General features: G+C 39.4%; 2 protein-coding genes and 1 long non-coding RNA gene across 10 annotated transcripts; 1 reads left to right on the top strand and 2 right to left on the bottom strand.

Moving 5' to 3' along the window:
* Positions 1–11,937: 11,937 nt before the first annotated feature.
* Positions 11,938–26,762, top strand: LOC127435884 (paired box protein Pax-8-like). 3 transcript variants are annotated; one of them, XM_051689651.1, is made up of 11 exons: positions 11,938–12,318; positions 15,390–15,555; positions 15,904–16,101; positions 16,229–16,305; positions 16,389–16,514; positions 18,598–18,764; positions 18,910–19,015; positions 19,286–19,525; positions 19,639–19,740; positions 25,142–25,228; positions 25,740–26,762. In XM_051689651.1, the coding sequence occupies exons 2-11, from the start codon at positions 15,419–15,421 to the stop codon at positions 25,808–25,810; spliced, it is 1,311 nt and encodes a 436-aa protein (XP_051545611.1). In that variant the 5' UTR covers positions 11,938–12,318; positions 15,390–15,418; the 3' UTR covers positions 25,811–26,762. The 3 variants fall into 3 exon arrangements, with proteins under 3 accessions (XP_051545611.1, XP_051545600.1, XP_051545621.1); XM_051689640.1 differs by having other exon boundaries at positions 19,283–19,525; XM_051689661.1 differs by lacking the exon at positions 19,286–19,525.
* LOC127436386 (uncharacterized) lies at positions 19,620–30,389 on the bottom strand. 2 transcript variants are annotated; one of them, XR_007896386.1, is made up of 4 exons: positions 30,139–30,389; positions 25,627–25,820; positions 25,511–25,547; positions 19,620–19,823 (listed from the first exon to the last, which is right to left on the bottom strand). It is a non-coding gene; the product is annotated as an uncharacterized LOC127436386 (long non-coding RNA). The 2 variants fall into 2 exon arrangements; XR_007896387.1 differs by lacking the exon at positions 19,620–19,823 and adding an exon at positions 25,253–25,405.
* Positions 30,390–38,317: 7,928 nt separating this feature from the next.
* LOC127435527 (PH and SEC7 domain-containing protein 1-like) lies at positions 38,318–54,199 on the bottom strand. 5 transcript variants are annotated; one of them, XM_051689065.1, is made up of 15 exons: positions 54,041–54,081; positions 53,554–53,643; positions 52,900–53,438; positions 52,439–52,523; positions 50,772–51,864; positions 50,606–50,686; positions 50,339–50,510; positions 49,800–49,889; positions 48,494–48,537; positions 48,232–48,401; positions 47,741–47,811; positions 47,398–47,543; positions 47,182–47,326; positions 44,875–45,021; positions 38,318–39,078 (listed from the first exon to the last, which is right to left on the bottom strand). In XM_051689065.1, the coding sequence occupies exons 3-15, from the start codon at positions 53,296–53,298 to the stop codon at positions 38,794–38,796; spliced, it is 2,928 nt and encodes a 975-aa protein (XP_051545025.1). In that variant the 5' UTR covers positions 53,299–53,438; positions 53,554–53,643; positions 54,041–54,081; the 3' UTR covers positions 38,318–38,793. The 5 variants fall into 5 exon arrangements, with proteins under 5 accessions (XP_051545025.1, XP_051545024.1, XP_051545030.1 ...); XM_051689064.1 differs by lacking the exon at positions 53,554–53,643 and having other exon boundaries at positions 54,041–54,198; XM_051689070.1 differs by lacking the exon at positions 54,041–54,081 and having other exon boundaries at positions 53,577–53,600.
* Positions 54,200–72,089: the final 17,890 nt, after the last annotated feature.

The following is a 72,089-nucleotide window of genomic DNA, read 5'->3' as shown; positions in this document are numbered from 1 at the left end:
CACAACAAACTTCATTGAACGATCAACTTTTCTTCATTATACTTCGACTGCAGTGTGTTACATGTCTTTTCATTTACAAAGAACTTTAAAAAAAATAACAAGAATCATTTACTTATGTCATATAATTTCTCACATAGGCCAGTTTATTCCTATGATTTTTCATGGCACAGAAGCCTGAAGACCATCTCTACAGAAGACTGTTTTAACACAATATTCTACAGCCAGAAGCTTCTATCTGCAGGTGCGTTAGAGACGGGAATGACGCTGACTACTTTTGTTTCAGTCATGTGACTTTATTTCTCGCAGCTGCCATATTTGTGCTCATCAGCAGGAGGAAGCGATGGCGTTGAATGGAAAAACACCCCTGAAACGATATAAAGAAAACCATGCCAAGTCCCGGGAAAAGTTAACTAGTATGCTAATCTGCTAACAGTATGCTAAGTTAGTAGGCTAAAGCTTAGCTTGAAAGCTAACTGGAAAAACATCATTATTTGTCAGATTTTCTCACAAAATCAAGTAGTATGTGATGGGTACAGGCTCGAAGACTACAATTCCATCAAGTCGGAGGATGTTTGATATTTTTGAGCACACTATCCACCACGACTACTGAGGAAATCTCGTACAGTATGACGTCATACGGTGAGCAGTTAGGGGTGGTTCTGGGGTCAGTGGATATTTGGGGTTTAGTCCAGACCTCTGTGGATAAATATGAGGCCATCATTTGATGCAATACACTTTATAATAAAAGATTAAATGTTACATATGTGAGGTGCCCTTTATATAGTAAATATTTAAATATAACCGGAACGTAGGTCTTGAATAGGTCACACTCACTTCTGTCTAAGCATCACATAAGTTGATTACTTTTAACACTGTGAACTTTAAAGGGGTCGTGACATGAGGAATCAAATTTTCCTTGATGTTATGACATATAAGAGGTCATTGTGCAATACAAACATACTGTAATTTTCAGAACTCAAAACTTCCTCTCCAGTCCAAAAACAACTTGTTTTGAAATCAGCTACATTATATGGTTATTATAAATTATTTTTTATTTTAATACAAATATTATAAAACATTTGCTATAAATTTCAGTTTAGTTTTGCTAGTTACAGTTTAGTTTAGTTATTTTGTGGACACATTTCTTTTTCATTTTTATAGATTATAGTTTCAATTGTAGTTTTCGTAACTATAGTTTAGGAATTTACGGAACATTTCCAGAATTATTTACATCTAATTAATTTGCGCAGCACTTGGAGTGATGGACTTGGGGTGAAGAGCAGCATTAAATGTTTTGAACGTTGCCGAATCACACAGTCTAGTGGACATACCAGTCTCAACAAACAAATGTACAAGTGAGTTTTCACGTTTCCTGTATGAACTTTTCGCCCAAATCTGAGCTACAAGCAAATTATTATTATTCACCATTATCGATGGTATTCTTCGTTTCTACATCTTTAGTCATGAATAATTTGTACTCCAAATGCACTTTCAGGTTTATGGGGTTTTTTTCCTTTAATTTCAACACCACAAATCGTATAATTGGACCTGACAGTATATGTGCTTTTTCCATAATCATAATCAAACTTAAATAGTCCCATTCTGTCGTTTCTTACCAGCCATCATTCATGTCCCTGTCTTCTTTATCAGTATCTACAGTGAATTGAAAGTGAGCATCTCTATACACTACTAACTTAGAAGAACAGAGCTTCTGATGTGGGCACTCTGAAAGGAGCATTGTGGAAAAAATAATCATTCTTGTTTGGAACGACCTTTCAAGCGGCGCCCCCCTTCCACAGTGTCCTTCTGTAAGTTTTGTCCTCGGTAAATACGTTTACCAAAATAACCCTGCTACGTTGTGATGTCACAGTGCCTCCACAACATACATAATCGTCACGGCTGAGGAAGTCCAACACTGAAAGTGGCGCTTTTGTTACTATAGTTTGCTTTTCACCACTGAAAAGATCCCCAGACATCGTTGTGCCCTGGTTGTGAAAAAACTGCATCTCTTCACAGCCTTCTGAAGGATCCCAGCTTAAAATGATTTAAATGAAGTTCCTGAACACATCAATGTGGGACTATAGGTTACATAAACAAACAGTGTTCAGAACAATGTCCTTACTTTTACTCTGATTCACTTCGGTAAGTCTATAAAATGATTTGTATTTGGAGCTGTCGTGTCGGATTTGGCGTGAAATCGCTGGCTTATGATGTTCATCCTTGTATCATGAAGTCGTATCTGTAAACACAGAATAGAAGCACCGGCTGTCTCGTCTTCTGGCTGGAGAAACTACACAGTTCACTTCAGTTCAGTCACACTCACACAGTTCAGAAGAGCTGCTGCGCTGGATGGATATTTATCTGTTATCCGTTTGGTGAAGTTGGTTACCTGCTATAACGCTTGGATATGTTTTCTGGTAGTGTTGTTGAAGCTAATTGGTTTTTATGCTCATATGACTCGAACATTACTTGTGTGTTAACCAATTGTGATGTATCTACGTTGTCCGCTGAAGTTACTGTGACGTGTTTACTAATTTTCTGAGTGTTTTATAACACTGCTGTAGTTTCCAGGTTCCCTAAGAGTGTGTGTCACTGTTTTCTCATTTCATTTGTCTTTTTAGAATAATAATTTATAATCATCTCAAGTTGTTTAAAATGTACCGATTTCATAGCACAGTAACATACATGTGAATTTGTTTAGCGTGTAACCATCTCTCTATAAAAACTTTACTGCTAAAGAAATTATTAATTAAACATATTTTTGTAATTTTTATATTACATACTGTATTTCTGCATATTATTTTCATGTTTAATAAAGTATATTTCATCCCCATCATTATTAAATCCTCGTTTTATGTTTTTAGTTTACTCTGTTATTGTGTGCATTGCACATACATACTATTTTAGTATTACGGTTCACTTGCATCATTAACTGAGGCTGTACAATATAATATAACAATAATAAAGTCTTCCATTGAACTCGTATCAGCCACATCACAAGTTTCACCTCTTAAATTGATAAATGTAATACAATACAAACATTAACAGTAGATAAAACACCTGAATAATCATATTAAAATATGCTGGGAACTGGTGGGGGCTGAGGAGAGTCCCCTGTTCTCCATGTTAAAGTGCTTCGAGTTTACTGTCAGAAAAGCGCTATAAATGTCAAATTAATTAATTCTTAATATGTAAATAGGAGTGTTGTTTACCTTTATCAAAGCAAGTAATAATTCAGTTTTTAATGTTTAACAGAATAACATAATATCAACATAAAAAGAACACGTTATGACTCCAGCTCTGAATATCTCCAGTCATGACCACACACAGGTGATGTCCAGGTAAGCTCAAATCATGACATTCATCTGCCAGAAGAGCAGTACCAAAACACGACTCACATAAAGTGTTCTTCCGCAAATTGTTTGCAATTTAAGGTTTCAACCACAGATGTCGCTAGAGAGCACAAAGTTAGTGCAGCTTTAAAGGTGCACTCAGTAAGATATTAGCTGGCTCCTACCTATCCCATCGGTCCCAGTAATTCTTGTGGTTTTGGACTCTATACTGACACCCATCATCCTGGATTGCCTACTTTTTGCTGAAGTTTCAGACCAAAGATATTTGTTTTTGTTACTTGTAGTCTGTTTTTCTCCGTCTCATAACACACACATCCCTATAATGGACATTCTTGTGTCCAATCCAAATGAGTTTTCATGAGTTGTTGCGTGCTGGACTGTGACCGGTCAGCCGCGACTCGCGAGCTCTCTGCCCCGGCTGAACACCGCCTGTGCTCACGTTCAATGTTTGATATCGCACAGTTTATCTGTGATCTGTGCCATGAGAGATGCAGGTCGTAGCGATTTGTTTCATGACTCCTTGTTTGGACATTTAATTTTTTCACTTGCACTCATTCTGTTTGGACTGTCTGTTGGATCACAGTCCTGCTGATACCATCACTCTGGACTGTTGACTTGGGCTCCGGTGTTATTTGTTGTAAGTATATTGGGTTTGTTGTTATATTATTTGGTTTGCTTGTTTTGTTTACATGTACTTCTTTGTTTAAGCATTGGATAATAATGTGATATATAAAGTGAACATGTTATTATTATTGTCATTATTAGTGGTAGTAACTTGGTCAACTGAATGACACAGTGTCATGTTCATGGTGCCCATAAGGGGGTGACCCGCTCAATGTAAAATTAAACAGCTTTTATTGGGTTACTGATATGACTGGAGTCTTCATCTATTGTGAGTGTACATCATTTTCAACATATTTCTAAAAAGTTAGATTCATGTCTTTATGTGTAAAACTTTTTTAATGAGCAAAAACTTACTTAAAAACTGAATTAAGAACCAATATGACTTTGCAAAGAAACTTATATTGGAAGATGGAGCAGTGCCAACTATACTGGACAGTAATGCCGGTGAGTAACAAATGTAATTATTATGTTTCATCTGTGTTTGTTTGATCTGTGAGGAATTGTATACTCTTTTATCGCAAAATAATCCATGATCAGGACTCCAACATGGAGTGGATCGTGCTTAATACATGATTACTTACCAAAGAAATACACAATAGCTCACGAAATATTAATGTGATATTTTTCCAGCTGTCTCGTATTAGTCAGGACGTCCCGTATTTTGGCTGAATTAAACATGTTGGGAAGCCCATTATCCTATATTTAAACAGCGAAACAGTCAAGGGGATCCCCTCCCCAGGTCTACTAGTTAAAGCACTCAGTCCAGACAATCATTGATAGATATATATCCTAATTTATGTGAAGCACACAATAAAACAACAACAGTTGTTCGACTGAAATAACAATAAAATCTGTATCCAGCAGTACAGTAGCTCAGGTTATTAGGGACAGTCGGCTGGGGCTTCTCCTCTGTTGTGTGTCCGCTTCAAATGTAGGTAAATATGGGATGTTCTCCGGGTGGGGAGTCCCCCTGTCGTTGAACTGCTGGATACAGATTTATCAACCCTTCACATTCGCAGCATGTGTTAGTCTGGACAAGTTTCACTGTTGTCAGCTTTATATTGAATTATGATATTACCAAATGTAAGTATTGGGGAGCAAAAGTGTGCCGTATTTGTTCAGTTTTCTATTGTTATTTCAGTCGAACAACTGTTGTTGTTTTATTGTGTGCTTCACATAAATTAGGACATATATCTATCAATGATTGTCTGGACTGAGTGCTTTGATTATTCTTTCATTCTTGGAAAAAACAGTTACACATGTGTTATGGCAGGGGTGTGTGTACTGCAAAGATGTTAGCCAATCATGTATGTTGAAGTCTTAAAGGTGAAGTACACATTTCAGACAGAGGGCCAGAGACGGGGGAAAGGGTTGTTTAAACTGCTTTATGACTAAATATTATATTAACATTTGAAGTGATCCTCAAGAAAAATAATAAAGTAAAAAAAGCACTAAATGACCCCTTTAAAAATGTATTTAAAAAAGACTATTTTCATTCCTTTCGTCTTTCCGTAGTTCAAGGCACATTGTGTACAATTGACATTTTGATAGCCTATTATTGATTTGTCAGGTGATTTAAATTCGTTTAGAAGATAGCAGGCTGTAAAAATGTTAAAATAGGTGCTTATGAGAAATAATAGTTGCTTGATTTTCCAAAGTTTTTGAAGCATCATGTTGTAGAAAAGAAAAAAAATGTCCTGGCTCATGACATTTGCAAATTCCTCGAACACATCTGTATAAAAGATCTACCAGAGACTATTTAGCAGAGATGGGTCACTTCTGTTAAAATGAATGGGAGAAATTGGAACACCCAATGGACGACGGATGTAGAAAGGAAGTCCTGCCTTACAGGTAAAAGAGCATATCACCTGTCAATCATGCTGGGAAAATGTCATTTTTAGTGTAATCTGTGGTAAAGCACAATTTATGGTGCATGTGTTGTCAGATTTTACTGCTGATTTGAAATATGTTCTTTGATGGGAATCTTGACCAACCGTTTTGGGGTTTTTGGTCTTTCCCAATTCAAGTAGTTGTGTGCTGCTTATTTACATGAAAAAAATAGCTGCTGAGTGATCTGACTTGCTAAAAGACTTTGATATTGTTCTTGTTTTCGGGGTTATATCTCAAAATATTTTGTACTTCTGGACAGTTTCCAATATCTCACCAAGACCAAGAGCATTTGGACCGTTCACACACAGGCGAGTCTTGAGTGCTCTTTAGTGCTGAGTGCTGGAAAGAAGATGTCAAAAAGACAGCACATGTGTACTGAATTAAGTCTGTTTGGTATTAGTGATAGTGTAGAAAGACTGCTATCATTCATTTATATATATATATACATACACCTGTACACATACTGATCAGCCACCACATTAAAACCACCTGCCTAATATTGTGTAGGTCCCCTACGTGATATTCTTCTCACCACAGTTGTACAGAGCGGTTATCTGAGTTACTGTAGACTTTGTCAGTTTGAACCAGTCTGGCCATTCTCTGTTGACCTCTTTCATCAACAAGACATTTCCATCCACAGAACCGCTGCTCACTGGATGTTTTTTGTTTTTGGCACCATTTGGAGTAAATTCTAGAGACTGTTGTGTGTGAAAATCCCAGAAATACTCAAACCAGCCCGTCTGGCACCAACAATCATGCCACGGTCCAAATCTATGAGATCACATTTTTTCTCATTCTGATGGTTAATGTGAACATTAACTCCTGACCCGTATCTGCATGATCTTATTTTATTTGATTGAAAATGTAAAAATGCAGAAAGTTTTTTGTGAGTGTTAGGTTTAGGGGTAAGGTTAGGGGACAGAATCTATAGTTCATACAGTATAAAAATCATTATGTCTATGGAGAGTCTAATAATGATAGCTGCACCAACATGTGTGTGTGTGTGTGTGTGTGTGTGTGTGTTTGTTTGTGTGTGTGTGTGTCTGTGTGTGTGTGTGTTTTCAAAACTGTGTGTTCAAAATGTGATGAGTGTGGGACATTTTGGTAAAACAATAATAATTGTGCTTGTATAAAATGTAAGTTTGTTTTTTAAAATGGTCCTTCAATTGTTGGGTCAGTGTTCTCTCTCAGTAATAATACAGTTTACAGAGGAGCAGACAGTGATTTTCTTCATTATTGATAAACTGAATGAAACATCATCTGTCCATCATCACTCATTGCACTTATTAAACAGCCAAACTCAAACAACTGTTGATTATTTCTGCTGTTTTTATGGAACACCACAAACTCTCTCTCTCTCTATCATCCGCTCCATCCATCATTCTGCCACATTCCTTGTATGGAATTATTGTTTCTTGGATGTGTTACTAGTTGAAAACAAATCCATTTTGCCCATCTATTTGTCATTTGATGGAAAGTCACATTCCAACTGAACAACAATATCATGTTCATATCGCTGGTTGATCTATGTGGGGTTTTCAATGACCAATTCTTAAACATTGAGTCCCTTCAATCATCAATATTTGATTATACCATTGTAAGAAAGTGACAGAGACAGACAGGTTAGTGGGTGATATCGACTCAGTACTGCACTTAAATATGAAGGAGAGAAAGAGACTTACAAATGAAGAGAGAGAGAGAGAGATGCACTCCAATACTCTCTCTCTCCCTCTCCTCTCTCTCTCTCTCTCTCTCTCTCTCTCTTCTCCAAACGTCTGTGATAATTTATCACTTCTTTCAGCTCAACTGACAAACTATTTGCAGGAAAATGAGTTTTTCCGCTATGGATTTGTCCTCTGGGAATGAAAAGGGGAGCAGTTGTGTTTTTATCCTCACACACACACACACACACACACACACACAGTGTAGAATGAGTGTTTATGTGGGGGTTTAAAGATAAATGAGGTAAATTAATAGAGTCACTGAAGGAAAAGATTCAAGCCTTCGCTGCAATTGACTGGAGACACTCTGACATCATGCTCAATGTCTCTCTCTCTCTCTCTCTCTCTCTCAGATCTGTACATGTGCAACTGTTGTTTCACTGATGTCATTATGCATCTTAAAGTATCTCTTTGAGGCTTAAAGTTTATTAAACAAATTAAAGATGTTTGTCTTGCTGTGTGTTTAGAATAAAGCCTGTTCTGATGTGTCTCGTGTTTGAGGATGTGTCTTGCATCGAGCAGTAAAGACTGCTGACATGTCAGTGTTTTAAACATTTTCTGATTAATTGAGCAAAAACCCAAAGTGCCACACTGCTCTCTTCACATCAGTCCTCATAAAACCTTTGTAAAACACTGATGTGAGATTGTTGAGCCGCTCTAAATGAGGGTTTATATAATCACAGGGCTCCAGCAAGGTCAGCGAATCCAATTTTCTCTCTTGCCCTCAACAAACAACACACTGACACGCGTTTGATGGAGAGTTACGGGACTGTAAAGGCCTAATTGAGTTGAATTTACACACGAGTGTTTGTGAAGCTCCGTGGATTTCTCCACAGGTTTTCCTGCAGTAAATCTCCTCAGATGGGGGAAGAACTCCCTTCTTGTATCTTAATGACTCTGAATACATCGATGGCTAATTGGAATATAAAGCACAGCTCTGTTTCATTGCACAGAAGTGATAAATATATCTGACTGAAGTCGAAAGGATGAGACGATTTGAGAGTTTGATGGCTGTTTTACACTCCAGAACGATCTATAGACCGTCTATCTCACACATGCATCGAAAGTGGACATTATCAGCAGACAGAATAAATGAATATAACAAGGAACTATTTGTTTCGAGCTCTTTAAGATAAAGTTTTGGGTATTTTTAATCATGTTGTTTGAGAATGAAGCCCATCTTATTTCAGGCATCTTCATCTGTTAGTCATTTTCTTTAATCAGTTAGCGTGATGTCCATCAGTTTCTATATTGTAGGGATTTCTATTTTATAGACTACTTATTATTTACAGTATTTGTACTTTTATGTTTAGTTGAAAAGTTTGGCTTTACAGTTATTGAACATCTAACTGACTGTAGTTACAGACAAAGTGACCCACAGCGCTTCAATGATCCTCCCATGTCCTTGGCACAGGGAACAACAACATATTTAAATGTAAATTGAAAGAGCTTCCATCACAGCCCCTCTAAAGTCACCAGACACCTCGAACCCTGCATCACGATGGGTCAAACATGCTTTGCCGTGCGCCGGGTTTCGCTCAGTTCTCTCTGCTGCTAATGGCTGGTTAATGCTTGTGTCATTGTGGCACGTACAATGGCCGCCATGCTGGGGTTTTGTCCTGGGCTTCTCTAAAACCGTTATTAGACCCCCAAACTTTAGGGGCGAGCGACTAATAAAGTAAGGACCAGGTCTGGGAAACAGGGGGTGATCAGAACAGGGTCTGGGGTCTGAGGTCATGGGCCGAGGAGGAAATGGGTGTGAGAAAACAGTGACAAAGTTAGAACTTGTTCCCACTTTGAAGAAAAAAAACTAAACTAAAAACAAATTAGAGAGGTTTGGGTCACCTCCATAAATGAAACATATAGAATGGATATTTATCGGAAGAGTTTACAGGAGGATGTTTCTGGAAAGCTGATGGAATCATCGATATTGAGGCATTTCCTCCGCTATTAGGATTTAATTATTACAATCTAAATTTATAAAAATACAACCCATTCATCATGCCAAATATGAAATCCCATAGTAATTTTGAGAAGCTGCAGGTCATTGTAATCAGTCTTTAGTTTCCATACGGTGAAATATGAGAAAAAAAAAAAGACACTTTCACTGATCCAAAATGCTTTTTGACAGTTTTACATCTTGCACATGTTGCTGTTTTTACACGTTTATTTCTGAGCGCATGATATTCTCTCTCAAAAATAGTAGTTAATGAAACTTGAGCTGTTCATTATTTTCTGACGTCCAGTGTGAGTTTGAGCATAAATTTAGGCCTACTAACATTAGGCACATTTGATTTGATTTTCTCCCAAAACACTAAATAGCATAAAAAACGTCCTGTTTGTTATGCACTGCAAAACATTTCTGATCCATGAGATCATTGTGTGGAATGTGTAAAGTTTGATTGTGAGACAACTGGATCTAATATTTAATCATTTTTTAAATGTTGCAAAATAATGTTGAGACTGAAAATTGCTGAATCACATTTATTATCACATTGTTATCATCACATTTATTTTAAGACAAAATACTTATTTGTTATTTTCAGTTTTGTTCAAGGTGATTAAATGAGAACTGCCCAATAAGTGTAAGGGAAAGTATTTGGGGTAAAAAGCCCCGTAAAGACCCCTATTTAACACATAGTTTTTCTGAAGTGGGGCAAATAGATTTATCATGAAGAATGTTCAAAGTGGCTCACATTTACTCATCCAATCACAATGGAGATATATTGTAGAATACTGTGTTATGAAATGTCAAATGTGATTGAAATGAACAAGAAATTATGCACCCTTTTCTGAAGTGGATATTTTGAATAAGCATTATCTTAATTTGATATAAGAAAAATCTTGCTGTCTCAAAATTGTTTGCATTAGTTGACAAATTTTGCCCTTTAACTATTGCCCCGGTATAAACCCCCAAGCGTGGGCTATAAATAAGGCCCCCTCTTTACCTGTTTTTTATTCATTTTAATCAAAACAACCTTCTGCTATTGTTTATTTTCACACAAATGATATTGCTACATCAAAATTCAATAAAAATATCTATATTTTATTAATCTTGAAACTCTTCGTGACCAGAAAAAAAGCTACTTTTCCATAACGTGCTCCTTTAGCCCTGTTGTACTCCACACACGAGCAGAAATATTCTTTTTCGGATTAAAAATGCGCTCATCATCAATGAGGTAAATGCGACATTTATCATATCCATTTATGTTCCAGGTTGATCTTTTGTTGATCAAGGTCCATTTAACAGAAACATTCTTCCGGTAAACCATAAACTGACCTTAAGGTTTTATGTTTTAACAGGTAACACAGAAGATCACTTATCTGTCCATTAAATGACTTCTCCACGATAATTGACGTTTGTGTTTGAACAGTATTGTCAGATGTGAAATAGTTTGAATGTGTAACTTCCAAATGAAAGACATGAGAGACATTTCCTCCACTTTGAATCATTTAGTGGCCTACAAGTAACTCATTCATTTTACAGTATTATCGCACTGGTTTAATCCCCTGTTAAACTGTCGGTAACCTCTGTTTCTCTGCCCTCTCCTCAGGCGTTTGTTCTTCTTTTTGCTCTAAAGAAAGGAATTTTCTGCTTGCAGATTGTGATTCGGTTGTATTGATGTGAAAACACGAGTACTTTGTGCTGTATTTACACTATCAACGCATGCATGTGAATGAGAGGTAAGAATATGGACTGCGTTTGACCTGTCTGCTGTCTTTAACACTGTAATGTGGTTTAAACATCTGCAGTAAAACAGGCCGATCAAAACGTGCTGATAATATTTGCTCCATTCTGCACCGCCACGCGCATATGGCAAAAGCCAAAACACCGGGGGGTCATAAATGAGTCATTCCGCTTGTTCTGTTTGTTTTAAAGCTTTAAGGACAACATTACCCATGTGAAGATGAATCCAGTCACCCCGCTGAGAGTTAGTTTATTCATGGGGTGCAGGCCCCAAAAGTGTCAAAACAGCCCAATAAAAGGACTGTGTGTGCCCCAGTTCATGATTAGAGACTATTATTTACAGAGTACAGGGGAGTAATATACAGCCATCCTTTACGAGTTATTTCGGACCCTCAAAAATGACTTTGGTGTAACTTATATGTATTCAGGTTGATTTCGTGCAATTAAGTCCAATGTGTGACTTGAACAAAACCAATGGAAATATTATTATTAGGCTATTATAAAATAGTAATAAACTCGGACTATAAATCCCAGTGTAACTGATCAAACACAATGTGAAAGTAAAACACTACAGTGCGCTTTGTCGTGATATAATAACAGATTAAAGCCAATCAAAAGTCCATTTGTGTGTGAAAGATGAGCGCGTTCACATCGCCGCAGGAGGCGCGTCACATCTCACATCTATAATCACTGAAAACAAGCCCGATCCTTCACTCATATTTCCGTAAACGCTGACGGATCGCTCGGAGTTGTGTTGTGTTCTGGAAGCGGCTGAAACCTCAGAATCATTCATCCATAAGGTTTGGTCTGGTGCCCCCCGCTGACAACGTCACCCCACACGAACCTCCCCAAAACCCGTCCTCCAATGACCGAAGCGCGTCCTGAGCCGGTGCAATAAAACCTCCGTCGGGCCCGTGAGCTGCTCTTACCGAGAAACGGATCCATCTGACCGGCAAACCGCACAGAATATGCCCCATCACGACTGACACTGTGGCGCTGGATAAAAGCCGTCGGATATTTCCGAGCGTTTCTGCTCCAGCAGGTAAAACAAACACTTCACATGCACCGCATCGATTTCATGGACTTCACTGTTAACTTCTTCAGTCAGTAACTTCTGTGCCTCATAATCTGCGATATCACACGTAAAAGAAGGGAATATCATTCCTTCAAAACGAGCGTCTGGACGTCAATAACTCTATCGGAGATGAAAATAAATATTCAATCATACATATAATAATAACAGCCGTCACTGTCAGGTTCACCACAGAATGTCCTTTTGCAGGCAATAAAAGTGTCCACGCAGGAATATTTTCACGCAAGACCTCATATGGACTAAAACACGGCAAATTAAGTGCGAGTGGACACTTGGACATTTAACCAGGACATCAAGTGACCGAGACTGAGAAATGTCCAACACAACTGGGCGAGGTAAAAAATAACAAACTAGTCGTTTAGAAATGTGAGATGAAAAATGTGCCGCGGGTTACAGGTTAGGCCTATTATATATTTATAAGCTGTATACCTAATGTTATAACATATACTATTCAAACTGAAATAAACTGAGCCGATCACTGAACTGCAGACAAACCTTCATTTGTAATAGCTGCAGTTCATTTAATGTTGTACATAAATTAACATTCAAATATAAGAGCAATGTGCAACATTTTTACTGGAAATACAATCTGAAGGTCTAGAAACTACCGTGTGTATTTGTTTACGGGACGTTATGTGTCGGACACTTTCCTGTGGCGCGTGTCTAAATACATTCAATTAAATGTTATTTCAACAAAAGACAAAATGCAAGCTAGGAATGGGGTGGAAATAATAATAATTATTATTTTTTTTTTATGACGTTTATTTAAAAAAAAAAAAAAGAAAAGAAAAATGTTTGCAATAAGCCAATTCAGTCTTTTAAGTGAATGGACATAATAAATGTCTGAACTGGAACAGATCTTGATCATTTCGTGTAGAGCTTCATTTGCTTGGATTTCTAACTCAATGACTAGTTTTACTGGAGATTTATTTCTAATTTTCAGTGAGACATTTTGGTGATGGAGAAACGAAACATCGATCCAGAGCTTATTTTCCCCTTTTGTGTGTTTAGAATGAACGATCTTACACTAACACGGCACAGAATTGATCATGTTTTATCATAGAAGTTTTAAGGCCATTTGAAGGAGTTGCATCACGTGCACGTGTAGCCTTTATTAAATATGTTATAAATGACGTGATTATATTTTACAAATAGCACGTGTGGAGGTCTTCTACTACAGTTTTGTTCTCATGGTTTCACCTTCAAGTTTTACAAAAAAAAAAAAAAAAATGATGTAATGATAAATTAATAAAACTTCAATCATTTATTTTTTAATGTATTTATTTTTTGGCCTTAATTAGTTGGCATTTTGTCTCACGGATTTGATCCCCCAAACTTTAGAGGCGAGCGACTAATAAAGGAAGGAGCAGGTTTGCGGTCCATACTGTCAGAACAAAAGAGATTATATGTCCATATAACAAGTGAAAATGACTTTAGTGAAACCGTTTATAATCATGTTATAAAAGATGCGCTTTTCAGGACTTGATGCGGTATGAAACCCTGTTCAATAAACAATTAAAAACAAATATTAATGACATGACAGAAACAAACTAAAACTGTAAGACAATATTTAGAAGAGACAACGTGTGTTTGTGTGTGTGTGTGTGTGTGTGTGTGTGTGTGTGGGCAGGTTTAAGTGGTTTACGAGGACTGTTTTTTTAGGTTATAAACTGGTAATTACAAGGGTATTATGCTATAAATGTGGTTTATGAGGACATTTCTAGTGTCCCCATAATTTAAATCACTTAAAAAACATACTAAACGATGTTTTATTGAAAATGTAAAAATGCAGAAAGTTTTTTGTGAGTGTTAGGTTTAGGGGTAAGGTTAGGGGACAGAATCTATAGTTCATACAGTATAAAAATCATTATGTCTATGGAGAGTCCTCACAAGTATAGCAAAACCAACATATGTGTGTGTGTGTGTGAGAGAGAGAGAGAGAGAGAGAGAGAGAGAGAGAGAGAGTGTGTGTGTGTGTGTGTGATAGTGTATGTGTGTGTGAGTGTCTGTGTGAGTGTGTGTGTGTGTGAGTATGTGTGAGTGTGTGTGTGTGTGAGTATGTGTGAGTGTGGGTGAGTGTGTGTGTATGTGTGCATCTGTGTGAGTGTGTGTGTGTGTTCCCCTGGGGTTTTGCTGCTTTAATATCCTGCCGGTTGCTGATGCTTGGCGAGGAGAGTTTGACACACTCCGTTAACACCGTTAATAGCGCCATTTGATGTGGAAATGAAAGCTGCAAAAGAGCAAAAGGGAAGAAGAGACTGAATGGGTTAAAAGAAAAGTGAGGCGCTTCAGAGTCACTGCAGCATGACACAAAAACCTGAGACAAAACAATATTAAAAATGTGCTGTTAACTACGAAATACATCTACAAAACTGAAACCCAGACAAATAATAATCCATAATAATTTAGTAATAGAAACAAGGTTACATTGTTTCAGTGCAAATCTAAGGATGAATTTTGTTTAAACATGATAATTTTCCTCTGGGAAACTTGCATCTTTTTATATTTCTGTGAATATTATAGTTTACATTTTTTTTTTTTCTCATATTAAGAGATGCTTTCAAAGGCTGGAAATGGTAATAATGATGTACAATGAACAAACCCTCAAAACCTGCTGCCGACTGTGCCTGCCATCACAGAATACACACCTCAAACCTGTTCCGTATTATAGATCTGACTCGACCAGAAACTGTCGAAAAATACTAACCAGATGCAACATGACAGCTCACCGTACTGTTGATTTTCTTTTTGATGAAGGAAAATTCTAAGAAGCTGAAAGAACACCAGAAATGCCAAACACCTTCATAGTATTGAGAGAATAATCTAGTTTTCCTAGGGATAACATTTTGCATCTGATATGAAATTGTATTTGTGAACGAGAGTCTGTAAAATGTTTAATTAGAAACTGTTAGAGAGGTGTATTAAACCGAATGCTGTACATGTCTCTCTTTATAAGGAGTCAGATTTCTGATGTTTGTACAGCATGATGTTTATGTGTGTTCATGTCCTCTCTCCCCCAGCTCATGGGGGTCTTAATCAACTAGGTGGCATGTTTGTGAACGGCCGGCCGCTCCCGGAGGTCATCCGCCAGAGGATTGTGGACATGGCACACCAGGGCGTGAGACCCTGCGACATCTCCCGCCAGCTGAGGGTCAGTCACGGCTGCGTCAGCAAGATCCTGGGCAGGTAAACACATAAACACACACACACACAGCAGGACGCTCCAAACTGAATGTGTGATTTTATGTTCTAAACACATTTCTAAACAGGTATCTACGGTCGTGAAACAGCTGTTCAGCAGCTCCTGTGCATATCACTGAACAGCGCTCATAGAGAACAACTATTCGCTGTACTGTACATGTCTGAGATTTTCAGGAATTCCATTAATAAAAATGTTGCATAAAAACAAGCCGTGATAATATTTCCAAGAAGCTCTTGTGCCGTACTGCTTTATCAGAGATCTTTCGTTACACTTTTACCCTCTTATATAATAACGTCTCATGACATCCTCTCTTGTACTGATGTCTCTTTCAGGTACTATGAGACAGGCAGCATTAAACCAGGAGTCATCGGCGGCTCGAAGCCAAAGGTCGCGACTCCTAAAGTTGTGGAGAAGATCGCTGAGTATAAGCGTCAGAACCCGACGATGTTCGCGTGGGAGATCAGAGACAGACTATTGGCAGAGGGCGTTTGTGACGGAGACACGGTGCCCAGCGTCAGTTCCATCAACAGGTACATGAACTTTGACCTCACCGATGAAAGGTCAACGTACAGTCTCACTGAACAGAAAATACAGCAAAAGATTGACTTTACTTGTGCCATGTCCTTTAACTCGTACACTGTCTGTGTTCTGTTAAAGGATTATTCGCACTAAAGTTCAGCAGCCATTCAATCTTCCTCTGGACAGTAAAGGTGTCAGTCCTGGACACACACTGAGTAAGATGTCAATCTCATATTTACTAATTAATGGTTAATGTGTACTTCCATGGCAATAACACAGTGTGTTTGATCGCTCATAGTTCCCAGCTCAGCCGTCACCCCTCCGGAATCTCCTCAGTCGGATTCTCTAGGCTCCACATACTCCATCAGCGGACTGCTGGGAATCGCACAGACCAGCAGCGACGGCAAGAGAAGCCACGACGACAGTGAGTGGGAAATAACATGCTTTATGTACAGTCACACACTGAATGATCACGTGGCTCTGATTTGCTTCATATTGCATATTGAACATATCTAGTTCAGATTAGAGATCAGAAAAGGATCTGGTTGAATCTTTAAAATTAAAATGTATGTAAGAGTAGGTTGGGCTTAGGAACAAATACTGTGCTGCAGTGTGAGTCAGTGTTGATTTAACTTCACTTGAGATTGTGTTGGTTGATGGATTTGTCTCCATGGGAGTCATACTGCTTTTAAAGCTGATGTGTGTTACTTTCACTTTCTCTTATTCAAGTTTAATATGCAGAGACAACTATAAGCAAAACATTCTTAGGTTCATTTCCTTGAAAACGGTAAACACTGTGTCTCTGTGGCACTATAAATGTTCCTCTGTTTGTTTTGAGTGAACCGTCCAGCCAACACAACAACACTGACTCGACCAATGGTGTGAGCTGGGGGCGGGACTATTTGTTTGTTCAATCATCAGCAAAAGGGGGGCATGTTCAGAAAGCTGTCTGAAAACAATGTTTATTTCTAACTCTGTTTGGTGGCACAAAAGACGCACTATAATGCTATTAGTCACAATTTCACCTGGAAACTGCAGCAATTTGTTCATGCGGCAGCATATTTTCATTTTTGCAGAAATGCAATGTACAATGAAAAAAATGAAGTGTTGGGTTAACTTAAGATTAGGGCTGTCGATTTAATGCGTTAATTCAGTGCAATTTATTATATAAAAAATAATGTGTTAAACAAATTTACGCAATTATTCATGTCCCTGGACCGTAATAAGGAATATTTCTACCATCAGAACTATTCAAGCTTGAAGTAGCACCTGTTTTCAGCAGGGGGCAGTAAGCAAAACTCCAGCTGTACAGGCAACATGCATCTTCTACAGAGAACAAACCACACTTACTGACAGCAGACACACGGGATCCGAACAGATGCGTTCTTGCGTTCAAACACAGCGGGATGGAGCGCAACTCTGAACGTGTGGGTCTACAGACATGTTTTTCTAATTTTCAGACTACATTTAAAAACGTGTTTATGATGCAACGCAACCAAAGTGAGACCCTCCAAAAGCATTCATCTGACTCATGTGTACATTGATGCATGCTTAAAAAAGCCCTTATAATAAATATATCTCTGACTGATGGCAAAATGGATTGTTGTGAACTGTAGGTCAATTATAGGCTTATGTTCAATAACATGGAAATAAACAGTACATTGGATTCTAAAGCCAGTTTTTAATCAGTGCTAATCAACACTTTACTCGTCTGCCACAATCATGTAATGCATTTTATTTATCTGAATTATAAAAATTTTTATAATATACTGTATACATTTTATTTATAATTATTTCAATATAACTATTTATGGGGGCCTGGGCAGCTCAGCGAGTATTGACGCTGACTACCACCCCTGGAGTCGCGAGTGTGCTGAGTGACTCCAGCCAGGCCTCCTAAGCAAACAAATTGGCCCGGCTGCTAGGGAGGGTAGAGTCACATAGGGTAACCTCCTCATGGTCACAATTAGTGGTTCTCAATGGGGTGTGTGGTAAGTTGTGCGTGGATTGTGGAGAGTTGCATGAGCTTCCACACGCTGCGAGTCTCCGCGGTGTCATGCACAACGAGCCACGTGATAAGATGCGCGGATTGACGGTCTCAGAAGTGGAGGCAACTGAGGCTTGTCCTCCTCCACCTGGATGAGGACCTACTAAATAGTGGGAACTGGGCATTCCAAATTGGGAGAAAAAAGGGGGATAAAAAATAAATATATATATATAACTATTTATTATTTAATAAATATATATTGAATTATTGTTATTTGAGGGGTTTTCTCAGCAAACATATATATTTGCGATTAATTCAATTAATTAATTGACATTCCATGTAATTAATTAGATTTTTAAAAATTAATGATTAACAGCCCTACTTAAAGTATATTCGTAACATTGATATTGCATACACCCGCATAAATGGTTTAATGTGCACCTGTGTAGACTCATGTCGGGTGCATATCAAAAGCAAGAGATTGCACAAGAGCTCGTGTTAAACGGTGTTGTTCTGTCAGGCGATCAGGAGAGCTGTCGGCACAGCGTGGACTCTCAGAGCAGTGGTGGTGGAGCCCGGAAACAGTTGAGAACGGATCACTTCCCCTTGCAGCACCTCGACTGCGGATTCCAGCGTCACTACAGTGCAGACGCATTCAGCTCAACTGGGGCCGGGAAATCAGAGCAGGTACTGCAGCAACACACTGATGTTATATGACATCAAGAACACTTCTGAACAAACACACAAATGCCAAAAGCGTTTAGTTATTATACTAATTAAAGTCACATACTGTAAATGGACAACTCTGTTGATAACTCTAACTCTCCTGCAGTCACTGTATCCTCTCTCGCTCATCAACGGCAGTTTGGAAGAGGGTAAAAGTGGCTCCACTCTCAGTCGAAACATGGCAGCACATCAGGGATATACGGTGGTTGCAGGTAACAATGATGACTGTCTGTTTGTCAGTGTTTCTGTCTCTCGTTTATTCTATTTTTGTTTCTAAGAGCTAATTTTATATGCAGTTCATTTGCTGAACACCCTACATATTTCATACTGTATTTCTCACATGTAATTTGTTTAATCTGGGTCATTTAGCATATGTGCTCATAAAGTCTGTGATTATTACAAGCCATTCATTTTCACATCCATTAACATTCACTGATTGATTCTTCCACCTGTCTGTCAACACATTGGCTCCACCTCAGAAGCCCTACAGCCCCTCCCACTCTGTCTGAAACAGGAAATGTCCCCCGAGGTGAACAGCTCAAGCCCCTCCCCCAACATCATCCCTAATTCAGCATTCCTGGAGCTCGCGTCCATCTCGGCTCCATCATCCATGTCCATCAGTAACAGTTGCGCCGGCTCCGCTCATTTATCTCATGGCTTCAGCTCATTTTCCCATCATGCACCTGTGCAGGGGCAGTTCAGCAGCCCGTCTCTCATTGCAGGTACTAATACATCCCAACCATCAGTCTGTCATCACAGTTACCCCTGGGTGTCTGATGTTATATGAAAGGTTTCTTCAAAACAAAGCAATGAGTGTTTCGATGAACTGTTTCAGGACGAGATGTGGCGAGCTCCATGTTGCCCGGTTACCCTCCACACATCCCTTCAGCCACTCAGACGGGTTTCTCATCGTCCACCATCACAGGAATAGTTGCAGGTGAGCATTACACTCATGTTTACATCAGTGGTTCTCAAACTGGGCTCCGGTGAAACGTCTCATTCTTTGTTCTCAACACTGGTCTGAAATCATGAGATGAATCATCATTATTTCATTCTATAAATAATACACTACATTTAATTCAAAGTAAATATTTTCCAGATGCAGTAATATTTCAGTTGAATAATGCAATTAGTTTTAGGACTATGATGACAATATAAAAGTCATTTATTTAATTTGGGGTCAATGACATAATGCTCATTGTGTTTTTGTTCAGATCTGTTAGATTATTCAAAAATACATTAAAAAAAGAAATTCACACAAAACAGTTACTTGAATACACCTCTACTATGATGAACAGTTAATTTGTTTTCTGGGGCTTTAAAGGAAAAAATGTCATGGGCTGTAATCGTCCAGAGACAGCCAATATATATATATATATATCTCATCAAACGCTGAAAGTCTTGAAAAAAGAAGTGTTGGCATGAGTAGTGCTGAATATTGTTTTATTAATCTTTCTTAAAAAAAAAAAACAATTGTGAAACAGTTGTCTTAATATATTATTAATATTTGAAATAAATTTGTATACCAAATCAAAGTCATGTGGTGTAATCAACATGTACATTGCTATTTTGTTATTATTTTGACATTATGAAAATAATGTTGTTGTTTTTTTTTTTACTGTAAATGTACACTTTTACTTTCTTCTTTTGTTTTTGGCAATACACATTTATGTGCTTTGGGGGGGGGGTTGAACTAATAATAAAAGTCATATTATTATTATATTACAAAATTAAGTTCAATATTTTTGCCCCACTGAAATGCTCATTCGACAGTAAGGCATTGATTTTGAGTTAGGATGCAGATGTAGATTTACTGGTATCAACAACAACAAGGTTATCTATAACAAATCTCATTTATATAGCGCTGATTTATTCTGACTGTGCGACTAAATTGGGACTTCTTTCATCAGGTTTTTGTTGATTCTTGGAAATTTCAAGGCAAATAAAACCAAACAGATTTTTACACAGAAGGAAAACTAACTTTGTCCAGAATTCACAAAGGTCCAGGCTTTAAAACCCTTGATTATATTTCGCATTAGCCATTATGAAAATTCACCATAGTTTTTTTTTAAAAATATTTTTATATTAAAAGTGATAACCATGGTAACCTCAGGTAAAACAAAGCACATCTTCACTACCATGGTTAGATGTAACTTGATTTTTATAAAAACAAACTATGGCATTGTTGTAATAAAAACAGTTCTCTAAACACTTTTAAAAACTATTAATTCAAATATCAACATTTATGAACTGCCATAGTTGTAACAAAAATGAATGATTCCTCACCCCCTAATGTAGTCCATTATAAATGATCATATTTATTAAGAATCTATTTCAGTCTAAAATATTAGCTAATACAGTTAGTGTTACTACAGTAAATAATTCTCTAAGGGCGCTGATGTGTGAAAAGTCTTGTTTATATCTGTGTTCCTGTTCATCTTGTCAGTAGCCTACTGCTTTGAATGTTGGGCCGTTTATTGTGGTTTTAAACTACTTTACTCACCGAGGGTTTCATAAAGGTTTGCACCTGAGAATTCTGTGCTGAATTCAAAAGTTTTCCGTGACTCGTGCCAAGCTTCATTGGTTCTCGCAGGCAGCGCTGTAATGATCCTATGCACTCATGGTGAAATCGTCAGGATTCATCTGACTTTTCTAAATTTGGGTGATTCATATATCGTATGACTTTCACTACAGCCAGTGACATCGCTGGAGATTGTTTCCATCTAATATGGGACAATTACTTGCTTCTGTCACACACAACAGCTTCCTATCATGTTTTCACTACTAGGTTCAGATAAGGGGTTTGGGTAAGGGCATAATATTAATAAGCATATCCTTAACGCCTCGTGTGCAGAACTTACTTCCGCATTACACTTACACATCCAGGCATTAGCCCGTGATGAAATTGAACAAATTTATATGAGCGAACTCAAGGGAAATCATATGAAATAGCCAACTCGTAAAATATGTACGAATTTTCATGAGACTGGGTTGAATGATCAGTGGTATGCGTTGAGAGCTCAAGAATGGTTCGGCAAGTAAACAGAACTTTTTCGTGCTTGCGCTGTGCTTCTCAGTGGTTCTTGCAGTGCTGTAATGACTGATGCTCCGCTAGTGAACGCACCTGTTTTGTGATTGCGCTGCTCTGTTCATTGAGCCGTGCTGATAATCAATCCGGGTAGCGGATAGCGCGGATACGCAATATCAAACGGCAGCGCATAAACAGAGAGAGAGAAAGAGGGAGAGTTCTCAAACATTGTAGTTGCACCAGTGGGGAAAACGGTCACAAAATTCAACCATTTAGTCGCAGTCTGCAGCCCTGTTATTTGTCAACGACCCTTCTGCTAACATGATGTCTTTGAAATTTCACACCATTTTTCTCTTTGTAAAAATGGGTCTTTATTCATGAAAATATATAGCTGCCTTTATGTTTCAGGAAGGGGGTCCCCAAATAGGCATCATGGTATTTGTGGCTCCTTGGCATCAAACATTTGGAAAGTCCTGGTTTACATAATGTGCCCATGGATTTGTTTTTATCAACATTAAGACTTGAGGTAAACGAATATGAATGTATAAGGGAATGTATATTCCTAGGCACCCCTTAGTTCTCAACTCTCTTTCATATTCACTCATTTAAATAGGTTGCGGTGACAATAAATGCAAGAACCAAAGAAGTTTGAAGTTTGTTTTCTTCTGTGAGCTGCCAGATTCCAATGGGTGAAGGGGAACATTTCAGTGAATTAACACTTCAATTTCAGTCTGTTCCTCACACAACACTATCGAATGGCGAGGGACTAAAACTGGTTAAAAAGGAATGAAAACAGAAAAATGAACAAATATTTTTAAACCGAAAACAGAAACGAAATCCCAAAATCACAGAGTGAAAACATTATTTTTAAATTCTGGTAACTGGTTAATAACCGGTTAATTTTGTTCTGATAATTTCTTTTCATGAAAACAAAGACCAAAGGGTTTATCACAGTACATTTCGGAATTACACCACTTCCTGTTGCCCGAAAAAATGAGGCTTCACTCTTTTTAGTAGAACATGATAAGCATGTGCTTTGATTCAGAAGAAAACCGCTACTTTAAAAACCAATGTTAAAAAAATTTAAATCATTCGGCCCGCAAAAGGTGACGTTTAGTCCAAACACGCCCACGCAGTGTGTGTATGTGTGTGCATGCAGGAGAGAGAGATTTAGGCTATTAATTGATTTTAGGTGGCCAAATTTTGAAATATTTAAAATATTTTTGGGGATATATTAGTATTAAATATACATTTATTTAAAAGATGTTACTTTATATAGGCTGCTGTATACTATGCTTGCTTGATTTCTATCCTGAAAATTCACCCACATCAGAAACATTTTATCTCTTATTTTTCCTTTTTTTTGGGTGAGGTGAGTCCCTTATTTTGAGCTTTTTTTCCCCAAACAGGTGCCTTGTTTGTCTTGTAAGATCTGGAAACACCATATCACCAGATGCAGTGGTTTTTTATTTCACTGATTTTTCTCTCGTTCTAACTGGTTACCATTCGGAAAGAGGCAGCGGAACGCTGGAACCGGAATGAAAAACATTTCATTATTAGTCCTCGTGTATGGTTTCAGAAGACTTGAAATATAGCGCACGAGTGATATGGACAATTTCTATGGTGCTTTTATGTGCTTTTAGGGAACTTAGGATTGGATCACAATCCTCGCATCTCTCATTCTTGTGTTTCAAAGATGAAACATACAGGCCTAATGATTTTGTTTTTCAATGAAGAGTAACTTTCCTTCTTCAGCAAAACATGCGAACAAAACGAACACATGCAGTTGTGCTTGTATTCATTTGAACTGATAAATTTGTTTTATATTTAATTGTCTTTTTGATGCACACTTCATAAAACACTCTTTTTGTTCCTCATTATAAATAGGGACGTGAAACCGAAAGAAAATGCAGTTAGTAGTGTTTTAAAGCAGTGTATTTTTTATACTTTTTACGCTATGAGCAAAATTTGTTCAGATTAAAGGGGTGGGGGGTACTGTAGTTTCAGAGGGGGGCATGACCAAAACAAATATAGAACCAGCAATCACATATCAACTTGTTAAAAGCTCCCTGGCATCATGGCAGTGTGTTTAGCACGGGTAAGCACTGCTCACATTTTCTTCGAAAACCTACAAATTATGTATTGAAATCAACATTAGCATTCTCATGAAAACATCAATTTAGTTTCTCTGCAAACAATCTGTGACAACATTGTGCAATTTGAATTTCTGAAGCCACTGTGAGGGCGGTTTACAGATTAACTGGGGGACGGGTGGGTTAATCAGCTACCCGTTAGCTTTGGCGAGGTCTGAGAGAACAGAGCAGGAGTTCCGCCCTGCTGCCCGCGCCCGCTGCGGCCCCTTGACGCCCGACCACACAGAGCCACAGGGGCCCACAGAGGGGACGAGCATTATGAATGTAGAGAGACACAAATACCCCCGCAAAAATGTACTATCTATATGGACAGAGAGAGTATAGATGCAACTGAAGCCACGAGGAATAAGAGGGAAATGCAGCGGAGCTTGATGGACGCACTTTTATTTTTTCACATGAAGTCTGCCCTGTGAAGTGCGAAGCGAGAGGGTCTGATTTATAATTTTTCTGGTGGGCTCCCCGAGAGGAAGCGTTCATACACAATTACTCACCGAATGTGGGGGGTGGTGGTGGTGGTGGGGGGGTCCGGGGATTCAATCCTGCTCCCATAATTAGATTTTGGAATGTTAAAAACAGAATGGCTGAGGGAGGTGGCGCGAGCATGAAAAGCTAAAGGAGGAAGTGAGGGATGTAGAGACGCTGGAGGAGTATGACTGTACGCACCGGTGAGCAGCCGCTGGATTAATGGTTTACAAGCCACTCTAACCATTGAGTGAATGATGTGCTTGAACTCCAGCTGCCAAAAACACGAACCGACTTGCATAGAAAATCCATGAGCGGCACAGCTCAGTCAAACATACATTTAAGAATTTCATTAAACTCTTTGAAACCTTTCTAATGGACATAGCTGAGAGTAACCGAGAGAGTTTGAAATTCAACATAAAAAAAAAATAAATAAAAAAAAAATCTGAATTTGTTGACTTTCCAGGAGTCTCAAACTGAGGGGCTTCTTTTCAAGTATTTCAGCCTTTTCTATTGATTTTCAATCATGTTATTCTTTAAAACTGAAAAATGTGGAGACATTACAGACAGTACAGCATCATTTTCTGTAAAGCTGTATGTTGTGAAAAGCACTATACAAATAAAACTGACTTGACATGTTGACATGTTCTTGTTTTCTGTGTTTGTAACTGGTCTGAATGTGTGTTTTCTTGTAGGTCCAGAATACCCGGGCCAGACATACAGCCACTCGCCGTACACCTCCTACAGTGACGCCTGGAGATTCACCAACTCCACTATCTTAGGTAAATCCAGCAGACATCCAACAGTCTACAGTCAGGAGGAGGTTAATGTGCATTTACAGTTTTCTCTATTTAGTAAATATGGAATATCCTGCATTGCTACATTTTATAGTTCTGGTTAAAGTTGTTGGAGTTGGCTAGAAGACGGTCACTGTTTATTTAATGAAATGCACTAACGACCTGCATACACAACCAGAAAGAAACCACCTTTATTGCATAAAGTCTCAGTCACATGTACTTTGTCAGGGCAGAACACACACACACACACACACACACACAGTTTACCTTGTGCAAGTAACTGTCTTCAGGCTATTGAGTCTTTCTGTGGAAACAAATGAGGCCAGAGTCACAAGACAGCCATTAACCTTTAACCCAGTGATTTCATTAGAATTTAGACAAACCTCCACTTTAAAGAAGGGACAGCTGACGTTTCAATAATACATAATAATTTCAGAAACATCTCCATAACTCCCCATGCATACGCACGGTAATCTCGCTGTCTCTCTCTCTGCAGGTTCTCCGTATTACTACAGTTCAGCGTCTCGAGCGGCTCCTCCGTCCACTGCCGCATACGATCATCTCTAGAGAACCAGACCTAGAAACAGAAGAACGGACAGAGTATTTAGTGGATGAAGAAAACATTCAAACATATTCATGGACGACACCTTTTGTTGCCTGTATTTATTCCCTGTTCACAGCCCGAGTGAAGACAATTTACAGAACAGACGTTTACATGTTGATCAAGAACACTGTCCACCAGTCCAGAGAGTTTGTTTTCTTGTATTTATATTTCTCTGTAGCCAAAGACATGAACTGTTCTCAGAGATCCATCATGACCAGAATCAAATTCCACAAGAGACATAATAATATTTGTTTTCAGCACAGATTTGATATACAAAATCTAAGTGTACAACCTGAACACTAGCAAAACTATATCCACACAATTAAGCCAATAAGCAGTACAAATATTCTGAACTAATAATAGCCTACTAAGGAACACAAAGTAAAATGCTTGAGGGATTTATGAGTAAACATGGTGTTGGGCAGGTGTAATTTGATTGAAGGATAAAAGGATTGATATCTAAGGGACTTTGAGCATTTTCTAAAGCTGTCCATCACACATCCGATATTCATATGAAAAGGACGCAGTGTTGTACAGTTTTCTTTGGTATTTGCCGTATTTCACCATCTTTCAACCAATCCAATGGATTATCATGTAACAGCACAGTCAGAAGTAGTGTTCATATTCATTTCAAAACCATTACAGGTGTTTCATGTCTTGGGGCAATATGTACAAAATGTATAAAAGGCAAAACCCTATTAAAAATGACATTCTTTTATATTCTACACGTGATTATTAGGGCTGATCTCTGTGGGCATTCAGTAGTTTAGAAAAGTTCATATCTTCTATTTCTGTGTTTAAGTGTGTTTTGAGTTTCAGAGATTAAGTTTTATTGTTCTGTCAATTATATTATTCAAATGTAAATTAATAATTTCTACAGAATTATTTTGAATTAAATAAAGCATGACAAAGTGAGTCCACTCCTGTGTTTCCCCTCATTTGATTGAATAAATCTTTTACATTTGGCAGAATTTTCTAGAGTAACTTTAATGAAATCGAGCTTGGAGGATCACCATTCTTCCGTCAGTTAACTTGAATGATTTATTAATACTTCTACTGTTGTTGAAATCTACAGTTTATTATGTTGCATATTTTTCGCAAGTCAGCAGAACAGACGAAAGGGACAAAAGCAATGATCCTGAAAACATGCGCATCTGTTTAATTTCCTTTTTTATTTTCTGCATCATGTACTTTTATTTGCAATGATTTCGCGCCTCTTATAATGGCGCTTTAACGAGGACACGGTTGGACGGTGCAGCGGTCCACCTGGATCCGCCGCCGGGTGATGAATGAGCCCCGTTACACCGGACACGAGCGCCGGGGGCGTCCGGACACGGAAACAACCGTGAAATGATCAGGACACCGTCCATCCAAGTTCATCCATGTATACTTTGTTGGCTCTTTCATGTGGGGTCATATTAATAAAGCCTAAATTGTTTTCATTTATTTACACTTTTATGCCAATAGGGTTTGCACAGAACAGCGTTTACATTTTGAAACGATTGGGGTTTTCTCCGGTCTTGTCAAAACGTTCCTGTGACACAGTCCAGTGGAAAGAGAAAAGAAAAAGAGAAAAGAAAATAGAAAAAAGGACGATAAAGGCGAAAACAATGTAAGACGTTTATGAGCACATTTAACAGGTTTATGCGAAGTAAGATGTAAACGCACAGATTTAAAGGAATATCCCTGGTTCAATACAAGTTAATCTCAACCAACAGCATTTGTGACATAATGTTGATTATCACAAAAATGTATTTAAACTCATCCCTCCTTTTCTTTATATATATATAAAAAAAGCACAAATGTGTGTTCCAGTGAGACACTTCCAATGGAAGTCAATGGGGTCAATTTGTTAAAATGTCTGTATTATTTCAGCTGTAAAGCTGTTTAAATAGCCGTTTTAAAGATCATTTTAGGGTTTTAAGGTTTACATCGTCATGGCAATGAAGTTGAAAAATTGTCTCTTAGTTAGTAAGTGATTTATGACAGTAAAATCATGTTAACACACATATTGTTTATGTCTTGTGTCTATACTTTTGAAACAGTGAGTATTTTAATGTTTACAGATTATTGACCCCATTGACTTCCATTGGAAGTGTCTCACTGGAACACACATTTGTGCTTTTTTAAAGAAAAGGAGGAATGAGTCGAAATTAATTTTTGTGGTAATCAACATTGTCACAAATGCTGTTGATTGAGATTAACTTGTATTGAAACCGGAATATTCCTTTAAGGACACGATCTAACACTGACTGATGTAAATAAGCCAACAATCCAATGCAATTCAAAGTAACAGCTTAAATTGTGTTCTTTTATCCTAAGGTCATAAACGTAAAAAAAAAAAAAAAAAAAAAGATCGACACCCAGATTTTAGCCCGTTACCCCAATTTCGATTGCACATGCCTTTATCAGCGTTCTGATCACTTATTCGTTGTTTGCATGCTGGGAGACCGGACAGAAGCCACCATCGTCTTAAAATCTCTGTAAACATGGTTGTCTTGTGCCGTCGGTTTATTGATTTGCATGTAAACCCTTAAAATAGGTATTACAATGAACTGATTTTGGTAGGCCTAATTATAAGCCTTTGCTGTAAGCCTTCAACAAGTCTGTTTTCATTTGTACTCTCTGATGTAAATGGTCTTGCTCTGTTACCTCACACAGCTTTACTGAAAACATTTTAGCTCACGTAAAATCAATGAAAACATTTAAACCTGTGTGTTTAAGCACTGTGTGTGTCTCGCTTACATGGAGACAAGAATGACACAAAATCCCCTCATCAACCTCAAAAATGTCTGCCAGCGATGCCAAGTGGGCCCCTGCTTGTCAAGCGGTGGCCACGACAATCAAACCACGCTGCCACTGCAATCCAGAGAGACAGAGAAAAACAAGAATGTGGCCGTAAAAGTAATGATAATACTTCCTCCCTGTCTCTTTTCTTCCTCATTCACACTGTTAGCCCTCCCTTCCTCTCACCCAGGGCAACTGTAGTCCTATTAGCATGGTGCTTGGGCTGTTGGTTTGCCAGTAATGAGTCCAGCAGCACAATATGGGCACCGGGCTGGAACAGCTGAGAGAGGACAAAGCATCTGAAAATGGGGCTGCCACAGAGGGCAGAGAGAGAGAGAGAGATTTGGGGCCAGGAGTGTGTGGGCATGTGTTACTGTCATCACAGGAGCCAAAAGAGAGGCAGACAGGGGTCCTTCAAGAGCTACAGCCAAAAAGACAGCTCGCTGCTTGTGTGCTAACACATCACATGTGTGCAGGGGCGGACTGGGAAGAGAAATCGGCCCAAAAGTTGTTGAGCGGGGTTTGAGCGGGGTCCTTTTCTGCATATCACAGCGCCGTTTTGCGGCCCTCTTCGGCCAGTCATGGCCCATCCGGCATAACGTGGCGGCCCATTTCACCTTATCGCCACCTGTTCGGCCCCGTTTCGCAGCCGGCCCACCGGAGAAAGTCCCGGTTCTCCCCATGGCCAGTCCGCCACTGCATGTGTGTGTTCTAAAGAGGCACATCATTTACTCTACACTGTTCTGGACCGCTCGCCTGGAAACTTTGCATTTATATCACTGAGACATTAGTCATCAACAAACTCAGTCCCCTTCAGAACTGTCGGATGGACAGTATTTGTCTGTCAAAATAAATTAAGAGATGGTGTCAGCTGAAATCATGAGGTTGTGTCTCCTTTAGCCTGCTGCTTATTTGTGAGTGAAGAGGGTCATTGTAGCTTTGACAGAAGCACTTAACCCAGATCAGGCAGCCTCATTAATTTATTTCACTAGCACATACTGTAGCTCATTAATGTAAATTTTGTCAGTTTATTACATAAAATGTGCACCCTTTTCAAAGACAATTCAGTAGTGGTCATTTCTCGTGAGCTCATTGTCCTCAAATAGTGGGGTTTGTTTATGTGGACTGGACAGCATTCCTCATGTACATATCCAACCCTGAATGACAACAGGTTCATTATCTAAACATATCTGTATGTTGAATTTGAGAGGTCTTTTATGTAATGCTGAAAACTAACATTTGACCATTTAATTTAGCTTAATATTCTATACATTTATTGAAAAACTGCTATTTACCAAGAAACCTTTTAACTAAACTAATTAAACTTAAGTTGACAAAATGAGAATGATAATCAAAGAACAAATTATTTTCCCAAAAAAGAAAGAAAATTTAAAGCAGCCAGCTGAGAAAGAATCTCGCTCTTTTCAAATTCTTGAAAGATCCTTTAGCACTTTTTAAAACAATTCAAAACAAATCACTTACATACACATGCACACTCACTTACCTGAGGAAGATTCTGTGAGGAATCAAGTGGAGGCCTCAGGGAACAGACTGATCTCACACAGAAATCAGAAACAGTAGGTTGATGGTTCTTTAGCTGATATCATTCTGTGCGTACTGAAATGCAAAACACTGCCCCCAGTGGTCAAAGCAGTAAGAGTTGTTGGGCGTATGGGGACGTGTGAGCTCATTTTCTGAGTCTTATGTCCACAGAGGGGCACCAAAAGCAAGTTGTGAAGAGAGTTGTTCTTAGCTGTAGAGGCTGTAATACAGTGAAGAAGAATGCATATTTTATAAACTGTACCCCCCACCCAAAACCTAAACCTAACCATCAGTGGAGTAAAAATGTAATGTTAGTGGGAAAAATGCAACCTCCGAATCATGCTCGCCACTGATAATGCAAACAAGTTTACTTCCTGGCTTCTCAGTCGAACATCAGCATCAAATCTATATTAATGCATCATATCAAATAATCAGCAAACTGGAAACTGAAAATAAAATTCACTTTATACCTCTAATATTTTACAGAGAAATGATATATATGAACAATTTCAGTCAGGATTTAGGCCCCATCACAGTACAGAGACTGCACTTATCAGAGTTACAAATGACTTGCTCTTATCATCTGATCGCGGCTGCATTTCTCTTCTGGTGCTTTTAGATCTTAGTGCTGCATTTGACACCACAGATCATGACATTCTCTTGAATAGGCTAGAGAATTATGTTGGCATTTGTGGACTTGCATTAGGATGGTTTAGGTCCTATTTAGCAGACCGCTACCACTTTGTATGTGTAAACGAGGAAATGTCAAATCAAACAAAAGTTAAGTATGGCGTGCCGCAGGGATCAGTGTTAGAGCCTCTGCTTTTCTCCTTATACAGGTGCATCTCAATAAATTAGAATGTCGTGGAAAAGTTCATTTATTTCAGTAATTCAACTCAAATTGTGAAACTCGTGTATTAAATAAATTCAATGCACACAGACTGAAGTAGTTTAAGTCTTTGGTTCTTCTAATTGTGATGATTTTGACTCACATTTAACAAAAACCCACCAATTCACTATCTCACAAAATTAGAATATGGTGACATGCCAATCAGCTAATCAACTCAAAACACCTGCAAAGGTTTCCTGAGCCTTCAAAATGGTCTCTCAGTTTGATTCACTAGGCTACACAATCATGGGGAAGACTGCTGATCTGACAGTTGTCCAGAAGACAATCACTGACACCCTTCACAAGGAGGGTAAGCCACAAACATTCATTGCCAAAGAAGCTGGCTGTTCACAGAGTGCTGTATCCAAGCATGTAAACAGAAAGTTGAGTGGAAGGAAAAAGTGTGGAAGAAAAAGATGCACAACCAACCGAGAGAACCGCAGCCTTATGATTGTCAAGCAAAATCGATTCAAGAATTTGGGTGAACTTCACAAGGAATGGACTGAGGCTGGGGTCAAGGCATCAAGAGCCACCACACACAGACGTGTCAAGGAATTTGGCTACAGTTGTCGTATTCCTCTTGTTAAGCCACTCCTGAACCACAGACAATGTCAGAGGTGTCTTACCTGGGCTAAGGAGAAGAAGAACTGGACTGTTGCCCAGTGGTCCAAAGTCCTCTTTTCAGATGAGAGCAAGTTTTGTATTTCATTTGGAAACCAAGGTCCTAGAGTCTGGAGGAAGGGTGGAGAAGCTCATAGCCCAAGTTGCTTGAAGTCCAGTGTTAAGTTTCCACAGTCTGTGATGATTTGGGGTGCAATGTCATCTGCTGGTGTTGGTCCATTGTGTTTTTTGAAAACCAAAGTCACTGCACTCGTTTACCAAGAATTTTGAAGCACTTCATGCTTCCTTCTGCTGACCAGCTTTTTAAAGATGCTGATTTCATTTTCCAGCAGGATTTGGCACCTGCCCACACTGCCAAAAGCATCAAAAGTTGGTTAAATGACCATGGTGTTGGTGTGCTTGACTGGCCAGCAAACTCACCAGACCTGAACCCCATAGAGAATCTATGGGGTATTGTCAAGAGGAAAATGAGAAACGAGACCAAAAAATGCAGATGAGCTGAAGGCCACTGTCAAAGAAACCTGGGCTTCCATACCACCTCAGCAGTGCCACAAACTGATCACCTCCATGCCACGCCGAATTGAGGCAGTAATTAAAGCAAAAGGAGCCCCTACCAAGTATTGAGTACATATACAGTAAATAAACATACTTTCCAGAAGGCCAACAATTCACTAAAAATGTTTTTTTTATTGGTCTTATGATGTATTCTAATTTTTTGAGATAGTGAATTGGTGGGTTTTTGTTAAATGTGAGCCAAAATCATCATAATTAAAAGAACCAAAGACTTAAACTACTTCAGTCTGTGTGCATTGAATTTATTTAATACACGAGTTTCACAATTTGAGTTGAATTACTGAAATAAATGAACTTTTCCACGACATTCTAATTTATTGAGATGCACCTGTATATGCTTCCCCTGAAAGAAAGGAAGAAAAGAAAAGAAAAAGTTCAGCCTCTATAAAATGAATCCTTATCCAGTAATCACAAATGACTGGAAAATTCTTGGAAATTTCTTGGTCGAAAAGGAGGGAACCCTGATAATTGTCAGTCCGCACTCACGTCAACATTTAAACATCATCCATAAAAACAACATACACATTTCCAGGCTACAGCTTGCAGATATTTAACTGCTTTCACGGACCAGAATCAAGAATGCACCATGTTGTAGTTGTTCCTGTCGAATTCTCTCTTCAGGCAATGTTGTGAGTGGTGGTACAGCGGTGAGGGCAAACTGAGGTCACCAACTGAGACGCCCCAGAGCCAGACACTCACTTTACCTTCACAAACCAACACAACAAAAGAGGTATTATACTGACAGCATCATCACTGAGGAAGTGAGATAAAGTTCTGCATAGCAAACAAAATATTAGCATCTGGAGCAGAATAAAAGATAAAGTTTTGATTTTAATTCAATAAATGGATTCTCATCTTGACTGGGAAGCTGTAAAATGCTGCATCAATATATAGTAGGTCTAAAAGTCTGAGGGCATGAGTGAAAATTCTTCAATGCATTTTTTTTAATTGAACATAATATCACTTAATATTCCATATTTCTAATTAGAGAATGTTTTAGTATTTGTTATGTGTCTCTCTTACTTTAATGACAGCACTGTACTGGAGCTGACGTGAACAACCTGATGATCACGTTCTCTGATTTGAATGTTCCACAGAGCATCTTATGTGATTTAATCTGACCACCTGTCCAAAGAGTTAACATGATCGATGGCACCAATTACATAAATTTAATTAGTCACCTAAAATAGTGCACAATCTGAAATATTGCCTAGATTTTCCATGTGGCCTAAGACTTTTGGACTCTACTGTATAATAACATTTTAAAATATTTCTGTGCCATACGAGGGTATTAAAATAGGAAAGACACCTCTTGTAAATGTAAAATATGAGAGTGAACACTACTTGTTCTATTTCTGACCTATAAAAACAGCAAAACACCACAAGCAAGTTTGTAGAAGTCTCTTTAACCTCCTAAGACTCAAGCGTGACTGCTGTATGCATTTTCCATTTTTCTCTTTTTGATTTGTAACTAGTAGCACCTAATAAAAAATTTTTTTTTAAACTTCTAGAGCAAATAGTTTTCCTAAACATTGATGTCCACATATGTGGACAGTGGGACTACACTGTGAAATTTTAAATAATACCAAGCTATAGAAAGTCAGATTTTTTTTTTCATCAAATACTTTGCATCCAGGAGCGTTGGTTATTCATGTTTTTGAGATGTTACAAACATTACAGCTGATTTTCTATAAAGTTGAATAAATCATTCTGATTCAAAGTAATGTCAAGCATCATCCAATCACTGCCAGCCATGTTAAAATAAAATGATACATTATAAATTCTGAATCTATGTACTGATTATCATTGTCCCATGTCTGTCAAACATGTTGAGTGATCCAAACATCATCTGCAGCCTGAAACTGAACTTTTGATCAGATTTTAGGAGTGAATGCACTTAACTGCATAGAGAGTTATAGGATGCTCCCTTGCTCCCTATTTAGTGAATGACTTAACCTCCAGTGTGCTGTCTGTCTGCGCTAGTCTCGGAACAGTTTAAAATGCACCTTATTTTCATCCTAACGCCATATAAAACCTCTGAAAGCAACATTTTTCAGCTTTTGCATGAACCCATTTATTCTCAATGTGATAATGCACAGTAAATATATAGGAATGCATTTACTAATGTTAATGAATAGAACCATATTGTACAGTGATAAAATAAAATATAACTACATTTATATTAAAATGAAACGAAATGACAACAGACATACTAATGTTTTATTCAAAATGTTTTTTTTTTTTCAACTTTTGAGGGAATAATGTCCGAAAATCCACATATGTGGACTTCATGTTTATCAGCGCGCTGATGTGTGAAAAATTAATGAATTCCTTAAAGCGACATATCAAACGAAACTAGAGACGCTACTCTTTACAACCAAACTGGTTTCAGTCTAAATATTTAAAGAGGTTTCTTACCAGAGGCACTTTTGTAGGCGCTGCGCCAGAAGTTTAAATGACAGTGTAGAGTCTTGTGAACTGTATCATTCAGTTTTAATTCATTTAAATTATGCGTTGCGTATAGCCAGACCAAAATACAATGTCCGCACATGTGGACACGGGGTCTCACGAGGTTAAATCAATGTTGATGAAGCTTGAAACGGTCGCTTCTAGAAGCTACAAGCTTCTCATAACTTAAAGTAGTTCAATTACATTCAAGCTACTCTTTAAAAAAAAGTAGAAGATATTGAAGCTATATGAAGAAGAAAATGTATGTTGTCATATACAAATTGGATGCAATTTAATTCTGCAATCAATTCAATGCTATGCTTTAAGACATACGCACCAGTCAGTGGGCATGGTCATGAAGTTTTGGTATTTTCATGTACGCATACGCTAAGTCTAGGCACTAGTCAGTTTGGCCAAATTGCGTGTGCAAAGCTCTAATGGACTGAGTCATGTGCAATTTAATTCTGAAGTTCTTCTCTGGGATTTCCACCGTCTATGTTCTATTATATAGTCCATTCTCTGTCAAGCACCAGTGAAATAAACAAAGACAGCACATTTATAAGAAGTTGGTAGTGTAAATAGACTGTATGCAATGAATCAGAAGAATTGAACATTACGCCTTTTTGTGCATTAACTGCGTCCTTGATGATTGTCAGGCATATCTCCATGACAGTGTACGTTCTGTAAAAATGATGGATTTAAGTATTATTAATATTTATCTACTGACACACAAATCATGGCTAGTATTAACAGTGATTGTATCAGCACGCACTTCTACCCGTCGATTTTGATTTTGCAAAATTAAACAAAAAATATTTCTAAATTGAAATGAGCCTACAAATCAAACGAAACGCAAATATAATCAAAATAACGAAGTGGTCTAAAAATCATACCAATTCCAAACATTTTACTCTCTCCATCATCTTCCACCGGCCTGTTTTGCAGTGACTTAAAAATCTCTCTACGACAACAGGTCTACAAATTAGATCATAAATACAATTGTAAATTTAAACAATAATAATAATGGAAAATAAACCGTGACCGTGATCATAAAATGGCTACAGCAGTGATTGTCAAGGACATAATTTGATGTTCCACTATATTTTCAGAGTTTGGACATGAACTTCATTACCACCTGCTGGTGGAAGCTCCAAGCTGCAAATACAGGAACTGAGTTTAAACTTAAAGCTGAAAATAGATGTGCTATACAAAATGTTTCTCAGGAAAATAGTAAATTGTGCTTTGCATCACTTCATTTACAAACAATATACCCACAGTCTGCACACATATGCCCACAGATAACGCAAACACTCCCACACATGGCCACTTGTGCTGGCACGAAAATTGCGCTTAGAATTAGCATGCTCATGTAAATTAGACAAGATGTTATGCTCGGTCTCTGTGCATAGGTCTTTGTTTAGCGCACACACATATAGAGCCCATATTCATAACCAATAGCAATACATTAAAGATTTCACTTCAAAAAAGAAGCAAAGGAAAATATAGCTCATTACTGGAAAAACTACACTATTGTGAAAACAGCAGTACCATCACTATCTTTAACTAACTACTCGCCAACACTGCTTTAAATGGCTTTGCATTTTCTGTACCATCCTTGAAGTTGAAAACCATAAACAACACGATAAAACAAATGGAGTGATGAGGCGAGAGCAGTGCAGAAGACTGTGAATGTTTCGTCCAGCGTGTTTGACACCAGTATGGAGAATGAATAAGAGAGAGAGATGAAGCCCAGTCACAGATGACATGATAGTGAGATCCACAATAAAAGCATCATTCTCTGTCTGACTGTAAGAAATAAGAGAAACATGAGGGATGATGTCAGGAATTGTTGACAAACCAAGCGAGAAACGAGAGTGATGGAGGTGGAGCAGGAATGTCTGAGGAACAGATTTGAGTGGCTGAGAGCTGGTCAGGGCCCTTAATGAAGAAAACCCTCCACTTGCCTTTTTAATTACTCAACCAGGCCTGACAAGTGGCTACAAAACCCTTCAGCCAGACAGATGAACAGGAACAAAACAACAGGATGGCTTGAGCTCACTGCGGTAAAAGCACCTTTCACTGGTCTCCACAGACGTGCCGCTCCAGCAGCTCTGGTCATGACCTCCATCATCCAACACCACACTGCTGCTGAGAGACCATCATACAGACCAACACAAGTGTGCTCGCAGATGAAGGGCAAAAACAATCTGCACGCTTCCATAAAACATCTAGGTAACTTTAAAGTTAGAGTAACATCAGTGATAGTATTTATGTAACACACTATGTTTTTGGTGCTGTTTTTAATACACTTTTTTGAACATGATTCAATGGTCAGTGTATTTCAAGTACTTCAATACAAAATAGTTTGTCTGGCTGTATTTAAGAGTATATTTGCACCAGAGACTAAAAACAGTTCAAGGAACAAAAACTGAAAACAAACTAAATGTTTAGCAGAATGTAACCGAAAACCAGAATGAAATGATTTTCAGTTGTTTCATAGTGAAAACTTTATTTTTAAACGCTGGTAACCGGTAATAACCAGTTAATTTCGTTCTGATAATTTTTTCCTGAAACTAAAGACCAAAGGGTTTAATCACAGTAAATTTTGTTAACTACACTACTTCATGTTGCCTGAAAAAAATGAAACATGTGCTTTGATCCTGAAGGAATTTCTTTATCTAATCACCCGCTGTGGATGAAGCATTCTGTGAATGAAAACTTTAACAACTATGTATAATTACTACATACACATGCACGACTAATCCAGATACAATGAAAACATTACTAGAGGTAAAAAGTACATTTCTCAGTTGTTTCCAAGTCTTCTCTGAATTATTGTAAGATATGGTGCATTAATACAGATTTGATGCTGTCGGGTTTTGACTCAGAAGCAGATCTGTAATTAAAATGATACTTAATTGTTAATTAACTGCTTATGATTTCTATGCTGATATGGTGCTGACGTATTTACACCACACAGGGAAAAAAAATGATTGCTAATTTTCACTTATTTTGATGAGTCAAGTGTCTTATTTTGGGCTTGTTTTTCCAGACCAGGTCGCTTGTTTCTCTTGAGAGATCTGGAAACACTGCATTTGGTATTTCACCCACCCATTATCACAGAGTACTGTCATTTTAAAAAGAATGGTAAAAGTTACCATTTGGAAAGGAGGCTGTGGAACTTCTGAACTGGAATGAAAAAATTCAGTTTTTGCACCACAGTGTTCTTGTGTTGGATAAGAGCAGGCGTCTGAATCGAACTCACAAAGAGTTTGATTGTTTTTCCTCACAGTCTGTTGACATGTCAACAGCATTTATCTTATATTGGCTTTTCAGATTTTTATCAAGCGGACACATCCTGAGTAACAGCACCGCCCGAGGGCTCAATCCATCAAACCTCCTAAACATCTCAGCTCATCTTAATGGAGGGTTCTTTAACTTGAAGGAAATGAGATTTTCACAAAGTCACAAGAGCCATTCAGCAATGTAACTAATAGTCTATGTTCACTAAAATATTAAATTTATTTAACTATTTTATCAGCATAAGACTGAGGGAAATGTGGCTGGACAGCATATTTCGACAAATGTACATATTTCTGAGAGACAAATGTTGTGTTTTGTTTTAATGAAAAAGACAAATTAATCCAAATGAACAAACCGTATCCCTTCCGTATACCTTCATCATACCCATATTCACACTGTTTACGATCAGAATCTGCACACTTCTGTTGATGTCCCAAAATAAACTCCAAGGTGTGATGGTTAAGACTGAGGTAAGAATAACTGATCAGTTTTTTTCCTTCATTTAAACATCTTGTTCAACACCTCCCTCTTGTGGACAACATGAACAATTGATGAGAGGTTTGTGCAAAAGTTCTGTATATAAAGCATTATTAAATAGAATTGTTTCAATGTTTTTTTTTTTACTCACATGGAACAGTCTTTATAAACAATTATAAACTATTTTTAATTAAAACTTAAAAAAATGGAAACTAAATTTGGATTTAAGTACTTCCCTCAGATTTTGACATTTTCTGTAACAGTCCTGACATTGTAATGGCTAATTCTTTGTGCCTTTTTTCTTCTTCAAAGCTCTTCGTTACGATGTGGAATGACGATCTTACAATAGGTGCGTCGCTCTGAGATGTTGCGTCTGACTTTGATGACAGGCTGAGGCGGCGTTTCTAACTCCAGAGACGGACTCGAGTGAGATCGCTTCATTCCAGCATCAGTCTCGTCCTGATCTTCATCCATCACTCCTCTCCACACTCCTGCATCAAACACACTCAGTTTGTCTCCAACAGATGATTCAGACGTTTCTATGGTCTGCCAGGCCTCCAGCATTTTAACATACACTTCATAACGAGACTTCTGCAGAAATAAAAACATGAAACAGCAGCATTTACTTACACAGAGCTCGTTTATAGGCAAGTTCATGCACCAATTATGTTTAATATGCCAAGAATGTGTGTGGTCATGTAAATGCATTAAATGGCTTTCCTTTATCAGGGTAACGTCATTAAGCAAATACCGATGAACACATCGTTGCTCACCACAGATTTTTGCTGAATTCGCTCTGCATATTAACACCTTTACCGGTGTTCTTTTGGTTTATCCAATGTGTGTGAATGTTGTGTGCATGCCTGTTTACATTTTGATGTCAAAGGCAGAGAATAACCCGATGACTTCAAAAGTAACGTAAACGCGGTTCCCTTTCAACCCGGCCATTTCGACGCTGCGTCAGTAACTGACGCTATTGGAACTCCTCACAGGAGTGACGATTTCTGAAGCCCTTTAAAGTCTCATCAATCTACTGGTGGATGGCACTTGAGGCACTGGCCATTATGCACATCATCATAATAACATCTCTCATGCTCTGGATGCCCAAATCTTCACTTCGTTGTTGAATCTGAACACCTTAAAAGCGAGTGAGAGATTATTTCTATCTCCTTGCTCGCGCTCCGACAAACAGCATATCCTTTATCACTTCCGTGTTTGAAATGCTATTGATATTGTGATTGGTTTTGTATGTTTTGCTGAAGTATCAAGCACAGAAAAGAGCCTTTTGCTTAACAGCATCTTTTTCCAAGATGCCGTTTGGCAAATATTTAATTTCCCTTCAGGTGAAAAATCCTGATTAAAAGGCGCACTGCTTCGGTTTATAACCCACGATGACGCGTATATCAGGGGCGGAGCATCAAGCGCCATCTGCCAACAGATTAGCTTGATTTAAAAGGGTTTCAGAAATAGTCACTTCAGGGAGGAGTTCCCATACCGTCAACTACTGATGCAGCGTCTTGTTCCCTCCTTTCAGGGAACCAAGGTTACAGTCATAACAGATACATTTTCTTGCCTTATTGGAATTTTTTAAAAAGCTGATTTTTGTTAGTTATCAGTGTATATATGTTTGTGTAAATGCACTCACTGTTATTTTACTGACATTAAACTGAGATAGTATTGAGAGATTTTCTGATACACCTTGAAAAATTAGTAGAGTTTGAGGATTTTCCCATAAATCATCAGTGGTCTCGTGTATCAAATTTTGCTTGGGTTTCATCCTAAAAGTGCGCACACACACAAATGACAGATTTCGCATACACACAAGTTTTGAGAATGTATGCCAAAACTAGGGCTATCAATCGATACTTTTTTTACAGAATTAAATACGTGTAGTGCCAATTAATTGATCAAATGCAAAAGGCCCCAAAATAAAGAATTTAGTATTTAATTATTAAAATCATTATAAATATGAAATAAAATAAATATTATAATTCAGATCTTTCAAATACAGGACATACATGGCAGTAGATAAATTAAGCATTTCTACAAGGCAAAAGCGAGTGTCTGACTTTGGTTGCATCACACGTCACTAGTTTTCTGCGCCTCTAGTTATAAGTACTTTGCATTTAGGAGTAGGGTTGGGAATCGTAAGGAATTTTACGATTCTGGTTCCGTTTCCTCTTAACGATTCCGGTTCCTTAACGGTTCCAGTAACAATTCCAATAATTATTTTAGTACTTTTTTTAAAAGAATTATTTAGAAATGAGAAATGCATTTCTTATTGCATTTACTACCCTCTGCTGTCTGTTACAAAATAATGAGATCATTTCAGATTTGTACAGAGCAGATATAACAAATCAGAAATACATTTAATACAGTTCTTGTAAAAGGTGTTTGCAGACTTTTTAGAAACATAAATACAATCCAATAATAGATCCTTACTATACACAGCAGGTCATCATTAAATAAACAGAAACCGTTCCAGAGACAGTTTAGACTGTGTTTTGTAGCCTAATGTTGTACTTCAGGCTTGTGAGACTTCAACGGTTCTTATTTAATTTCGAGTTGGACATTCATAACTTGCACATCAGTGTAAGATTACTTGTATACTGGAAGCGCTGTATGTTTCACGCTCTAGATTCAAAAGAACTGGCTCCATTAGAATGGTTCTTTCGGGATTGGACTATACCGGAAGCACCATATGTTTTGTGCTGTTGATTCAAAAGAACCGGCTCCTTTGAATAATTATTTCAGGAATCGAACTGTACCGGAAGCACATATGTTTCACGCTGTAAAAAGAGCCGGCTTGAGACTCGTTCGATTGGGAATGAAATACACTGGTAGAACTGTGTGTTTTACACTGTAGAGTCAGTAAAGGACAGCGCTGCTGCAGAGATGCTTTGCTGGAAACATTGTCAGAGTATTTGAGGGCGCCGTTCAAGCCACATCGGCAGAAAACTGCACATTGGAGAACCGTTAACAGAACCGAATGTCACGAAGGTCATAAATGATTCCAGTATTTTTTAAAGAATGGAACCAGTTCTGAACAAGAACCGGTTCTCAGTTCCCAACCCTCTTTAGGAGGCTGTGTCAAGTTAAATGTTGTTTGAAACTTTGAAAAATATGCCTTGACATCCCTGCATTCTGTTGTGCTCCGTCCAGCTGTCACTGAGCATAAAAGCATGTCTGTGGAAGACTGTGGCTGCATCCAAAATCAAAGGTAGCTGTCTTGTTGCCTCGCTGCTCTATCAGTCAGTGACTCAGCAGACAGCATTTGCCTATGAAGGTACCTCCAGAAACTGGTTTTGGACAGGCTACTGAGGCAGCAGAATGTCACATCATTGCTAGGGTACCAGCAACTGATTATCGCCATCTGGTGTCCACTAAAGGTAACGCGTCTGCTTCATTCAGTCCAACCAAACCACGGTGCTCTAATAATCTATAGAACAAAATCGAGAGAGCTTTGGCAATAAACAAGTGCATATATAATAACTATAATACTACTTTCTCAATAAAAATGTAATTAAAAGTTGTAAAAAGTGAATAAAATGTACATTTATACACAAATTGCTATCAACTGCCTCTTTGGCCACCATTTTCTTTCTTCAGCTCAACCGCCATGGATCCGCACACACAGGATTGTGGGATTTGATAGGCAGCGAAGGATCCATCTATGCTGCCTTCAAAAAATCGATCAGATGAAGGTATCTCTGCTGCTGATACAGTTCTACTCAGCAGTCACTGAGTCAGTCCTTTGCACTTCAATAACTGTCTGGTTTGGTTCAGCTACAAAATCGGATATCAGAAGACTACAAAGGACAGTTCGGACTACTGAGAGGATTATTGGTTGCCCCCTGCCCCCCCTTCAAGAACTATACACTTCCAGAGTGAGGAAAAAGGCTGGAAAAATCACTCTGGACCCCACTCACCCTGCCCACTACCTTTTTGAACTGCTGCCTTCTGGCTGACGCTTCAGAGCTCTGAGCACCAGAACCGTCAGGCACAGGAACAGTTTTTTCCCTTCAGGCTATCCATCTCATGAACAGTTAAAATGCCCCATTGAGCAATAACTATGTGCAATACACAGTTTAGTCTTTTTATATTATCAAACACATCCTACCTCTTCTGCCATACATTCCCTTGCACTGTATACAACCGATTTGTATTTAGATTTGCACTACATATGTGTGTGTGTGTGTGTGTGTGTGTATGTGTCTATATATATATATATATATATATATATATATATATATATATATATATATCACACACACACACACACACACACACACACACATACACAGGGTTGGGGAGTAACAGAATACATGTAACGGGAATATGTATTTAAAATACAAAATATAAGTAACTGTATTCCACTAAAGTTACAATTTAAATAATTGGTAATTAGAATACAGTTACATTCAAAAAGTATTTTTATTACTGAAGAGATTACTTTGCATTTTATTGTCATTTTTTTGTCAAGAAGAGTGGGACTCTGACGATGAACGTTTGCATTTTTAAGAGCGACTTGATCCAGCCGAGGATACAATTTCGGATGAGTAAGTCATTTAGTTTTACTTACATATTAGTTGACATGCTATTTTATATAAACATGGACATATTTTACTAGCTGGACTATTTCCAGACTTGCCAGTCTTCAGGATTCAGAGTATTGAAATTTGAAATATGTCCTAATAGGCAAGTTTTAGTTACATTTAAATGTTGTTTCGGCTAAAGCAGGTATTTAAATTGTATGCTGTATGATATAAATATGATATGTAATATGATATAAAAATAATATGAATGTTTAGATTATATTTTAACTAGTGTTTATGCTGCCTCATTATCATCAACGAAGCTTATGCTTGCAAATATCTGTTTGGGTGTAAATGTGTAAAATGTGCTGTAAATATGCCCATATTAGAAAATCAGCATATTAGAATGATTTCTGAAGCATCATGTGACACTGAAGACTGCAGTAATGATGCTGAAAATTCAGCTTTGATCACAGGAATAAATTGCATTATATTGTAAAATTCAAATAGAAAAGTTATTTTAAATTGTCAAAATATTTCACAATATCACTGTTTTTGCTGTATTTTGGATCAAATAAATGCAGTCTTGGTGAGCAGAAAAGACTTCTTTTAAAACTTAAATCTTACAGATATAAAACTTTTAAAACGGTAGTGTAGGTCTAAAGTTTTAAAGTAAAGTCTTTATGTAAAGAAAATGTATAGTCAGATTACTTCCTTTAACTTAAACTTGATTTTGTGAATAAGCTACAAACAATACATTCAATCATTAAGTCTCCTCACATTCATTCTCTCTCAGGGGAGGGGTCTTTGTCTCCTCAGGTGTGAATCACATCAATATTCATGATCATCCACACCTCCTCGCATATGGCCTTTCTAACACTAAAAGTGTCTTACAAAAGTTAAATGACTATATTGTTTTGTATGAATGAGTGATCAGGATGGTTTTCACAACATTTTGTAGCAAAAACTCTAGGCTACAAGATCCAGTTCTCAAAAGTCTTGTGAACAAATGTTTAGTATGTGTTATATGGCCTTATTTCAGTGACTTAAAAACTTTTAAAACTTTATTTTCTCAAAAATACAAACATGTACGTACACGTTGTTCACATATTATTGTAGCCCAGTTTGTGCTGAATACAGTGTTATCAGACTTTAGCCATTAATATGTTTTAAAGCAACTGAAAAAAGCACAAATGTCAAGGCATGTCAAAACATCTCCAGGGCCCAAAACACCCTCAGACCCCAGAGGGTTAAATCAACACCCCTAATCAGAAGGCGCGCAAAGCTAGTGAAAGATTGTACGCACATGATCAGCTTTATTTAACACTTCATCTCCTCACCAAAATGACCATATATGGAGCTTACAATGCTTTCAATGTTTTGCATAAGCTCATCTGTATAAAATGTCCATATGCATACTGCCAACCAGACACAATACTACTGCATTTCTCTGTACTAGAAACTAGAAAATATGAGACAATAAAGCCTGTAAATGTCATCTGTTCCAAAAGAGAGAGACAGCCAATTATAAAAGTATTATTTACTTATTCAGTATCTTTGCTTTGGTTTCCAGTAAAATGTCAAAACATTAAAATGAGATAAATTTCCTGAGGAAAAAAAAAACCTCAAAAGCAAAATTATATGAGATATAAAGAGTACATTTGCTCACGCCATTGACAAATGTACTACGGTTAAACAAAAATCTAACTGATCTCGAGCAGTTCAGGCACTTTTCAATGGCCAGTTTTGAGGATGCACAATGTTTATACCTCAGAGCACTGGAGTTTTGTAACTAAAATACAAGCAGTTTTTAAATAAGCAGTACTTTCTATTGACAAAACTACTTCCACACCTCATACTGTAAATATTCTTCTCTCTGTCTTATCTCCTCGAGTTCTCTGGCTTTTGTCTTTCGTCCATCAGATGCCGTCTGCTGGAGAGCACTCAGATCCTCCTGGAAACTGTGTAACATGGCCGCATGCGACTGCAGCTGTTTGTCCTGATCAAACACAGAAAAACAATGTGAAAACAACAACAGATACAGCAGGGATGAATACATGAGCAATTTCCACAAGACACGCAGATCCTAGAAGTTCCAGTGTTCATCAACTCAGTCCTGCTGAAAATCCTTCACCAGAACATCAGTCCTGAAGAACGGTTTACAGGACTGATGGACCGCTGACCCGTCGCTCTCACATGTGGGCCTCCTGAAAACCACCACAGACCCTCTACGCCATCCAATCTGAATGCAGGGGAGATCTTTTGAGCTCTATTTCAGGATCTCGAGGGAAGTTCCCAGACTGATAGTAAACAGTATATATGATGGCAGATCATCTATGCTGTTGACTGCTTTTGGAGCAACAGAAATCCAGATTGGCATGGAGGAGGTGAGGATGCTCTCAGTGGCTGCTCTGTAGAACTGAAGATCAGCTTTTTGAGAAGCTTCAGGACTTCTCAGGGTAAGGTAGTGATGTTGTTCTCTCATTTGAGGCAAATATGGGTTTGAAGAACGGTTTAAACAGTCTCCACAGCTGATCCGAGGAGTGCTGCTTCTTCCTAAAGTCTCTCCTCATCCATCAAGTCTTTCCATCTCATGATTCTCCAGATATGGGCCCACTTAAATGGACTGCGTCCCGTCTGTTGGGAAAGCAAAGATCTGATGACACACAAGAGGAGTTTTATGCCTTGAGAGTCTCAGATAGTGCTCGAGATCTCCTCAGTCCTCTCTTCACTGCACTGAAGTCCATCATGATGACAGCCGTCTGATTATACAGCTGCTACTTATCCAGCAATATGGCTTGATTTATTAAATCTGATCATGTACCACTTTGTTGTAAAAAGAGTTAGGGACAGAACAGACAGACTGGGGAGTTGTGATATCACAAGGCTTAGCTCATGAATATTAATTAGGTTAGGTTACAACCCATGGCAACTTAAGTGTGTCGCACACCGAACAAGCAGCAGCACGCCGTGTCACAGGTATCGCACGACGTGTTGTTAGCAGTACAGGACAGTGAATCTGATCACAAAAGTTGCATACAAAGGTTTTTGCAATTCAATTATGAACAAAATGATGTCGTTGCACTGCAAAAACTGCACAAACTTAAAGATTAAAAGGGGCGATGTTTAACATGCAATTTCTCAATATGTAGTTTAGGCTTAATTCAAGATGTCAAACCACAATTTGTTTTTACTTTTTCCTGAAAAAGTGCCTATACACAATGTTTCTTCTAGCCTCTATCCTATGTAAATATACAGAATATCCCTTTGGGTCAGATTTAATGAAAAACTATGTGAGTGACGCTCACTGGTGTGGCAGAATTTTGAAGTCATAGCAGCGCGCATTCGATGGATGCCAAACAGTGGATGCGTGCTTACATTCATAGAAAACAATGGTTTCCAATTTTAGAACGTGTTCGGTGTGCGACCTTCTTCACAACAGAAATACAACACAGATCAGCTTTACGCTCAAGTATCTAATCACAATCTTTTACCATTTTTAACTGTGCTCAAATGAACTTGTGACATGTTTTATTTGATGAGGACAGTGTAGGTCAATGTATAAGAGAATTAAGGCAAAATCTCTTGTATTTTTGCAATGATAAAGTGATTCTGATTTTACAGAAGACTAAAGTAGTATGGAGCCTGACCTGGACATTGAAGAATGAGTGTTACGCTCTGACATATTTTTCGGACCAAATGATCTTAAGTTCAATCATAAAACTCTACACTGTGTAGGACGTAATGGCTTTTCACATGTAATCTGTTCGATGTGTGTATTCTCTCTCTTTGTCTAACATTTTAATTAACTGAGTTGTTTGCAGATAAGCCGGTTTCACTGCAGTACACTACGAGAGTTTTCTCTCTAAAACCCTCCTCCTCCTCAGCACCACTTGTCTATAGATTGTACAGTATGTGTGTGTGTGTTTGTGCAGCAGTATGTATGTGTACTTTATCTGCTGTGGCAGTGTAAGCACATCTAGTACAACAAGAACAAACCTACTAACTTCTCATGTCCATTATAACAACTTGAATTTATTCTGAGAGTTGTCATGACTGAAATGTTTCAATATACATGGTCAATGAATAATGTCTCTTCACACCAGACTGACGTGTTCAGTTCGTCTCATACGGTGAAGATAATTATAAAGATGGTTACCAGCGTGAGGTTTGACTCAGCGGCGGGCAGGATGGGTCGACAGAACTTCTTCTGCGATCCGACCGCTGCAGGGAACGGTGGAGAGGAGTACAGCGCAGACACTAGGTTTATCCTGCCGATCCAGCAGTTCATCTGTTCTGTGGAACTAAACGAGACATGACGATTGCTCAAATATAACTGTTAAAGTGATTTTAGATCAAACCATATGTCACTCACGCAGCCTCGAACAGGAAGACCCTCCAGTCGGCCGTCTGCAGCCGGAACACATGAGGTCGTTTGGTGTAGTTGAGAGCGTGCTCAGCGAGAGCATGATGAACGCTAACCACTTCCTCTGAACTCTGCCAGTCTATCCCATACTCATCCTGGACAGAGAGAGAGACTGCTCATGTTCAATGTTTTTAAAGCATTTTTTTTATCTGTATTGAAGCATTAACAATACTGAATTAAGAAACATGTCAATAAAGCAGTAAGAGAGAGTTTGTTTCAATAATCATTATTGTAATCTGTCTGTTTTTATTCACATATTATATATATACAAGATCAATAGTTAGCAACAAACCTTCTGCAGGTAAAGCACGGCTCCCTTCAGCACCACATAAAACGTCTTCCAGCTTCGTTTCCCCCACGGAGCTGTGAACCAATTCAGTTTATTAACAGTGTGTCCAGTATTTATACCGCACTCATCTTCTCTGTTTGTACTAGAGATGGGTCAGCGTGCTCAACTACTCCAACAACAGGTTGACTAGTTTAGCTACATTACTTTTAATCTCTTAATTCATCTGCTGGTACAGCCATTAAAGGAGCACTTGTGTAAGAAATTCACCACCACAATCAATGTCAGCTATTTTCACTTTATTGTTATGTATAATCTGTAGCTCTCTGTGATAGTTTTGGACAATAAAAGATCATAGATATCTACTGTACTTGTCAGTTACCCTATTGAAGAGCTGTGCTTTAGCAAGATGTCTGACAACGGATTTGTTGGTTTTGAAAACAAGTAGTTGTGTACATTTGTACATCAGACTGGTGTTTGTCTACACTGCAACTCACTGCGTTTGCCATCAATGTCAGCATGTGCTTTGCGTTTCAGAAAGCCTTTCTGGAACACGATGGCCTTCTTGTTGTGAGGGAGATCTTGGAACGGGTTACTCTTTGATCGCAGTCTGTCTTGATCCACACCCTGCTCGAGCATCATGGATTTAGCCAGAACCTCTTCGTCTCTAGAAACAGAGCAAAACCAGTTGAAAAAACCATCAGAGATTTAACTCCTATCGAAGCTTTAATGAATGAGGTCAAAAGTCAGTTAACTCACATGGCCCACTGAAATGCATCGCTCTTGATGGAGTTATAAAGACTCTGAAAGTGAACAAACAAACATGAATTGCAACAGACACAACAGATTTTTTTATTTTACAGCATAATAAAAGCAGTGCCATAAATACTACCATGGTTGATATAAAAGTACATTTATTAATACCATTCAAATAATATATCTTTTTTTTTTTTCATTTTCACATTAACTGTAATGATTTATATAAAACAATTTATTTTCTTACGATTTTGGGGTGAATTATGACCTGTTCTTCACAGGTCTTAGGGTGTGTGAAAGTCCAACTGTGTGAAAGTTATTGGGAGAACTCGTGTGTGTAAAGAAACAAAATCCTCTAACTACACATTATTTCAATATAAATGTGTAGCCTATTGAGAAAAACTTTGTTAACTAGGCTACTGGATACTGCAGCAACAAAATTAACAGTAATTCTCTTTGCACAATTTTTTCAACTAGTATCTGGACTTTAAATGATTCTGATCTCTTTTTTGTTCACTTTAGTTGTAAGATATCAGTTCACTTTTCATTCACAGTTATTTTTTGGAACCCAGTCAACTCAAATATTGTTGTACTTTGTAAACAAATAATAATAATAATTATTAGTAGTAGTAGTAGTTTTATTGTTATTATTATTATGCTTTAGAATTTTATAATACAATAGTAATATACAGTATTTCAGTCATGTACCATTGACTTTAAAACCATCTGGCTTTTATTTTGACAGTCGGAACACTCCAGGAAGACCTGAAAGTGTCTAAGGCTAGTTCACATTAGTTAAATGTGCTTCTTATTAAAAATCTGGTGAAATGCATGTTATAAGTGAACCAAACTATTGAGCATTTACATCTGAGATGTTGTTCGTGTGTAGCGCTCACATATTGCGCACCGCTCTGAGAGCTTAAAATAGTAGTACATCATGAGTCTGCGCATGCTCATTCACTGAAACGCGCTGTGCATGCAGACTATATAATTTACTTATAAAATTCAGCCTTTTGCAATTCACAAAGCTATGGTTCATCTTCAAGAGACTTTGAATAAAATGTATGAGTCATATGGACTACTTTAATGGTCCTTTTATGGTTCTTTTATGTCATTTTTGGATCTTGACAGTACTGACTACTACTAACACAAAGTATCGGATTTGCCCAATGCAGTTTAAAACGTCAGCATTGGAGCAGATACTGATCCAGGTATCAGACCGGTGCATCCCTAACAGGTCTCATGAGATTCACCAGATTACAAAGGAACATGAGAAGAACTCTTTAAAAAGATGATTCACGGTTCACACCTTCAGACAGTCCTTGCTGAAATTCTCTCCTCCGTTCATTCCATCCAGATTGGACACAAATTCAGCCACAGACATGGGCTTGCCTACATTCTAATGAAAGAGAGGAGACAAACACAGTTTCATCTTACAAACATTCTAATCGATCCATTCAGATCTCCTGAACTTCTCTTACAAAAATTATGAGATGTTCCTAAAGCTCTTAAAGTGTGTCATTTCTGTGTCACCGAATGGAATGGCAAAAATAAACATTGTTTTCAAACAGCTTTCCGAAGATGCCTCTATTCTACCGTGATTTAAACAAACAGATAGTCCCGCCCCCAGCTCACGCCATTGGTTGAGTCAATGTTGTTGTGTCGGGCTGGCTGGGTCACTCAAACCAATGAGGAATTTTTATAGCACCACAGACACAAAGTGTTCACAGTTTGAGAAAATGTACCTACAAATGGCTTACTTATAGCTGCCCCTGCATAATACGGGAACAACCCGTTTTCACCATTACATGTAAAAGTCTATGATTGGGACAGTAGCATGGGACTCACCTGTCCGTGCAGGTCTGTGTTAAGCAGCATGAGAGCACATGTGAGCGTGAGAACTGATTCCGCTGATGTGAAAGCGTCTGGATTACACTGCTGGAATCGACTGGAGAAACGCTGCAGGACTCTCTCACGCTCCTGAGTCTCACCGATCAAAACCACCTCCTTCAGAAATGACCTTAGAGTCACGGCGCCAAAAACACATCAAAATAAACTCACCTAAAGAGAATGTACACTCCTCAGTGTGTAGAAACATTAAATCTTGAACCCTACCGGAGTGCTTGTTCCAGACTCTGGCTGGTGAAGTCAAAGAATCTGAGGTACTCTTCCCCGACAGCACGACTGAACTCGTTACTATAACGAATGAAGAAGATATGATACAAATATTTATGAAAAAACAAATACTTGCCTTGTACTCCAGAGCTGAGTAAATACTTACTCTTTGTCCAGGTGTCGGACCACATCTGTACGCTGAAAACCGTCCAATCTGTAGAGCCTCTCTGCCAGCCGCTGAGCCTCGGCCCAGTCCACCAGCTCCACATCTCCATTTACATGAGGAGACACAGGTTCCTGGTTCTCCAGCTCTTCTTGCATGTGTTCAGCCTCATCTGTCAGCACCTGAGGTCGTTTCAGGTCACTAGACTCAGACTGTCTCGTCTGGTCTAATAGTTTCGTCTCTGATTGTACCATCTGCTCGGAGGGTTTCTCCTCATTTGGATGTTGTATCTGCTCTGAGAATTCGCTTTCATCTGGACATTGGAACTGCTCTATCTGTTCTGGTGGCTGTATTTCTGGTGTATCGGATCTTACTGAGGTTTCAGCTTCTGTTGAGGGTTCTGCCATCTCCTCTGAGTGTTTCACTGCTTCTTTTGGCCCATTTTCTGTTTCTTCCATTTCTTCTGAACTGACAGGTTCTTCTGCAGATTTCAGTTCGTCTTGTATGTTTAACTGCTCTGAGAAGTCCTGAGTCTTTCCAGGATGTTGTGTCTGTTGTAAAGTCTCATCATTCTGGTTCACCTCTATCGCTGTAACATATGTGTTCATCTCTTCTGTATGTCTCACTGGATCTGGTGTCAGTATAACATCCTCTAGCTCCTCTGAATCCATAATAAGATCTGATTGTGGTTCCGTTTGGTCCATCGTGGTCTCCTGTGATTGATCAGACTCATTCTCTGACTGGACGTCTAGAAGATCTGACTTTTCCAGAGGCTGTCCAGGTCCTCTAACCTGATCCATGAAATTCAACACTTCCTGATTACTTGTTCTTGTGTCTGATGATTCTCTGTTTGTCTCAGTGCATTCTTCTGTATGTTCCTCCCTCTCTGAATCTGAGTTTTTCTGGTGGGTGAAAGTCAGTTGGGGAAGGACTAAAATCCCTGCTTCCTTCTCCTCTTCCGCCTGTGAACTCTCTTGACCTGACTGAATCTCAGAGCCTTGTGAGTCCATTAAGATCTGAACACCATCAGAAGACTTGAAATTCTCCTCAGATCTCAATGTAATATCTGCAGTAGAATCTGATGTCTGTGTGGTTTCTGAAAAACAGTACACAGTCTTACACAAGAACATTTAAATGTTTTGGAGTGTTGTGGCTTCTTGTCTTTAGAGAAAAATAAAATACTTTCCAGAACAACATCAAACCACTAGGAATGTAATGAAGGAAAACCGAAGTGTATGTGGTCACATTTTAAAGGTTATGCAAAAAGACAGAAAAAAAAAAAAAAACTCTTGAAGAGGAAGCCATATCAACTGAGTCAGCGAACGTCCAACATTCACAGCTGACGAATACATGGCCATTTCACATTCATCACACCATGACAGCCACAACCCGTTTTAACATGGCATCCCATACAAAAATCTGATATATTTACGACACTTTAGTTGATATATTTGAGCAGTTATGTACATATTCAAGTGCCACTAGTATTTGTGAAAATATGTTTCACATACATTATATTTCTTGTGGTATTTTGGAATAGATGTTCCATATCTGTACGAGTATGTGACTTTTTTTATCAGTAAAAAACATTCATGAACATATATTTCATATTTGTGTTTTACATACGCTCTGTATGGGACAATATGATATAGAGCACTTTTAGAAATTACCTTCTATGTTTGCAGACGGTGTCTGGAACTCGTCCTGTGAGGATGCTATTTGTGCATTTATATCTGGTTTCTGTGCATTACATGTCTATCGGAGGAAAAGCATCAAAACAGATTTCAATTTCACAAATAATCCAAATCCAACACTAATTTAGTGATACTGTATATTCTAATTCATTCAATTCATTCTAATCTCCAATGTAAGTTTATCAATTATCAAGTATGGGGATATAACTAATATGCTGAATTTATAAAATTTTCGAAAGCATTGAGCAGAATTTGCTTAAACTTTGTATAAAGTTCTTTGTAGCCCTTTCTTGTGAATAGTTTTCTAAATCAACAATACATTAAACCACATTATACAGTACATGTACACATAAACAGTTTTGAAAAAGGAGGATGCTAGATCCTGATACAAGCACAATGAGGGAAACCACAAGGTCCTTCCGGTTCGACTGACATACCTGAGAAGAGACACTGTTTGTTAAAGTGACGTCTGTTTGTGGCTCGACTTCAGGTAGTAAATCATCAAACTCTTCCTCACTTGGAATGTTACTGAGGTCTATGGACGAGAGATTAACTGTCCAGTTCATTCCAGAGTTTAGTTCATTCACAGATCCAGTGGACGGAGGTTCTGCGGAGGTTTCCAGGACATCCCACTGCACAGTAGCGTAAGACAGAGAAGTGCAGGGCACGGTGATGGGGAACAATGAGATGCTGTGTTCAGACAGATCCAGACCATCACTGTTCATCAGGATGGCCTCCTTCTCAAGGCTTCTCTCAGTTTCCTGTTTCATTCTCTCGATGTACTGCTTGGCCTCCAGGTACAGTTCAGATTCCTCAAAGTCTGCTGTATTGTCCATAGTCTTCTCATTTAGATCCTCATCCTAAAGATGTTACCAGGTTTATATATTCAGTCTTTATATTCTGCCATGAGCAGCGTGTCCATTTTGAAACGATTTCCTCCCACATCAACATTCACTTAACAAGCTCTTAGAAGTCTCTGTGATGAGAAGGAACAAACACATATTTAATGTTTTTATCATGATGGTTCAATAGATGTGCTCCAAAACAACGTCTGTGGTGCATCTATATGGAGACAGACAAATTATACAAACTTTTCATTAGCCGTCTGTCTTACCCACACCACCGCCATAATTTACAGAATCGCCATGTGCACGAGAATGCTGAAACGTTCATTTGTCGGTCTGTGAACCAGATGTGTGTTCAGACAACAAAGACGCACAAGACACATATATATGAACAATCACTCTGATCCCAACACTGACACGACACAAATGGCAAACATTAGTATCTATATAGTATGTAGTAGTACAAGACGAAGGAGAGATTTGTTTGCTTATTATATATTTCTCATGCTTTATATTCATATGACAGGATCTGAATCATTGATTTTAAAATATAATCAAAACAACTCACAGACATAATTAATGTTAAATATAATTCATAATGTAGTCGAGTCCTCCAAGTCTTGTTTGCATATTCACATTTGTCTTGTCCTGATAACCACTAAGTGATCAATAACTTAATTTATTGTATTTAATGTGATGATTGTTTGAAATAAATGCAAAGAATGAAACTCACCTCAGCTTTGTTCGTCATGAAACACTGAACTGTTTTAAGAGACTCACAAGTGCGGATGTGATTGGCAATGACTTTTGCACAAGCAACTTTTGAGACACACTTACACTTCCTGACCACAAACAACCTCCAGTGAGAGAGAGATACAGAAACGAGAGAGAGAGAGAGAGAGAGAGAGAGAGAGAGAGAGACTGTTAGAGTCAGTTTGAACTGTTTTCTTGTTGTTATAAACTAACACAGAACAATATGAACATGTGATCAAGGCTGACAGAGATGCTCCAGATAAGCATGAATATATCAGTGAGATGAACTCACATCACTTCCTGTTCAGATCAACTCACACTTCCTGTGCTGCTGAAGAGAGACTGTCAGAAATACAAATAAGAGACTAATGATTTATGATCAAATGAATCAAAAACACTTTGTGTTAAGTCCACGCTGCATCAGTTTCACAGGAGATATAAAGTGAGTCATTACAAGACAGTTTAATCCTCAAATCATCCTCAAACTATCCCCAAGATACAAACTATCCCCAAGATACTCAAGATGGCGCCGAGTATGGCTGCTGCGTTGCGAGCTCCGACACAACATAGTAATGTTTTGTTTGTTTTGTTCACAATTCTTATGTTTTTTGTCTTGGATGTTGTCTGCCTTATTGTCTACGACAGACAAACACTTTTGGACATTGGTTCAGCAATCTCACACCGTAAACCGGACTTCACATTCCTCAATGCCGATCCGCTGTTTACAAACACGCAAGCGGAGCCCTTTGTCTGGGCAGCACGGCCGCGGAAACGCAGGAGGAAAAGGGGAAACAGAGCCGGCATTCTCATCAGAGTAAGACATCGCGCAAATCGACCCCCGCTACCCACTATTCTACTGGCAAATGTTCAGTCTCTGGATAACAAGCTCTGCGAGCTGAAAGCGCGGATCTCTTTTCAATGAGATACAAGGAACTGCTGCATTATCTGCCTAACAGAAACTTGGATGTCTGCAGAGATTCCAGACTCAGCCATTGAACCCGCGGGGTTCTCTGTGCACCGAGCAGACAGAGCGAAAGACCTCTCAGGTAAAAGCAGAGGTGGTGGTGTATGTTTTATGATCAACAAATCCTGGTGTGATCAGAGGAACGTACATTCTATCAAGTCTTTCTGCTCTCCTGATCTGGAATTTCTTATGCTTCTGTGTCGACCATTCTGGCTACTGAGGGAATTCACAGCGGTCATTATCACTGCTGTGTACATCCCCCCACAAGCTGACACAGACCGGGCACTCAAGGAACTGTATGGGATTATAAGTGAGCAGGAAACCGCACACCCTGAGGACGTGTTCATTGTGACCAGGGACTTTAATAAAGCCAGTTTCAAATCAGTCGCACCAAAATATCACCAGCACATTAGTTTCAACACACGAGGGGACCGGGTTTTGGACCATTGCTACTCTCCATTCCGGGATGGCTACAAATCCCTCCCCCGCCCACCATTTGGCAAATCGGACCACTCTTCCATTCTGCTTCTGCCCGCTTACAGGCAGAAACTGAAACAGGAAGCACCCACCCTCAGAACGATCCAGTGCTGGTCGGACCAATCAGATTCTACGCTACAAGACTGTTTTGATCACACGGACTGGGAGATGTTCCGGTCCGCCTCTGATGACGACATCGAGCTTTACGCTGATAGTGTAATGTGTTTCATCAGAACGTGCGTAGAGGACGTTGTTCCGACCAGAACTGTACGAATCTATCCGAATCAGAAACCTTGGATCAATAGCGATGTTCGCGCGGCACTTAATGTTCGGACCTCCGCTTTTAATTCCGGGAACGTGGAGGAGCATAAACAAGCCAGTTATGCCCTCCGAAAAACTATCAGAACCGCAAAACGCCAGTACAGGAACAAGATTGAAGGACAGTTTAACACCACCAACTCTAGAAGCATGTGGCAGGGAATTAACATCATCATGGACTTTAAAGGGAATAAAAACTCCGCCATGAACACCGCTGCCTCTCTACCGGATGAGCTAAATACATTTTATGCTCGTTTCGAGGGAAATAACACCGCCTTCGCGGAGAGAGCTCTCGCGGCTGAAGCTACAGAGGTTAGTTCACTCTCCGTCTCTGTAGCGGATGTAACCCGATCCTTCCGATGGGTGAATATCCGCAAAGCCGCTGGCCCAGACGGCATTCCGGGCCGCGTCATCAGAGCGTGCGCAAACCAGCTGGCTGGTGTTTTTACGGACATTTTCAACCTTTCCCTCTCTTTGTCTGTAGTCCCCACATGCTTTAAAACATCCACCATTGTGCCTGTTCCAAAACAATCAAAAATAACTTGTTTAAATGACTGGCGTCCTGTTGCTCTGACCCCCATCATCAGCAAATGTTTTGAGAGACTAATCAGAGATTACATCTGCTCTGTATTGCCACTCTCTCTTGACCCGCTGCAGTTTGCTTACCGCAACAACCGCTCCACTGATGATGCCATTGCATCTACAATACACACTGCTCTCTCCCACCTGGAAAAAAAGAACACTTATGTGAGAATGCTGTTTGTAGACTACAGCTCAGCATTCAACACCATAGTGCCCTCCAAGCTAGATGAGAAACTCCGGGCTCTGGGCTTAAACAGCTCGCTGTGCAGCTGGATCCTGGACTTCCTATCAAGCAGACGCCAGGTGGTTAGAATAGGCAGCAACATCTCCTCATCACTGACCCTCAACACTGGAGCCCCGCAGAGCTGTGTTCTCAGCCCACTACTGTATTCCTTGTACACACATGACTGTGTGGCAACACATAGCTCCAATGCCATCATTAAGTTTGCTGATGACACGACGGTGGTAGGTCTGATCACTGACAATGATGAAACAGCCTACAGAGAGGAGGTGCACACTCTGACACACTGGTGTCAGGAGCACAACCTCTCCCTCAACGTCAGTAAGACAAAGGAGCTTGTGGTGGACTTCAGAAGAAAAGACAGAGAACACAGTCCCATCACCATCAATGGAACACCAGTGGAGAGAGTCAGCAGCTTCAAGTTCCTGGGTGTCCACATCACTGAGGAACTCACATGGTCCATCCACACTGAAGTCGTTGTGAAGAAGGCTCATCAGCGCCTCTTCTTCCTGAGACGGCTGAGGAAGTTTGGGATGAACAGCCACATCCTCACACGGTTCTACACCTGCACTGTAGAGAGCATCCTGACTGGCTGCATCTCCGCCTGGTACGGCAATAGCACCGCCCACAACCACAAAGCACTGCAAAGGGGGGTGCGAACTGCCAGACACATCATCGGAGGTGAGCTTCCCTCCCTCCAGGAAATATATACAAGGCGGTGTTCTCTCTTAACAACTGACTATCAACCGACAGCCTGAATGTCAATACAGTACAATACTGTACATTCTATATTTACTACTATATATACTTTTTAATATATTTTTATTTTTTATTTTTATTGAATAATGTGTATCTATAATGTGCGTATTGTATACTGTACAGTGTATGTTATTATTTGTATATTGTTGAGTGTAATTATGTGTATAACAGATGTTTAAATTGTGTTGTGTTAATTTGATGTTATTGTAAATTGGTATATGTCTCACCTATGTCTCATCACTGTCACGACTGCTATGTTGATCGGAACTGCACCCAAGAATTTCACACACCATTGCACTTGTGTATATGGCTGTGTGACAATAAAAGTGATTTGATTGATTTGATAATCATCTATGAAGTTCAGACTCAGGGGATTTAAGAAACAAAAAACACTATTTTAGTAAACAAAGCGACATTAAAATGTGTTAATATTACAGTTTTTGAAGGTGAGTTCATGTCACACAAACTGTCCAAGTTGATATCTGTTTAATTTAACCAGCTTCAACCAAATGACAGATGAATTTAAATACTGTAGAGTTTGGTCAGACGCAGTCTTTGATGTCAACAATAATATAATGTAGATGGGAGGAAGTCTCTGAGAGACAAAATTGAAACAAAGATCTGCAGTGAACACAGTAGAACACAAATCGCTCACGGATTGAGATGAAAGATCGGTTTGGTTTGATTCGTTTTGGTAAATTATTAATAAAATACATCAATGTTGATTTTCTGACTCTAAGTTAGAAAAAATCCTCCACGAACGAGTCCGATATTAAAAACATTTCATATTAATTCATTTTAATTAATTACTTTATAACAGACATAGGAATATTATAAATGTTGTGTGAATAAACTTGATGACAACATTTTGTTGTTTATTTACATTATTTAACCTTATAATATTTTACTTCTGCATGCAAACATTTCAAGTTCAGTTTCACATTAGTAGCACAGCTGTCATTACAAATAATTTAATTCAGGATACAATAAAATTGTTTGCATTGGTCTACTATTTTTTAAGGAATATTCTGGGTTCAATACAAGTTAAGTTCAATCGACAGCATTATGTGTCATAATGTTGATTACCACAAAAATTTATTTCGACTCGTCCCTCCTTTTCTTTTTTTTTTTTTTTTTTCTTTAAATGTGTTTTCCAGTGAGACATTAAAATACTCATTAAAATACTCACTGTTTCAAAAGTATAGACACAAGACATAAACAATATGTGTGTTAACATGATTTTACTGTCATAAAATCACTTACTAACCACATCTGTGGAAAGTTAGAGACAATTTTACAACTTCATTGCCATGACGACGTAACATCCCAACAAAAATAATTTAAACAACTTTATAGCTCAAATAATACATCACCCAGACTTGGTTCTCGGACCTCACGTTCCTCGCGACAGCACCTCCCTGGCAGATTCCCCTGAGGAAGGACCTTCTTTCTCAGGTACAGGGCACCATCTGGCACCCGCACCTGCACCCAGATCTCTGGAACCTCCACGTCTGGCCCTTGGATGGGACGCAGAAGATCTAAGTGGCCTACCACCAGCAGTGGTAGACATGATCACTCAGGCCAGAGCTCCCTCTACGAGGCAGCTTTATGCCCTGAAGTGGCGCTTGTTCGCGAATTGGTGTTCTTCCCAAGGCGAAGAGCCCCAGAGATGCGCAGTCGGGTCAGCGCTTTCCTTCCTGCAGGAGAGGCTGGGGGGGCGGCTGTCCCTCTCCACCTTGAAGGTATATGTAGCCGTTATAGCGGCCCACCACGACGCAGTGGATGGTTAGTCCCTAGGGAAGCACGACTTGATCATCAGGTTCCTCAGAGGTACCCGGAGGCTGAATCCTCCCAGGTCACACCTCTTCTCCTCATGGGATCTCTCCGCAGTCCTCCTGGGCCTTCGCAAAGCTCCTTTGAGCCGCTAGAGTCAGTCAAGTTGAAAGCCCTCTCCTTGAAGACGGCCCTCCTGATTGCACTCACCTCCATCAAGAGGGTTGGGGACCTGCAAGCATTTTCTTTCAGTGACACTTGCCTGGAGTTCAGTCCGGCAGATTCTCACGTGATCCTGAGACCCCGGCCTATGTGCCCAAGGTTCCCATGACCCCCTTCAGCGATCAGTTGGTGAGCCTGCAAGCGCTGCCCTGGGAGGAGTCAGACCCAACCCTGTCATTGCTGTGTCCGGTGTGTGCTTTGCGCACCTACTTGGATCACATGCAGAGCTTTAGAGGCTCTGAGCAGCTCTTTGTCTGCTTCAACGGACAGCGGAAAGGGAACATTGTCTCCAAACAGAGGTTTGCCCACTGGATTCTGGATGCCATCGCTCTGGCATACCAGGCCCAGGCCATGCCCGCCCCTTTGGGAATTCGAGCACACTCTACTAGGAGTGTGGCATCCTCGTGGGCACTGGCCCATGGCACCTCTCTAGCAGACATCTGCAGAGCAGCGGGCTGGGCTACACCCAATACCTTTGCGAGATTTTACAATTTCTGGGTTGAGCCGGTTTCGTCCCATGTTACGTAGTACGAACAGGTAGAGTTTGGTAATACGGAACAACTGGCCAGGTGTATCGCTTGCGTATAGCGCCTTTCCCCTTCCTTGAGGCGAAAGCGTGTGCTTTTAACCCCAGTTGAGTTCACAAAGTCGTGGACCCTGGATGTCCTTCCCCCCTAGCCCCGTGGCTTGCAAATTCGGCAGAGGAGTTCGCAGCCAGACCCACTATGGGTACTAATATGTCCTGTACTGGGATAGGTGCTCCACAGGTGCCGATTACTCAGGTAATCCCCTGTGATGTATTTTCCGCTGTACGGTCTCCCTGTCAGCAGACCCGCGTCTCCCTTGGGCAGGGCCCTCTCTGCCCCCGGCCGCCATGTTTGTAGAGATCCTCCCCTTCGAGGCAGGATCTAACACCGCGCCCCTTCCATGTGCGGCTGGTGAGCCCACGTGTCATATTGCCACATGTTGACCTCCCCTTTGGGCAGGATGTGGTCTCCGCTAGGTCTTTTCCCCCTGAAAGAATAGGACTGGAAAAGAACACCTTCGCCGATGTGTATAATAGCGTTAGATGGCCCCAGAGAAACATAGAGAGAAAAGGCAGCGGCAGGCGTGGCCTGCTCCCATGCTAGTTATTTCGCTTCCCCCCCTCAGGGATGTGGGGAACTACATGACATCTTTTTGGGGCATTGGGGGAGGTTACGTGCAGACTGATGCACCTGCTATTACGCACGCAGCAGCTTGCTAGCACCTGCATCAGCAGTTCACTTAACACGGTTCACCTGTTGTGGCATTTTTCTATAGGGACCCCTACTGTCACTACATTGACACAACTTCAAGTGACTGACAGAAGGGGAACATCTTGGTTACTGTTGTAACCTCTGTTCTCTGATGGAGGGAACGAGACGTTGTGTCCCTCTTGCCACAATGCTGTACTAGCCGCTGAAATGGCCGGACCTTGTCTCGGCTCCTCAGCACAAAACCTGAATGAGAGTGGGCATTCCTTCTCCTTTTATACCTGTATGTCCGGGGGAGTGGCATGCAAATTCCACTTGCCAATTCTCATTGGCCTTTTCTCAAAAGAATAGAGGTGTTCGGGGCTCTCAAGAGTGACATCGACACAACGTCTCATTCCCTCCATCAGGGAACGGAGGTTACGACAGTAACCAAGACGTATCTGCAGCTGCTCGTCATTTGGATATAACTGATACTTCTGTTGACCAGATTCATTCACTTCTTGGACAGTCAGAGGGTTCTTCAATTTCACAGGATACTTTAGGCTGTCAGAGAGGTAAAACTAAATGACATTTCTGATTTTACAATGTAATGCTCGAAGTGTAATTGCAAATGGTCAAGAATTTAAAAAAAAATTATATATGATTTAACAACCATACCTGATATTATACTGTATGTGTTCAGGAAACTTGGCTCAAACTGCATTTGAACTTTGTCATTCCAGGATACACAACAGTCAGGAAGAATAGGATAGAATCTGGTGATGGTGGGTGTGCAACATTTGTGAAGAATGGGATGCCATATAGAATTATAATAACTGAAACACAAATTGAAAGTGTTGTAACTGAGGTATCGACATCAGTTGGGAGTTTAAGAATAGTGCATTTTTATAATCCTTGCAATCATTTAACAATTGAATGTTTGAAAATAATAGGAGGTAATGGTAAATAATTTGGTGTGGGGATTTTAATGCTCACAGTGTTCTTTGGGGGAGCTCTAATACTGATAGAAATGGTGTAATAGTGGAAGAATACATGGACAAACAGTCACTGGTATGTTTAAATAAAGGAGGTTGAACCAGAATTAACATTAGAGACTCATCAGTGTCCTGCATAGATTTAACATTAGTATCAGGAACTATTTCATTAAAATGTCAATGGGACGTTTTAGAGGACACTACGATTGGGAGTGATCATTTCCCCATAATATGTAGAAATGGTATGGAAGAGAACATTAAAAACACAAACAAAATGGAGATTTGATAAAGCTGATTGGGTGAGATTTAATAAAATATGTATTGAGGGACTGAATAATTTTAATGTTGAGGAAGATATAGATAGATGCAATGATAAATTAACTCAGCCATCTCAGGAAGAAGAGGCGCTGATGAGCCTTCTTCACAACGACTTCAGTGTGGATGGACCATGTGAGTTCCTCGGTGATGTGGACACCCAGGAACTTGAAGCTGCTGACTCTCTCCACTGGTGCTCCATTGATGGTGATGGGACTGTGTTCTCTGTCTTTTCTTCTGAAGTCCACCACAAGCTCCTTTGTCTTGCTGACATTGAGGGAGAGATTGTGCTCCTGACACCAGTGTGTCAGAGTGTGCACCTCCTCTCTGTAGGCTGTTTCAACATTGTCAGTGATCAGACCTACCACCGTCATGTCATCAGCAAACTTAATGATGGCATTGGAGCTATGTGTTGCCACACAGTCATGTGTGTACAAGGAATACAAGAGTGGGCTGAGAACATAGCACTGTGGGGCTCCAGTGTTGAGGGTCAGTGATGAGGAGATGTTGCTGCCTATTCTAACCACCTGGCATCTGCTTGACAGGAAGTCCAGGATCCAGCTGCACAGCGAGCTGTTTAAGCCCAGAGCCCGGGTTTCTCATCTAGCTTGGAGGGCACTATGGTGTTGAATGCTGAGCTGTAGTCTACAAACAACATTCTCACATAAGTGTTCTTTTTTTCCAGGTGGGAGAGAGCAGTTTGTATTGTAGATGCAATGGCATCATCAGTGGAGCGGTTGTTGCGGTAAGCAAACTGCAATGGGTCTAGAGAGAGAGGCAGCACAGAGCAGATGTAATCTCTGATTAGTCTCTCAAAGCATTTGCTGATGATGGGGGTCAGAGCAACAGGACGCCAGTCATTTAAGCAAGTGATTTTTGATTGCTTTGGAACAGGCACAATGGTGGACATTTTAAAGCATGTGGGGACTACAGACAAAGAGAGGGAAAGGTTGAAAATGTCCGTAAAAATACCAGGCAGCTGGTTCACGCACGCTCTGATTCACCCGTCGGAAGGATTGGGTTACATCCGCTACAGAGACGGAGAGTGAACTAACCTCTGTAGCTTCGGCCACGAGAGCTCTCTCTGCGAGGGTGGTGTTATTTCCCTCAAAATGAGCATAAAAAGTATTTAGCTCATCCAGAAGAGAAGCAGCGGTGTTCACAGCGGAGTTTTTATTCCCTTTAAAGTCCATGATGATGTTAATTCCCTGCCACATGCTTCTAGAGTTGGTGGTGTTAAACTGTCCTTCAATCTTGTTCCTGTACTGGCGTTTTGCTGTTCTGGTAGTTTTTCAGAGGGCATAACTGGCTTGTTTATGCTCCCCCAAGTTCCCGGAATTAAAAGCGGAGGTCCGCATATTAAGTGCCTCGCGAACATCGCTATTAATCCAAGGCTTCTGGTTCGGATAGATCCGTGTTGTTCTGGTCAGAACGACGTCCTCTACGCACTTTCTGATGAAACACATTACGCTATCAGCGTAAAGCTTGATGTCGTCATCAGAGGCGGACCTGAACATCTCCCAGTCCGTGTGATCAAAACAGTCCTGTAGCATAGAGTCTGATTGGTCAAACCAGCACTGGATCACTCTGAGAGTGGGTGCTTCCTGTTTCAGTTTCTGCCTGTAAGCGGGCAGAAGCAGAATGGAAGAGTGGTCCGATTTGCCAAATGGTGGGCGGGGGAGGGATTTGTTGCCATCCCGGAAGGGAGAGTAGCAATGGTCCAAAACCCGGTCCCCTCGTGTGTTAAAACTAATGTGCTGGTGGTATTTTGGTGCGACTGATTTGAAACTGGCTTTATTAAAGTCCCCGGTCACAATGAACGCGGCCTCAGGGTGCGCGGTTTCCTGTTTGCTTATAATCCCATAAAGTTCCTTGAGTGCCCGGTCTGTGTCAGCTTGTGGGGGGATGTACACAGCTGTGATAATGACCGCTGTGAATTCCCTCGGTAGCCAGAATGGTCGACACAGAAGCATGAGAAATTCCAGATCAGGAGAGCAGAAAGACTTGATAGAATGTACATTCCTCTGATCACACCAGGATTTGTTGATCATAAAACATACACCAACACCTCTGCTTTTACCTGAGAGGTCTTTTGCTCTGTCCGCTCGGTGCACGGAGAACCCAGCGGGTTCTATGGCTGAGTCTGGGATTTCCGCAGACATCCAAGTTTCCGTAAGGCAGATAATGCAGCAGTCCCTCGTTGGAAAGAGATCCGCGCTCTCAGAGCTTGTTATCCAGAGACTGAACATTTGCCAGTAGAATAGTGGGTAGCGGGGGTCGATTTGCGCGGCGTCTTACTCTGATGAGAATGCCGGCTCTGTTTCCCCTTTTCCTCCTGCGTTTCCGCGGCCGTGCAGCCCAGACAAAGGGCTCCGCTTGCGTGTTTGTAAACAGCGGGTCGGCATTGAGGAATTTGAAGTCCGGTTTATGGTGTATAATTGCTGAACCAATGTCCAAAAGTGTTTGTCTGTCGTAGACAAGAAGGCATACAACATCCAAGACAAAAAACATAAGAATTGTAAACAAAACAAACAAAACACTACCATGTTGTGTCAGAGCTCGCAACGCAGCAGCCATACTCGGCACCATCTTGAGTCCAAAAAGTTTCCATTAAAATGGGGTTTCAAATTTTCTATATCTAAGTCATGCTGTCTGTTTTTCACAGGGAAAAAAATAGAACCAAATGAACAGTTGCATATGTATGGACAACCACTGGAAAGAATGACAAAGTTAAAAAATTTAGGATTACGGATGGATTGTAAACTGACATGGAAAATTCATATTGAATATATTGAAAAAAAAAAAGTGGAACAAAGTGCTTAACTTAATGATGTGTGTAGCAGGGCAGGAGTGAGGTGCAGATAAACAGTCATTGATGAGTATATATTATGCACTTCTTCACTCATTTTAGATTATGGTTGTATTGTGTATGGGTCTGCATCCCAGTCCTTACTCAAGAAATTGGACATTATTCAAGCTAGAGCATTAGGATGCGTTTTAGGAGCTATCAAAACAACACCATTATTAGCAATGCAGATGGAGTTGTCAGAAATGCCATTAAATGTATGGCATCAAAAATGATCTATGGCATATTGGATTAATGTAAAGGGCCACAATAGGGAACATCTGGCAAGGAAATTTATAGAAGAAATTTGGGAAACAAAATATTCAAGTGGATCAGGATTCTGATATATTTGACCTACTGTTACAATATCTCCAATACCCCCTTGGTTATTCAGTGAACCTAAAACTGACTTTAAATTATATGAAAGTATCTAAAAAGGAGAGAGTGGAAGTGATATAAAATCTTTAACATTAGAACATATTAGGACTGCCCATTATGTGTTTTTGCCAGTGTACACTGATGGGCCAAAAAACCCTGATTCAGGACGAACAGGTGCAGCATTTTATGTCCCAGAATTTAAAACTTTAACTTTAAGAATTTTGGGAAACTTTAACGGATTAACTGAGATTAACGGATAGGACATCAGTGTACACTGCAGAGTTAGCCGCTATTCAGATGGAACTTGGTTGGGCTGAGGAAGTGTTGCCAGGTAAGGTTGTAATCTGCTTGGATTCAGTGGCATCACCCTTAAGCCTTCAACAATTTCAATCATGTCTAAGTGATATCTTGACAGAAATATTGGTTATTTTATATAGATTAAGGCAGATTGGAAATTTGGTACACTTTATGTAGGTGCCAGCACATGAGGGGGTACAAGGAAATGAGAAAGCAGATAAAATGGCTAAGGAAGCACTTAAATAGGATAAAATAAACATAACAGTCAATTTAAGCAGGGCAGAAGGAAAGCATTTGATTCAAGAAGCTTGCTATAATAAATAGCAGAAGTATTGGGATACATGTCAGAATGACAGACATTTCCATAAAATACAAAGTAATGTAAGACAAAGTAAAATCAATCATAACTTTAATAGAGAGGATCGTATTATATTCACAAGATTAGGAATGGGTCATACTAAACTTAATGCAACAGTTCACATCATGGGAAAACAAACACAGGTCTATGCAGTGGTGTAGTAGTGACTGAAGAGGTGGGCATACTGTGAATTTATCAAGGACAACTGCATCTAAAATGAATGTTCTGACTGGTAGCTCAGCTAAGTCTGTCTTATTATGCCATGCCTTAAGTTGTGGTCCTGCCTCCCGCTGCTCCATGAAGAGAATTTCTGTACACTTTGTTGGGCCTCATGTATTCAGATAGAAGACAAAGGCAGGCCTTACACAGTCGTAAAACCTAACTCAGGCCCCCACATACCAGGTCATAAATTATACTGATAAAAATCACGCCAAAATCAAACAAAGGGAGTCCAAAACAGACTACAAATCCCATGAAGCCTTGCTCACTAATGGATCGAACTCTCAACTCCTATTGGATGAGGCACACGACAGAACGCACCTCAACCATGACATCATCAGTAGTAGAAATACCTCTGAAATGCTTCCGGGATTTGCTTCCAGCAACTTTGCTCGCCGTGTATAGATGCAGCTCATCGCTGCTCTCAGGTGCAGTCTCGTGGCACAAGGAAGTAACGTCCAACTTGAAACTGTGGCCATACAATCTCCATCTCGCTGGATGAGTTGAGATTACTCTGTGTTCAACTGAACACTCTAACGGATCCGAAGGAGACCGCTGAGCAATCCTCATCTTCATCCGTTTGCCTGCAGAAGTGAAGAGATAAAAGATTTCTCTTCCATCTTCAATCAAGTCGATGTTTCTGATTTCTCTGCCAGCCCGCTGAGAATCAGCAGCCATACCGCCCGCAGACAGAGCAAGGAAACAGCCTCCCGTCATCACCCAAGCCTCGAGGAACCGAGTCTGAGTTAAAGGACGGATGAACACACATTCCACCAGCATCCTCATGCGATTCAAGTAAGAGGTTTACGTCTGGGCAGAGATAGAATATATAGTGTGTTATTCTTGTGTTTCAAGGTTTTTGCTTGTACAGTTTATGGACCACCATGTCCGCTCATTATTAATACTCCGGGTATTAATTATCACGAATTTGATTTGCTGTATTGTGGTCCAACCACATTGGACTGTTGTGCATTTTCGCCATCGCGGGTGAGACCGGCAAACTGAGTTTATCCATTAAAGAATCAAAGAATGCAGGACTGTTTACGAGCCGTCCACCACGTCTCTGAGTGATAAACTACCAGCTGCTTTCTCTCCCACAATCGCGAAATCGGCTTTGGGGCCGTCACTTAATTCTCTCTCTCTCTCTCGTACTAACCACACACACACATGCACGCGTGCGTGATCCCTCATAAACATTCTAGGACACATTTTTGGCTAATAGATAGCTTTGTGATAAAGCTCAGCTTTGTCCCTAAGCTATCGTACAAGCGGATACATGCGGTAACTGGTAGACACCATTGACTGGTTTCTCTCCGCCCACATTCGCGGTCATATTCCCTGGCCGGAAGTCTCATGTGACATACTCTCCACGAGAGTCATGCCCGCCATTTTTTGCGCGTCCCTCCTTACACACACACACACACACACACACACACACACACACACACACACACACACACACACACACCCTCATGTGTTATAGGATTATTTTGATTTCCATATCTAATCATATTACTGTTTAGTTTGTAGTTGTAAGGCGGTAATACAATGCAGTTTATTGACTGCATTGTATTAATTATTAATTGATATTACTGCATAAATAAACTTTGTTATATTACAAAGAGAAGTGTTTTGGTTTGTTTTGCATATGCCTGTGTCATGCTGACGGGATGTCAGTGCTCGGATTCAAGACTTCATTCATTGTTTTTTTTTTCCCGAAAATCGATATTCTTCGGATGTCGATTTTCCTAAGAAAACAATCTAATGTTGAGACTGTTATACTATCTGATTATTAGTCCCTGATTCCAGGGTGGTGCCTCGTCAATATTAATCCTTGTTAATATTCTATTGATTTTTGATAATTGATAATTATCTTTGATGATTGTTGAATTTGAATGATCAATAAGCTAGTGTTAATTTTAATTAATGTTTCATCGATGTTAACAATTAATGATTATCTTTGATAATTGTTGATTTAAAGGATTAAAAAAGCTAACATTGATTCTCATCAATGTTCTATTGATTTTAATAATTAATAATTATCTTTGATAATTATTAATTATTGCTAATAACCAAACCCGCTCCTAAATGTAGCACACTACATTTACTGGAGCCCCATATGAGGTTTTAATGAGTTAGATTCAATTAATTAATTTAAATATTAATTAATAACTAAAGAAATAATTAATTATTTCTGATAGTAACACTGATCTAAACAACCAGTAAAGCCCTACAACTTATTTAAAAAAATTATTATAATAATCACAATTCACTCAACGGTGCTGCGGCATCACCTCAGTATAATTAAAAGTTATGGGTCAAAAGCCTCCTTGCTGTTCTGGTGGCCATACATATCATAACTAATTTTAGGTGGGCATATGGTGTATGCCTGCGTATGCCCTAGACTACACTACTGGGTCTATGTGAAATGTTAAAAGGTAATGGAAACTGTGGAACATGTTATAATTAAGCGTACCAAGTATGAACAGGAAAGAATAGAACTTAAAAGAGAATTACAAGCACAGAATTCACTTTATGCAATATCTTAAATATCAGATTAGAAACTGGCAGATAAATAAAAGCGATAATAAGATTCTTGAGAAACAATGGTCTGAAACGTAGAATATAGGAAATCTTCTTTTTTCCATCCACATTGGGTGGCGGTATGCACCTTTTTTGTTGGTTTGCAACCTGCCAGAAAATCCACAGAAGAAGAAGAATGCTGGGGGGTGCTAGTGAGCAAACATGGAGTAGGTTGCATTTTGGTGAGCTCTGCTGAAAGCTAAGTTATAAAGTGCATATTTTGGTGCTTCGGCTCATATTATGGCATAAGACTTTTTATCAAACTTGCTGTCTCTGTTTTACCACTGATTTACTTGATTTTTTGTGGAAATAAATAGCTAGAAGACTGTGTCAATATGCTTATCAAGGAAAGAGTACAGACATGTCCAGCTGCGAAGATTTGATGTCAAGCAAACAGGAAAATATGGCGGATGAACAGGCAGAATTCATAACTTCACTGAAGGTGGACATTGTTTCACTCTTGCGATCAGAGATTAAGACTGCACTTGCTGGAGAATTCGAAGATATAAAGTCCAAATTACAGGCTGTTAAAACTGAGGTGGTTGGCGGTATTGAATTGCTTCGATTGGAGTTGGAATCGACCAAAAAGACAATGAGGGAGGTGGAGCAGGGCCTCTCGACCTGTTCGGGTGAATTGACGGGGCTGAAAAAGACGATACGCAAGATGGAATCAGAGATTGCCAGCATACAGGAAAAATGCACGGATATGGAGGGGCGAATGAGGTGATCTAACATTCATATTTTGAATGTTTCGGAAGGACCAGGTAGGAGTACTCCGGCGTTTATTTCAAAATTGCTGAAGGAGGTTCTAAACATGGATAAGGAAGTGTTGATTGACAGGTCGCATCACGGTCTTCAGCTGAGACAATTTGACGCAAACCTTGAGTAATAGCGGCTAAAGTGCACTATTATCAAGACTGCGTGCAGTTACTTCGCGGGGCCAGGGAGATCGGATCTCTGCAGTACAAAGGAATAAGGATATTCATATATTCAGATTACCCTGCCAGTGTAAAACGTGCAAGGTCTGCTTTCAATGAGGTCAAGAAACTTGTCTAAGGATGAGGGCATCCGTTACAGCATTTTCCTTCCAGCCGGACTCCGTATCACACATGACGGGATCGAAAAAGAGTTCACGGATTCGACGCCACAGAGGCAATGGCATACGTGAAGTCAACTACTGCATCAAGCAATGATGGATAGGATTAATGATGGATAACTAACGGGCCATGACTGTATACCTGACACAATTCTTTGAGTACTATACTATGGGTGAGTAACAGAACTAAGACTGTCAAGTTAATAAGAGACATTTAACATGACTGCTGATATAATTTCAGTTTCATCCAGATTAATGACAGCATATTTGTAAGAGCGCCTCTTTAATGTGGTTATATTTCAGCAGAGTAACCTATAAGACTAGGGTTCCCCTTTAAAAAGCACTTTGATATGTAGATTTGTTCGTGACATTTAAGACATGGCTAATTGCACAGAGTTTTGCTAGCCCATCAGGTTGCCAGGTAACATTTGCAAGTTGGAATGTAAAATCGTTAAACCACCCTGTCAAATGCAGGAAAGTGCTTTCACATCTGAGTCAACTTAAAGTAGGGATTGCATTTCTGCAGGAAACCCATTTATGAACATCTGCTCATTTCAGACTGAAAGGGGGTTGGGTAGGTCAAATCTATCACTCTAATTTTAGTGCTAAGTCAAGGGGCACAGCAATTCTAATAAACAAAAATGTACCTTTTGTATTGTCAGCATTAGACGTAGATTCAGCAGGCCGATATGTTATAGCAGTGGGTAGATTGTATAGTACACCTGTCATCGTAGCCGATGTGTATGCGCCAAACTGGGATGACAACACCTTTTTCACGACTTTTTTCTCTCATCTCCCAGATATGGATACACATCACCTAATTCTGGGTGGGGACATGAACTGTGTGCTATCTCCTCTCTTAGATCGCAGCTCAACCACCACTGCGATCCCAACTAAATCAGCTAACTAAATGAAACTCTTCTTAGATACATATGGGGCTTCGGACTTCTAGCGATTTCTACCTCTAGAATTTACTCTTTTTTTTTCACCTGTTCACAAAACGTATTCACGGATAGACTATTTTTTTATAGATAAATGTTTCTTCTCATTGATTAGGGATTGTTACTATCATGCAATAGTTATTTCTGACCATGCTCCTTTAATAATGACACTACATCTCCCGAATTCATATACTGAGTACCGTCCATGGCATTTGAACATAATTTTTTAAACAAAAGAAAAATCTGTCTTTCTAGAACATAATCAGACCCCAGGAATGCCTTCTTCTGTGGTATGGGAGTCAATGAAAGCCTATTTAAGAGGGCAGATTATATCAAACAATGCTAATGTGAAGAAAACTCAAATAGCCCATCTTGAGAAACTTACTAGTGATATCCTACACTTGGATGCCACGCTGGCCCGATATCCGACACCAGAGCTTTTTAGGAAAAGAATCATTCTTCAAACTGAATTCAACATTTTATCCACTAAGCAAATTGAAAATCTTATTCATAAAACACAGCACAAATCATATGAATATGGTGACAAAACTGGGAAAATCCTTGCAGATCAGATATGGCAGAAAACTACATGTCAGTCCATTCCCGAAATAAATGATAGCTCGGGTGTCAAACAGGTGAGTCACTCTCGGATTAATAAATGCTTTCGTAATTTTTATTCAGATATATATACCTCAGAATCACTTAGGATGGAGTCTCTGTTTGAGTCTATTTTTAGTAATATAAATACACCTAAAGTTGAAAAGGGAATGGCAGACTTTTTAGAGAAACCGTTTTCTGTTGAAGAGTTTAGTGCTACAGTGAAATCTATGCAAAATTGTAAAGCCCCTGGGCCTGACGGCTTCCCAGCTGAATTTTTAAAGAAGTTTACAGGGAACTTAGCTCTTACGTTATTATCAATATTTGAAGAATCATTTTCCTCTGGGTCACTACCCCCAACGATGCGGCAGGCAGTCATATCACTAATTTAAAAAATGGATAAACATCCTCTTGACTGTGGCTCATACTGGCTCATCTCACTCTTAAATGTAGACAGCAAATTACTGGCTAAAATGTTGGAAATTTTTCAACATTAGTCAACTTTTTAATGTCCTTTATGATCCCACTCCACGTGATACTACAGAGTTAGTGCTATCTTTGGATGCTGAGAAAGCCTTTGGTCGCGTGGAGTGGGATTATCTTTTTTATGCACTAGAGCAATTTGGCTTTGGTCCAAGATTTATTCAGTGGATTAAAACAAAATATTTCTTTCCTGCAGCAGCAGTCCGTACAAATAATAATATATCTCCTTATTTATTACTACAAAGAGGTACTAGACAGGGCTGTCCCTTATCTCCCTTGCTGTTCACCCTGGCAATCGAGCCACTGGCGCATTGCGTGATGAGGCCAGCATCAAAGGTATATATAGAGGAGATATCGAGCATAAGGTATCTT

The sequence above is a fragment of the Myxocyprinus asiaticus genome, chromosome 4 (assembly GCF_019703515.2).
Source record: "Myxocyprinus asiaticus isolate MX2 ecotype Aquarium Trade chromosome 4, UBuf_Myxa_2, whole genome shotgun sequence".
NCBI lineage: Eukaryota > Metazoa > Chordata > Actinopteri > Cypriniformes > Catostomidae > Myxocyprinus > Myxocyprinus asiaticus.
The sequence above is the reverse complement of the archived record's forward strand: the minus strand, read 5'-3'. Positions and strand labels throughout refer to the sequence as shown.

What these genes read in the sequence shown, in the direction of transcription:
- LOC127435527 (XM_051689064.1), bottom strand. Translation starts at nt 53,298, where the DNA reads ATGGACAATACAGCAGACTTTGAGGAATCTGAACTGTACCTGGAGGCC. An exon ending in GTCTTCCTGTTCGAGGCTGC is followed by an intron (nt 47,327 to 47,397) that starts GTGAGTGACATA and finishes TGTCTCGTTTAG; the next exon opens with TTCCACAGAACAGATGAACT. An exon ending in CTGAGTCAAACCTCACGCTG is followed by an intron (nt 45,022 to 47,181) that starts GTAACCATCTTT and finishes GTGTTTGATCAG; the next exon opens with GACAAACAGCTGCAGTCGCA.
- LOC127435884 (XM_051689640.1), top strand. Translation starts at nt 15,419, where the DNA reads ATGTTTGTGAACGGCCGGCCGCTCCCGGAGGTCATCCGCCAGAGGATT. An exon ending in AGCGTCAGTTCCATCAACAG is followed by an intron (nt 16,102 to 16,228) that starts GTACATGAACTT and finishes GTTCTGTTAAAG; the next exon opens with GATTATTCGCACTAAAGTTC. An exon ending in GGGATATACGGTGGTTGCAG is followed by an intron (nt 19,016 to 19,282) that starts GTAACAATGATG and finishes GCTCCACCTCAG; the next exon opens with AAGCCCTACAGCCCCTCCCA.